At 46.7% G+C, this 55,377-nt stretch overlaps 1 protein-coding gene across 2 annotated transcripts; it reads right to left on the bottom strand.

The window, feature by feature from the left end:
- Positions 1-15,967: 15,967 nt before the first annotated feature.
- PAFAH2 (platelet activating factor acetylhydrolase 2) lies at positions 15,968-46,086 on the bottom strand. 2 transcript variants are annotated; one of them, XM_060016821.1, is made up of 11 exons: positions 46,042-46,086; positions 40,467-40,608; positions 39,345-39,498; positions 38,471-38,567; positions 33,823-33,891; positions 33,300-33,441; positions 32,243-32,356; positions 28,024-28,115; positions 26,445-26,615; positions 23,785-23,939; positions 15,968-16,432 (listed from the first exon to the last, which is right to left on the bottom strand). In XM_060016821.1, the coding sequence occupies exons 2-11, from the start codon at positions 40,554-40,556 to the stop codon at positions 16,338-16,340; spliced, it is 1,179 nt and encodes a 392-aa protein (XP_059872804.1). In that variant the 5' UTR covers positions 40,557-40,608; positions 46,042-46,086; the 3' UTR covers positions 15,968-16,337. The 2 variants fall into 2 exon arrangements, with proteins under 2 accessions (XP_059872804.1, XP_059872810.1); XM_060016827.1 differs by lacking the exon at positions 15,968-16,432 and adding an exon at positions 18,645-18,744.
- Positions 46,087-55,377: the final 9,291 nt, after the last annotated feature.

The raw sequence follows: 55,377 nt of genomic DNA on the forward strand, positions 1-55,377 counted from the left end.
ATAAATAGTTTTAAAAAATAAAAAATAGGGCTTCCCTGGTGGCGCAGTGGTTGAGAGTCCGCCTGCCGATGCAGGGGACACGGGTTCGTGCCCCGGTCCAAGAAGATCCCACATGCCGCGGAGTGGCTGGGCCCATGAACCATGGCCGCTGAGCCTGCGCATCCGGAGCCTGTGCTCCACAACGGGAGAGGCCACAACAGTGAGAGGCCCGCGTACCGCAAATAAATAAATAAATAAATAAAATAAAAAATAATGTAAGTGTTGAGGAATACTTGAAGGAAATATGCTAGAAGTTTCTAACACTATCTTTTGATGGTAGAGTATGTTGTGCTTTTCCTCTGTTTTATTTTTGTATATTTTTCAAAATTTTCTATAATAAGCATCTATTATGGACTGAGTGTTTGTATCTTCCCCCCAAATGTTGAAGCCCTAACTCCCAATGTGATAGTATTTGGAAGTGGTGCCTTTGGGAGGGTTATCAGGTATAGACAGGATCATGAGTGTGGAGTCCTCACGGTAGAATTAATGATTTTATAGGAAGAGAGAGAGAGATTGCTCTCTCTCTCTGCCATGTGAGGACACAGAGAGAAGGCAGCTGTCTGCAAGCCAGGAAGGGCCTCACTCAGAAGCAAATCAGCTGGCACCTTCATCTTGGACTTCCAGCCTCCACAACTGTGAGAAATAAATGTCTGTTATTTAAGCCTCTCACCCTACAGTACTTTGTTATGGCAGCCTGAACTGACTAAGACAGCATCTTTTAATCAAGAATGGGGTTGCTGGGCAGGGGGAGGTGTGGGAAAATACATGGGTGGGGGGGAAAGGGGAAATCAAAACAAAAAACATAACTAAATAAAAATAGCGATTCAAGGCTAAAACCCTAAAGTGAAGAGGGACTGCTCTCTGGGCAGGCAATTGTTCTGTTTACACCTGGGCTCCAGCCCCGGGATCCAGGGGCTGTGGCCTCTTTTCCCAGCCACCCAAAGAAGTTTAGAGGAAGTCTTACCGGCTCTGCAGCTCCCAAGCTTAAACTGGGTGCAGCAGGAAAGTGAGGGCATCCTCTGGGCCTCAGCTTTATTTATCAAAAACAAGGAGGCTAGAGAGACTGAGTGGCAGGGTCTGGGGCTGGGGGCTGGGAGTGGAAGCAGCCAGGTAGCTCACCCTTGCCTGTTCCACACTCACCTTCCAGATCTGCAACCCAGGAGGGAGAGGAAGGGGGTGTGGGGAGTGAGACAAAGGATGGGTGGAGCGTCTGCTCAGGCCAACTGCTCAGGCAGTGACCTGTGGGAGACAAATGAGGGCAGAGTCTGGGCCTGGAATCTGTCCTGCCCCGGCATAAGCCTAATCTGCCAGGAGACCGTGCCCTATCTGATAAGAGTATTGGCCTGAGAGTCAGGCATCTGAGTTTCAGTCTAACTGTGCTTCAAAGCAGGGCAGTGTGGCTAAGCCAACTGATATGGCGGACATTTTGACATGGGAGACATTTTGATAGAATTGAGTCAAAATATAAAATTACCATTTAAATACTATCAAGTCGTATCCAACCCTTACTTTCCATCTGATGCTCACCCTACCCCTGACTTTCATTCCATCATTAACCTTGACTCCATTCCTGACTTCTACCATGTCTCTGAGCCCCTCTCCGTCCTTGATTTCCAAAGGTGAGAGCTGGCATTGCCTGGGGCTCAGAGTGCAATTGAGGATGTCTGCTTAACATGTGTCACTTGACAGTAAAAAATATATACAAATTTAATGATTTGGTTTTTAGGGTAAATTTCCTCAGATGAATAGTGCTACTTCCATGCATCCATGGTTGAATGGCTGCTTTAAAATCTGCTAAAGGTATTGGAAGTACTTTCTAAACAAAGGGAGAGATCTTAGGGAGGATTCCCAAGTGAAAAAGCCAGAGGTCCCAGAAGAGAAAGAAACAACTCCATCTGGGAATGAAATACCCTGGAATCCCTATGAGGATATGGGTGTCCATCTGCCTGGAATTCTGCCCTTTGGGAGGTTGCCTGCCCTTTTGCCATCCCATGGTTCTGTGAACAGTCAGTCACAGTGCCACGCCTGCCCCAGGCATCAGAGGTGGGCCACGGCTCAGGCCTGGCCAATTTCAGTACCTAACTCCTGTCCACAGTGACTGGTCCAAGAGGAGGGTACAGAATCCAAGCAGAGTCAGGCTCCTTCCGAGGCGTCTAACAATATGGTCCCTGGAGAGAACATCTTCAGGATCTTCCTCCAGTATCATGGATCGTAAGGATGAAGGGAATCTGGGGCTGCTGGCAGCCATGTTGCCACCATGCAGTCAGCAACCCCACTTCAAACTTCCTAAGCCGATAAATTCTTTTTGCTTAAACTGGATCAAGTCTGTTTTCTGTCAGTTGCAACGAACAGACCCCTAACACATTATTCCACTCTTTATTTTGGCACTTACGGAGATCCCAAGACTGCCTAAAGAGAAGCCTCTTACTGACAGGCCCTGCCCGCTTGTCAGAGCCCACGGTCAGACCTCCCACTCAGGAAAGAGATCCTCTGTGAAAGGAAAACTTACATGCTTCAGAGGAAACCTAAACCGGCTATCTGTGTATACCAATCAACCAAGTCCTTTATTCATAAATGTCTTTCGATCAAAAAGAGATGCATAACTAGGCACATACTGGTGAAGTTTCTGACCTTTGAGGATAAAGGTCAGCCTCCAAAGTTTCTGGAAATAAAGGACCAAGACTTAGATTGGCATCAGACCTCTTACCTACAATACTGTATGCTGGAAGACAAAAAAGTGAGGTCTTCAAAGTTCTGAGGGAAACAATGAATTTGAACCTAGAATTCTTTCCCCAGCCAAATGAGCATACACAAGATTGAGGTCCTACAAGTTTCCCTCTCATGCTTCATTTCAAAAAAGTACACATAGTCTGGTAAAATGGAAAAGGAATCCCAGCACGAAATGGACCTGAATGGGAGACAGGAACGAGAGAAACTAACCTTAGAGACTTATGAAGGTGGCATTTCATAAACTGAAGAAGAATGAGAACAGCCTCCGTATTATTAAATCCAGGTGGTGGATTTAAAGGTGTTCCTTGTATTTTTATTTTAGCTTTTCTCTGTTTGAATTTTTTCATAATTTAAAGTTGGAAAAAATAGAAGCATAGAATCAGAGAGAAAAAAAATAACAACACGTATCTATTATGTCAACAGGAAAAAAGAGGCAGTTAAATGCTAAGGTGAATGAAAATATTGGCCATTTAATGTTTTGTTAATAACGTAGGTATTTCCTAATTTACTAGGTTCTACCATCTAGATATTTAAACATATGCACTTTAAAAAACGTGATTTGGGGTTGCACAACAACCTGAATGTACTTAATACCACAAAACTGTACACTTAAAAATGGTTAAAATGGTAAATTTTATGTTATATCTATTTTACCACAATAAAACATTTAATGAAGTGTGATTTTTAAAAATTCAGTATTTTCATTATTTGTAAAAACTCTAGCTGGAGCTTTCTGGGAAGCAATAACTTTTGTTATGAAGAAACATTTATATGCTGCAAGAACCATTTTTGTATGTGTTTCCTTGTACACGGGTATGTGTGAGCAAGGATTTCTTTAGACATATACCACTTGCTGATGGGAGGATATGAGCATCTTCGACTCTATATTTCCAGGGTGGTTGTCCCACCAGAAGGGTAGGCGTGGTCCAATGCTCCACATTTTTGCCAGCACTCATGTTTTCAGACTTGCACGTTTTGGGTGTGAAATCTGAGTCTCGCTTTTGTGGAGCAGGGGTGAGCAGTATATGATTTGTCAGCCTGGCTTCAAGGGTCAGGACAGCACCCAGCACCTGGTCCAGCAGTGACACAAGCAGGTATGATGTTGGTTGCATTGCATTGGCCAGGGACGTTTGTCCCGTGGGAAGTGCTTTGTGTTAAGGGGGAACCAGAGTGCACCACGAGGACCTGGATAGGAGATACATACCAAGAAAAATAAAACTAACAAACCTGAGGAATAGATCCACAGCTGACAGCAGACAGGAGAGAGAAGATGCTGGGGCAGCTGGTATGAGGCTTACAGAGTAGGATTCTTAGAGGAGGAGAGTTAGCAGCAATGCTGGAAAGAGTAGAGGAAAAGAACTCGGTGAAGAGAAGGGGGTGACATTTAAGAGACTATAGCCTGAGGACTTCCTTGGAGGCACAGTGGTTACAAATCTGCCTGCCAAGCAGACAACACGGGTTTGATCCCTGGTCTGGGAAGATCCCACATGCCAGGGAGCGACTAAGCCCGTGTGCCACAACTACTGAAGCCCGTGCGCCCTAGAGCCCACGTGCCGCAACTACCAAGCTGCGTGCTGCAACTACTGAAGCCCACGTGCCTAGAGCCTTGCTCCACAACAATGTGAAGCCTGCACGCCGCAACGAAGAGTAGCCTCCACTTGCCGCAACTAGAGCAACGAAGACCCAACGCAGCCTAAAGTAAATAAAATTTAAAAAAGAGAGAGAGAAAGAGAGAGAGAGAGAGAGACTATAGCCTGTTCCAAAGCTCAAAGGCAGGAGAAAATTCTTAGGCACTGAGGGAGAGAAGAGGGGTGTGTTTGGCAGAAAAGAATTCAAACTAGAGATTAATCAGAAAATAAATTGATTCATGCCTCAGTATCTTCATTCATAAAATCAGAATATTGATGTTACCTATCTCAAAAAATTGTTGGGAAAGTTACATGAGATAATATCTCTAAGGCACTTGGCATAATGCCTGGAAAAAGGAAACTCAGTAAGTACTAGCTCTTGTTAACGCAAGATCTCCTTAAACCAAGTTGTCCAAGACCACGTAGCTGATAAGTGGGTGTCTAGGATTTGAATAGTTTCTCTGATTCCAAAGCCCAAGCTCTAAATCCTAATACCTAATAACTACTGTGCTGTACCTAATAACTACCATTTGCTGAACACAGTGCTCCATTCTCTACATTCATTATCTCATTTAACCCTTGTAACATCCTCAAGCTGGGTATCGCCATTTTACAGAAAAGGAACTTGAGCATTGTTTTAACTCACTTGCCCAAGTTCACACAGTTGGGACTCACACTCCGGCCTGCCTGGCTCCAGTGCCCTCTCCCCAACACCACACTGGAAGTCAGGAGGCTCGGGTTCCAGTCCCAGATCTGCTACTGATCAACCTGTATCGCTGAGCCTCAGTTTCTTCACTTTTTAAAATAACAGGGGCTGGGATAGAGAATGGTCTCTCTGGTCCCTTTAAACTCTACTGTTCTGAGAAGGTGGGTTTGGTGAAGTCAGACAGCAGTCCAGGTAGGAGGGAGGGGTATGTCTGAATCAGACAGGATCCCCATCCCCATCTGACGGCACAACATCAACCAACAGAGATCCAGAAGGGCCGAGAGATGAGTCCGGGTCTCCAAAGCATTAGTCATCGTCTGCTCCCACTCCCCAGGGGATGAGCAGAGACGCTGCTCCAATTATACTGGGATGATGAGGGACCTCTAAGATGATGAAAGGGTGGGAGAGGAGGTGTCAGAGGATACAATGGGACATCTGACTCATTCAGCCTGGAGAAGAGAAGTCAAGAAGGGCCAGGCTTCAAGTCTCCAGTGAGTATGGGGGCTGGGTGGCAGGGTAGAAAGAACAAACGGTTAAGACTCAGGGTGTCTGGGACCTGGTCCCTAGTCCTAGCTCTGCCACTAAAAAGCAGTATGACCTTTGTTTGACAAGTTACTTTACCTCTCCAATCTTCAGATTCCACACCTAATAAGTTAGGGAAATAACTTTAAAAAAAACACCCCACCAATTTCTACAAAGAAATGTATAATATTATAGCTAAAAACAACTAGAAATGGCTCAAATACCCTGGCAACGGAGAGAACTGCTAAGCAGACTCGGGGAGGGGGAGGGGAGGCGGGGGAGAGTTGATGCAACAGAGTGTTAAGACGCCATTTGGAATGCTGAATAATAACAAACATTTATTAAACACTAACTACATGCCAGGCACGGGGCAGAGGTCTTGACACACATGATCTCATTTAACATCCTCAAGTATCTTTTGAGGTAGGCGTTATCACCATCTTTCAGATGCGTTAACTGAAGCCTGGAGAGGCTAAGTCACCCAACAAGTGGATAAGTGATGTCCTCAGGACTCAAACCCAGAGGTCCACCCGACTCGGAGGGCCATGCCCCTAACCTTTACACGCTACTGCCTCAGACTGTTGGATGTGAGGACCACGCAGAAATGCATATATGACACAATGTTAAGTGGGGAGAAAAAAAACCCCTCTAGAGTGCTTATGTTAATCTAAGAACATTGGCATAGACATTAGGTTTGGAAGTTTATAAATAACAGGCAATTTAGGATGCCGAGAACTTACTCGGGGCTGCTAAAGTTTAGATATTTCTGCTTACTTGTTGGTAGAGATGATGAAACGTACAATACCTGAGTGAGGGGGTGAGTACTGATGACAGGGCCTTTCTAGTTCTTTCTAGTTCTTTCTAGTTTCTTTTCCTAGGTGAGCAGAGGTTGCACTGCTTCTCAACCTTGGCTGCATATTGGAATCAAGTGAGAAACTTTAAAAACTGCTGGTGTCCAGGTCCACTCCCAGAGATTCTTATTTAATTGATACGGGTGCAGCTTTGGCATTGGAAGTTTTAAAATTTCCTCACGTGATTCCAATATGCAGAAACATTTGAAAACCACTGGTCTACCTGATAAAGGCCTAACTCCTTCACTTGGCATAGAAGGCCTTCTTTGATTTCTTCAGTAAGCGCCCCTATATCCCTATTTCTCACCTGTTTTCTCCAAGCCAATTACAATGTCCTGACCATGCTCTGCTCTAATGTTTACATTTCTGTGCCTTTACATGTTATTTCCTCTGCCTGGAAGGCCTTTCTTCTCCCTCATCTATCTGGAAAACTCCATTCGTCTTCAACAACAAGGCAGCCAGCCTCCAAGATGGCCCCCAATAATCCCCACCTGGTTGTATTCATGCCCTTGTGTGGTCCCCTCCCACACTGAATAGGCCTGACCTGTGTGGATATGATGGAGTATGACTTCCAAGGATAGGTCATAAAAGACATTGCAGCTTCCACCTTATCCTCTCTTGGATCACTTGCTCTGGGAGAAGCCAGCTGCCATGTCTTCGGCGGCCCTATGGAGAGCTTCACGTGGTAAGGAACTGAGGCCTCCTGCCAACAGCCATGTGAGTGAGCCAGCTTGGAAGTGGATCCTCCAATCCTAGTCAAGCCTTCAGACGACAGAAATCCCAGCTGACATCTTGACTGCAACCTCATGAGAGATCTTAAGCCAGAACCACTCAGCTAAGCCATTCTAGAATTCCTGAGCCATAAAGTGTGAGATAATGTTTGCTGTTCTAAGCTGCTAAATTTGGGGGTAATTTATTATACAGCAATAGATAACTAATACAAATGACAAGTTCAAGTATATGATACTCTGTGAAGACTTTTTAGCCTCTCTTCTGCTGAAGTTGAATCGAACACCGTGTGCCACTTCTGAGCCTGATACACTCCCTATTATAGCACTCATCACATGGGGCCCTCCTATGACTTGCCTTTCTTGCCCTCTAGATCCAGTTCCAGGAGGACAGGGCCAGCCATAATGCAGGCTTCAGTAAGCACTTATAGAATGAATGAACACATATGAGAACGGCCATTTGAGTCTAGTCCAGGCTCCTTCCCTACAAAAACTCCAAGGTTTGGTGGCTGGAAATCATGGATGCCATGGTGAATGGGTCCTGAGGATTTTCTTAATAATTCGACAAAACCCTGTTACCCATGGATGTATCTAAAGCACTAGACAGGAGTCAAAAGATCTGGATTTTAAAGTCTGGCAACTACCTGATGAATTTTTCTGAGATTTGGTTTCCTCTTGGACCAAAAGATGTATGGGTTCTTCCAATTCTAAAATTTAATGATTCTATATTTCCAGCTAGCGATTACTCCTGATCCATAAATGAAGGTAAAATAGGCTAATAGTGTTCAACCATAGCAAGGGTTTTCAAAACCCTTGCGTATCAGAAATACCCCTGGAGTTTATCTCACACACACACACACACACACACACACACACACACACACCCCTGGTCCCCACATTATTCCTTCTGAATGAGCTTCTCTGAGTCTCTGGAGACATGGCCAGGGCATCTGTACTTTTATATAGTTCCAAAGTGATTCTGATGTGCATCTAGAGCTGAAAATCATGAATCTACAATATGTGGGTTAGAGACTTAAAATTTTTTTTCTGCCAGCTGTTGGCTCCATTGTTTATAGAGTACAGTAGTAACAGATATGTTACCTGAACTGTTAACTTTATATGAGTAGATGGATGGATGGATGGAACCAGGCTACCTCTACTGCTAGAAAAGCAACTCAAGGTATACTGTTAGGACTCAGTCAGGTCTTCAACAGGAATGACTCTTTGCATGACCCAACTGCTTAGGACATTTACTGGAGATCAAACTGTGGGGTAATTTAGCTTCCATAGGGTAAAGAACTGCTTTCTTTTTGTTAGATAGGAATGAACAGGAATTAAGAGCACTGCTTTTGGAACCCAAAAGTTTAGGTTCCTGGCTCCAGCACTTACATACATGCCCAGTGACTATGGCTGGACTAGCAAATCTTTGCGAACCTCACTCTCCTGATCTGTTGTATGGGCAACATGCACTTCTTTCCAGGAATGTTGTTAGGGTTAAATGCCACAAGGTAGGTAAAACACTTAGCACAGTATCTGGCACAGAACAAGTGCTTATTAAGTAGTAGCACGCTATGGCAAAAACAAAATATGGCCCTTTAATTATGAACAGCAACATATACTTGTCTAGTGCTTTGTCAATTACAAAGCGCTCTTACATTTTATATTGAAACCCTTTCCCCCCAAAAAATCCCAAGGTGGGCAAGGCAGACCCTAGTGACCCCATTTTACAGAAAAAGAAAGAAAGGCTCAGAAGGGTTCACTGGCTCTAGATCAAATGGCAAAAGAAAGTGTCAGTGTCTGAATTCAGACCTGGGTGTGATTCCATGAAAATGAATAATTATACATGCACACTTGGCAGGCTGAGCATCTAGGGACCATCTGGTTTAGCAGGCTGAGGACTATATTTCTGAGCAGCTTCTTTTTTTAGATGAAAGCAAGATGGGAAAAATAAGCTGGCAAACTACTTTCCTTCGTTCAACACTGGTGGGATTTGTGCTCAGTTTTGCCCTCTTTTTAACTCTCAAATGCTACATGTCCATGGATCTCAGTTTACTCCACCTGCCCTTGGCCGCTCTGTCACGGGCTCTGCCCTGGGCCCCACAGCTGGGATCTGGGAAAACCAAAAAAAAAAAAAAGGAAGCAGGAGCAGCTGGAGACATCTGAGGGCTGGACGAACACCAGCTGCTCCCAAGTCTGGCTGGGGAACAAGAAGCCTGCTGATGGGGGCATGTGGGGAGGGGACAGCAATCTCTGCTCCCCATGTCAGTCAACAAGAGGATGCTTTTCCCATCCAACAGATGGGTCCTCCTCCTGGAATAATGTAATAAAGTGAAATACTAAATATGGCACAGAATCTATGTCTCTTGGGGAGCAGGAGGCCAAGAGATCAAATGTTAGCTGAATCCAATCAAGAAGGCTCTCGTAGATGAGGTGGAACTCGAAATGGGCCTAAACGAATCGTGGTGTTTGGATGCACAGAAACAAGGCTGGGAGGCCCCGCAAGCATAAAAACATCACGAGAAAGGGCATGCATGTTTGTTTGGGGGATGGGTGGGCATATTAAGGGGAAAAAGAAAAATGCATGGTAAAGAAGCAGAGGACAGGAGAGGTGAGGCGAGAACAGACAGCAAGGGGCACAGATGCAATTCTACAGAGGAAAGGGAATCTTGTAGATTCTTGACAACTCGGTGACGGAGACTCGACCACCACCCCATATCCCAGCTGGCAGATAGGGAAGCTGAAGTCATGAGACGAAAGCATACACACAGGTCACAGAGTGAGGGACAGGGAGAGAGTCAAGACAAGAACCCGGGGCGCCAGACAACTAGTTTGGTCATCTTTCTGTTAGACCACACTTCCAGCCTGGTATTTTGTTATAAAAATGGTGTGTCGGGCTTCCCTGGTGGTGCAGTGGTTGAGAGTCCGCCTGCCGATGCAGGGGACGCGGGTTCGTGCCCTGGTCCGGGAAGATCCTACATGCCGCAGAGCGGCTGGGCCCGTGAGCCATGGCCGCTGAGCCTGCATGTTCGGAGCCTGTGCTCCGCAACGTGAGAGGGCACAACAGTGAGAGGCCCGCGTACCGCAAAAAAAAAAAAAAAAACAAAGGTGTGTCAGGCAGATCTGGCAGCAGAATGCAAGGGAAAAGAGAGGTTCGAGTCCAGGAGGCTGTAAAAATTATTCCAGGGTGAGTTGATGGAGGGACTAAACTCAAGTGAAATGGAAAGGATGGCTGGGCGTGAGCACCATGGCGAGGGAAGAAACAAGAGGACTTCACAGGAATCGGATATGGCAGCGAGGGAGAGAGCTGTGCAGAGGTCATTCACAGGCCATTCTCAGGCCTGGGAGTTTCTCCTGAGGAGGTCACGGGGCACTTTAACCCCCTGACCTCAGACTCAAAGGCAGCAGACAAAAATTCATATACTAGCCTCTACAACAAACTCCCTATCCCCAGGTCCTCGTCCCTTTGGCCAACTTCTACACAGACCTTCTCTGAGTCTCCCACTCAACATTTCAGGACCTTCGGTTTACATCTGGTGCTTAGATGTGTGTGTTCGGATGATAGGGTGTGAAATTAAAACCCAAACCAGAACCTAGGAGTGTAGCCTCTCCCTGGTGGTGAAGAGAACTTGCACAGCTAGAACTGTGGTGTGGATTTTGATTTTTTGATGTGAGGAGCAGGGAGATCAGAGCGAAAAGAATGGAAAAACGGTCTCTCTCCATCTAGCTCCACCTTCCCACGACAGTAGTAGCTCAGTGGCAGTTAGCAAGCTTCATGTGAGGAAGCTCACTGAAACTGGAGAAGCTGGAATAGGAATTAGACCGAGACCATTTGGGGCCATTCAGCACAAGGGCAGATTATACCTAACCTTATGGGTATGTAAGGAGGACCAAATAAAACAATACTAGTGGGGCTTCCCTGGTGGCGCAGTGGTTGAGAGTCCGCCTGCCGATGCAGGGGACACGGGTTCGTGCCCCGGTCCGGGAAGATCCCACATGCCGTGGAGCAGCTGGGCCCGTGAGAAAAAAAAAAAAAAAAAAAAAACAATACTAGTGATGGCTAATTATTAAGCCCTTAATATAGACACTGTGCTAAGCGCTTAACATGAATTATTTCATTCAATTATTACAACAACCCTAAGAGGTAAATACTACCAGAATTCCCATTTTACACATCAGGAAGTTGAAGCTCATAAAAACGAACAAATTAGCATAGAGTCACAGGGCTAATAGCGGTGGAGTTGTCTGATTTCTGACCTTGTTCTTCATCCCTGAACTGTTTTCCTCATCTGGCAAATCAGCAGAGCACCTGGCCCACAGTCCTCGGCAAAGCTCAGTTCTCTCCCCCAAACCCACCTCTCAGTAGCACTAAGGATATTGCTGAATCTCAATACAAGTCATATAGAAATTGCTGGAGAGTTTGACCTTCTTGATTCAATCTCATGAAATTACACTCCTCAGAACTTAACAGTTTATTTTTTCTGTAAATTTATTTATTTATCTATATTTAATTTTGGTTGCATTGGGTCTTCGTTGCTGCATGCAGGCTTTCTCTAGTTGCGGCGAGCAGGGGCTACTCTTCGTTGTGGTGCGTGGACTTCTCATTGCGATGGCTTCTTTTGTTGCGGAACATGGGCTCTAGGTGTGCGGGCTTCAGTAGTGGTGGCATGCAGGCTCAGTAGTTGTGGCTTGCCGGCTCTAAAGTGCAGGCTCAGTAATTGTGGCACACGGGTTTAGTTGCTCCGCGGCATGTGGGATCTTCCCAGACCAGGGCTCCAACCCGTGTCCCTTGCATTGGCAGGCAGATTCTTAACCACTGCACCAACAGGGAAGTCCAGAACCTGACAGTTTAAAGAGATGGGGAAGGTGCAAAACCAAGTGTATCTATTAGGCCATATGGCCCAGTGATTAAGAGCTTGGATTTTGATGCCTAAATTCCAGTTTTGCCAAATTCCTTCTGGTGAGAGCTTGATCAAATCACTTCTCTATGGCTCTGTTTCCTCATACATAAAATGAGGCTAATACCACCTGACCTCATGGGCTTACTGTGAACAGCAAATGAGATGATGCATGTAAAGCTCTGAGCACAGTCTGGGACACACAGTAAGGGCCCAATAAATGTTGGCTATTACGATGATGATAATACCGTTTTCCATGCAGCTATGGCCAGGGACATTTCGCCTCTGCATCTGGCTGTGATGGGACAGAAGTGAGCTTCCTACTATCTTCCTACATCCCATGTACAGAGTATGGGCCTCTCCTGTCCCTCTGTCACTTTGCAGGCCCAGGGGTAAGTGGTGCCCCAGAAGAAAAAGGGGGCAGACGAAGGTTCCCCACAAGGCCAAGACATAGAGTTGGAATCCATCAATTGACATTTCAAGAGCCCAGTAGTCTTCTTGAAGAAGGGCAAGCAGGGGAGCTGTATCAGGACACATGCTGGCAAGGGGCTTGGGGAGTGCTGAGAGCATAACAAGAACCCAATCAGTCTTAGCCTGACACGTCCAGGAAGTGGGAGGGATGAGGAATTTCATCCCGTCCTGTATTTACTTACCATCCTTCCTAACTGACACACCACTCTGTGCACAGAAACTTCACAATATACCTATACCATTAGGATGCCTCCACAGGTACGGTCCTATAACAGGATGGGGAACAAGAAGATGCAAAAGAAACCCAAGACATCTTCTTTGCTTTCGGAAAGGATTCACTAGAATGCAATTTATCAGCACATGTCAATTAATATGCAGATTACCTTGCTTATTTAAAAGGCCATTTAACTGGTGCCCTTTGATTCCCTGGAAGCTAACAAAAAACTGGACAAAAGACCAAAGGCCTGTGATACCCCCTCTGAGCAGTCAAAGGAAGGATTACAAAGTCTAAGCACTAAAGGCAGTGCATTCTAGTTGCAGGAACGTCCCTAAAGCCCTCTCTCAGTGACTATTTAGTTTTACTTGAGACAGTTGTAAATAACATGGCTGATCAGAAGTATAAATTTGAAGTGAACAGGGAGAGCTGCTGGGGGGTGGCACAGTCAAGGCAGTGAAGAGTAATGGCTGGCAGGCTGACCACAAGGGAGACAACACAAACTATGAAAAGCAATGAGAAGAACTAAGAGGCCAGCAGCTGGGAGCCACGCAGCGTAGGTGCAAACAGCTCTCCATATCTTCACAGATCACAGGGCGCCACTGCGCTGGCATGAGACCTGGTCACAGGTGTTTTTGTTCTCTGGGGATGGTATGGAATGTTAGGTACGGCCAGATGATTAGCTCTGGCCAATGAAATGTGAATGGAAATAATGAGGGTCACTTCTGGGCAGGAGCTTTAAGGGCTAAGTGGGTGCTTCACCATGTTCTCTTCCCGTTCCACCATGACCAATGGCAACATTTCCAGATAATGGCAGCTCTGCCAGCCTGGTTCCCCAAGTGAGGATAAAAATGATGCAGAGGATGGGCTTCCCTGGTGGCGCGGTGGCTGAGAGTCCGCCTGCCTTTGCGGGGGACGCGGGTTCGTGCCCCAATCCAGGAGGATCCCACATGCCGCGGAGTGGCTGGGCCCGTGGGCCGTGGCCGCTGGGCCTGCGCGTCTGGAGCCTGTGCTCCGCAGCGGGTGAGGCCACAGCAGTGAGAGGCCCGCGTACCGCAAAAAAAAAAAAAAAAAATGATGCAGAGGAGAGTCTCGAGCTGACCCACAGAGGACAAGAAGCACAGGCAAGAAATAAACTTTTATTGCTTTTGGGGATTGTTTGTTACTACTGTATAATTGAATCTATCCTGATTGAAACAGTCTAAAAAGTTAAATGAGGTCAGATCACATTAAGAAGTGTGTGCATTATCTTTTTGGTAAATTACCCTTCAATATTATAGTCAATATAATATTGTGTGACTTAAAGGATAATTTTCAGTGAGGAAAATTCACCTACTCCAATGACATCAGATAAATGAGTCATTACCAGAACATGAACTGAATAGAGGAGATGGATCCAGTTTCCGAACAACTTCTTTCTCTAGGAAGGGTCCAGGTCTTCACAAAATATACCTGCATTATTTATGGGTCTAAGGTAGAAGTTGGGTCTCATGCTCTAATGCTGTCAGAACTGACTTCTCAGCGTCTGCAGAACCAGCCCCAGGCACAAGGGATGGCTTCTACTGGTTCTGTGATTGCTGAGGGGCTCTTGTCCCTGTCTAGGGGTTAAAAGGCCCTCCAATATATCTGTATGTGCTCTCATAGATGGAAATCCATAAGGTGTTCTTGAGTAAAAACAGCGAGGCAACAACTTGAGAATGTACAGCCTTATGAAGTATACATGGAACATTTACAAAATTGACCTCACACTGAGGCAACAAGCAAGTCTCAGGATGAAAACCACGTGGGTCATTTTCTCTGACCAAAAGCAGTTAAGCTAGAAAACAACAGCCATAGGGTAACTAGGAAGATCTCACATGTTTGGAAAGTAGGAATCATACTTTTAAATAATCCATGGGTTATACATCTTTTCACTTAATCCTCCTAACTATTCAGAATGCAGATCCTCATTTTAGAAATGCAGGAACTGAGACTAAAAAGAGAACATAATTTGCTCAAATTTACCCAGCTAGCAGTGGTGAAGCCTGGACTCAAAACCACGCCATAGAACTCTAGAGCCAGGGCTTTAACGATATTCTCCTTATGCTATGTCTCACTGGAACCCACAGATCCTCCCCAGGTAGGTCCACAGCCTCAATGGATCTGGTGTTTCACCTCTGAGAAAGAATAGCTGTTGAGAGACGGGAGACAGTCCCAGCTTGCTTTGGTGACACTGACCTTGGCCCTGTTGCATAGAGACACATTTCCTCTTGCTCTTGCTTCCTATGGGGTGCCCTACTTGGGCCAAGGTGAGAGGTCTAGAGTAGTGGAGAGGGGTGTTTCAGGTTGATGTTCCCAGACAGCTTTGAACTAGATCACTAGGAAGACTTCCTTTCCTTTCGAAGTTTTTTTCCGCATGGGTACAAGTGGTAAGCAATCAAAGAAAGACAGAAGGAAAAGTTACTTCCAGATGGCTCCCCATCTTGCTGCAATGCAGTTTAAATACAGAAAATATTCTAGGCAAACATATCATTAGGCAAACATGAGTATTAATATCATTCATATTAAAAATGGAACAGAATGGAAACTCAACCTATATCTTGACTTAAATTTGAGACTAAGGCCTCAGAGCCAGAAGACAACTACAGCACCCTGATTCTGAGCAAGTTGGAGGCTCACGATATCTGAGGTAAGAGGCAAGACCAAAGTGTTCCTAAGACTTCTCTCTAGGGAAGGCTTCCTGAATTCGAACCGACCAAACTCCCTCACTTTTGTGGTGAAGGCCCGATCAAATGGCTACTTAACAACGTTATTCTCCCTTCTCCACCCCAACCTACGTCTGTTGTTTCCTGTCAAGCTACATTTTCAGCAAAACTCTAAGACATTCAGAGCTTCTGAGGTACCCGTTGTCCCTCAGCCTCTCTCCTTATGCTATCAGGACAATGCTGTCTGCCCCTTCCACGGGCTCACAAGTATAACTTCATCCTGACTAAATGCCTGAGACTATGTTTCATGCAGTGAGAAGGCTTGAAAATAAACAGAAAATCTGATGGTGGTCCATATCCTAGAAAGCTACCTAAAGTGTTTAGAACTCACCAAGCAACACTGGGGAGGGAGAAGGGGGAGGGGGAGGAAGAAATAGCAGCAGGTTGGGCTAGAGGTCCAGACAGTGGGAATTTTCCCTCCATCCTTTGGCTCCATTTCTTCCACTGCAGAAGCCACACTGGCCCAAGATGAGGGAGTCAGCTGGCTGGGTTAACAGCGTTCACAGTGCTCAGCCTGGGGCTTGGGTCCTCCCTTGCCCCGTCCCACTGCTTGTTCCCCACACCATCAGGGCTCAGTCCCCAGAAAGTCAGTTTGCCAATCAGTGAGTGACCCAAGTCCCAACATGAGTTTACGATCAACAAGTCCAAGATCCAAGTACCCGGTTATCCAATCAGCAGTGTGATTACATCCTCTCAATCTGTGCAGAAGGGTCATGATGACCACCTCCTGGTAGGAGGACACGGGTGTCCCTGGGCAGGCCCCCAATGGGAACTCAGCTCAGTGACCTTTCACAAATGACCCGTTGTGCCTACAGGCTGGACAGATGCTGTGGGGCCCCTGGGGTTAGTGATGGTCCAATGCCTTCAATGAGGTTGTTCCATTGGTCATAGTCCTCGTTCAGGTCTGAATGAGAAAAAAATCCAGGTTAGGTAAACGGTTGTAAGGTTAGATCAAAGAGTAGCTAGCATGGGTTTAGTGGGTCATACTAGAGAGAGGAGCACCTGGGATACTAAAAGGACTGGTTACGGTGGCTGTGATGGTGGAAGAAATAATGACAACTACTATTCATACAGGTGCTTCATAAATGACTTGCTTAACCCATAACAACTCAGTAACGATAATAATAACAGAAGGTAGCATTTATTGAAGGATAACTCATTCCAGGAACTTTGCTAAACATGCATTGTTTCATTTAATTTTCATAATATCCCTATGTGTTAAGTACCATATTGGCCCTATTTCACAGTTGAGGAAACTGAGCCTCGGTGAAGCTACCTGATTTGTCCAAAGCCATTACAGATGGTGAGTGGTAGAGACAGAATTCAAACCCCGGTCAGAAAGGGTGAGAAAGTGGAAAGCCCACTTCCAAGCCCATGGATATTGCTGAGCAAGAACAGATCCTTCACACGCCAACCAGTGAATGTGGAAGCGGGGCCATGTCAGTGAAGGGCATAGGACAGCAACATCATGAAGCAGCATAACACCGGGTACAATTCAAGAGAGGGCCCTGGGACCACGGGCAGATGGATCTAATGACTTGGCGAGAACAGTCAGAAAGGGTCCAAGGCCGCAGGCTGAGGGAGTAGGACACAGCTGAGCAGGCAAATGGTGTTTTTGTTCAAAACAAACAAAAAACCTGGAACAGAAGGCAGCGACCACTCTCCTTCAGCTTCAGATCCCCAGGGCCCTGCCAAGAACCTGGCATGGAACAGGTCCTCGGCAAACAGAGCGACATATTCATTAATACAAAAATTACCGAGCACACCGCTGTGTGCCACGGTTTGTTCTTGGTGCCAAAAATACAGCCACAGACAAATAGAAACGCTCATCCTCTCAGAGCTCACAGTCTAGGAGGCAGAGATAACAACAAACAAAACAACCTACACAGGATATGAAAAGGTGAGCTGCGCTGTGGCAAAAATGAGAGCCAGACAGAAGCAGTGCTGGTGGCTGGGAGATGGGGGTGACAGGAGGAAGGGACAGTACAATGGTTTTTTGGGTTGTTTTTTGTGTTTTTTAATAAATTTATTTATTTATTTATTTTTGGCTGTGTTGGGTCTTCATTGCTGCGCGTGGGCTTTCTCTAGTTGCGGCGAGCGGGGGCTACTCTTCATTGTGGTGCGTGGGCTTCTCATTGAAGTGGCTTCTCTTGTTGCAGAGCATGGGCTCTAGGTGTGTGGGCTTCAGTAGTTGCGGCACGCGGGCTCAGTAGTTGTGGCACACGGGTTTGGTTGCTCCGCGGCATGTGGGATCTTCCCGGACCAGGGCTCAAACCCGTGTCCCTTTCATTGGCAGGCAGATTCGTAACCACTGTGCCACCAGGGAAGTCCCAGTACAATATTTTAAAGAGGGATGTCAACATGAGTCTCACTAGGAAGGTGAGCTTTGAGCAAAATGTGGAGGTGGGAGTGAGCCATGAGACTACACGGGAAGAACATTTGAGGCAGCAGGAACAGCAGTGCAAAGGTGTGAAGCGGGAGTGTGCCTGGGGTGTGGAGGCTTGTGCAGCGACAGTGAAGTAGGCCCGGAGAGCAGCCGCAGGAGGGACGCTGGGTGTTGGCTTTGTCTCTCAGAGAAATGGGAGCCACTGGAGGATCCTGAACAGCGGAGTGACAAGATCTGGCTTCCTTTCTGAAATGATCACTCTGGCTGCTTCATTGAGAAAGGACTGTGTAGGGTGGCGGTAGGGAGATCAGTTAGGAAACTCTTAGAGTGATTTAAGTGAGAGAAGAGTTGGACAGGATGGTAATTGGGGTGGTGACCAGTGATTACTTTCTTTTTTTAAAATAAATTTATTTATTCATTTTTGGCTGCATTGGGTCTTCATTGCTGCGCGTGGGCTTTCTCTAGCTGTGGCGAGTGGGGGCTACTCTTCATTGTGGTGCGCGGGCTTCTCATTGCGGTGGCTTCTCTTGTTGCGGAGCACAGGCTCTAGGCACGCAGGCTTCAGTAGTTGTGGCACGTGGGCTCAGTAGTTGTGGCTCGTGGGTGCTAGAGCACAGGCTCAGTAGTTGTGGCTCACAGGCTCTAGATCACAGGCTCAGTAGTTGCGGCGTGCAGGCTTAGTTGCTCTGCGGCATGTGGGATCTTCCCGGACCGGGGCTCAAACCCGTGTCCCCTGCATTGACAGGCAGATTCTTAACCACTGCGCCACCAGGGAAGTCCCAAGTGATTACTTTCCGTTTGTATTTTGAAGGTAGAGCCAATAGGATTCTCTGAGGGATTAGATGGGAGGTGTAAGAGAAAAGAATGGGGACTTTGGTTTGAGTAACTAGAAGGATGGAGTTACTATTAACTGAGGAGGGAAAGACTGCAGTTGAAAGCTGTTCTTGTGTGTGCTGTCCCTAAGAAGTCGAGATGTTGAGTAGTGGGTTATATAAATCTGATGTTCATGGGCGAGATCAAACTGGAGACATAAACTGGAGAGTTGTCAGCACAGACATGGCATTTAAAGCCATGAGACTAGATGACATGAGGAGATACAGAGAAGCGGTCCAAGCCCTGAGTCCTAGAAGCAGCAAAGCAGATGGAGGAGGAGCAGACACTGAGAGGGGAGGAAATCACAGGGGGACGTCTTGGAAGTAAAGACAGGGCTTCACAGAGGAGGGCGTCACCAACTCTGTCAGCAGCTGCTGAGGTTCCAGTGAGGTGAGGAATGAGAAGTGACCACTGGATTTAGTGCTGTGAAGGTCACCGGTGACCTTGACAAAGGCAGTTTTCATGGAGGACTGGGAATGCAAAAGGCTGACTGGAGTAGGTTCAAGAGAGAATGGGGGGCTTCCCTGGTGGTGCAGTGGTTGGGAATCTGCCTGCTAATGCAGGGGACACAGGTTCGAGCCCTGGTCTGGGAAGATTCCACAGGCCGCAGAGCAATTAGGCCCATAAGCCACAACCCCTGAGCCTGCGCGTCTGGAGCCTGTGCTCCGCAACAAGAGAGGCTGCGACAGTGAGAGGCCCGCGCACCGCGATGAAGAGTGGCCCCCGCTTGCCACAACTACAGAAAGCCCTCGTGCAGAAACGAAGACCCAACACAGCAAAAATAAATTAATTAATTAATAAACTCCTACCCCAAACATCTTCTTAAAAAAAAAAGTCTCCAAGCCAAAATTTATTTAAAAAAAAGAGAACGGGAGGAGAAGAATCAGAGAAAGTGAAGACATTCTTGTGAGGAGTTTGCTTTCATGAGGAACAGGGAAACAGAGTGGTAACTGGGGGGCAAAGTGTGGGTCAAGACAGATTCTTTTCAAGAGAAATTTCAGCATGAAATAAACCAGCAGAGGCGAAAAATTGATGATCTAAGGTAAAGAGGAAAAAATTGCTGGCACAATCATCCTGAGCAGACCAAAGAGGGTGGCATCCACCGTGCAGGTGGAGGGGGTGGCCCAGTTAGACAACTTGAGTAGGAACCTCTAGGAACCAGACGGAAAGCTGAGTATGTGCAAGAAGAAGGTAGGTAGATGCAGCGTTGGGATTTGAGGAGGTACTGACTGCCTCCATTTTCTTAGTGAAGTGGGAGACAAAGTTAAGCAGCTGAGAGACGGGATGGGGGGAGAAGGTGTTAGAGCTTTGAAGAGAAAGAAGAAGGTGTGAAATGGTCTTCCAGGAGAGTGGGAGGGAGGATGAGTAGCTGGAGACAGGAGCTGCATGTAGTTCATATGAAAGAAACACCAATCTTCTTAACAGAAGGTAACACAATCCCTGTGTCAGCGGAACATGTGCTCTCAGAGGTATTTTTTAGAAGTGGTGAGAAGTTCACCTGAGCCACCTACAATCTATTTTAGTTTCCCACGTGACAATGTACTCTGGGAAATGGTCACCAAAAAGCTTTTCTCTCTTTGCAAAACTAATTACCCCAAGCTGAGAGCCTTTGCCTTTTTTCACTGTCTTATCTCTTAATCACTTGGATACTGCAAGAGCCTCCTAGCTGGGCTCTTTGCTGGGCAGCTCTCAACCTGCCCCATTTCACCCATCCTCCATGATGCACCCAGACTACAAACACAAGTCTAATCATGACAATCCCTTGCTTAGAACCCACCAAGGACACTCACAGCCCAATTCAAACTTAGGGGACTTCCCTGGTGGTGCAGTGGTTAAGAATCCGCCTGCCAATGTAGGGGACATGGGTTCGATCCCTGGTCCGGGAAGATCCCACATGCCATGGAGCAACTAAGCCTGTGCACCACAACTACTGAGCCTGCACTCTAGAGCCCGCGAGCCACAACTATTGAAGCCCGTGCACCTAGAGCCCGTGCTCCACAACAAGAAAAGCCACTGCAATGAGAAGCACGTGCACCGCAACGAAGAGTAGCTCCCCCTCGTCACAACTAGAGGAAGCCCGCACGCAACAACCAAGACCCAATGCAGCCAAAAATAAATAAAAAATAAATTAAATAAATTTTTTAAAAATTCAAACTTATTTCAGCAAATACATGGGCTTCTAGATCTGGTTTCTGCCCACTTCCCTACCTTTATCTTCCAACAATTCACTGTCCTGAACTCCAGATACACTAAACACAGCTTCTCAAAACTGACCAAGCCCACACCAGTCTTTGTGCCTCTGTCTAGAAGACCCTTGGCCCCTCCCTGCCTAGTGAGCGTTACTCATCTCTAACATTAAAGACAAGCATCGTTTTGTCTAGGGAGCCTCCTTTCCTAGCTGTCCTTTCCCTTCCGTCTGAGTTAGGGCCTGTCCTCTGTGTCTCCCGAAGACTCAGTGCATCCCTGGGTCAGCAGAGCCACTGCCAGAACAGTGCAGCAATGAAGCACCTGGGCTTTCGAATCAGACAGCCTAGGGGGCTTTCGGGTTTTGCCACTTACTCAGCAGATAACCTTGGATGAATTACTTAAATTTTCTAAGCTTTAGTATCCTCGTCTGTAGAATGGAGTTAATAATAAAAGCACCCATCAGGAAGGGCCATCTGCAGGATTATACATGCTAACGTAACCAAAGTACTTAGCAGAAGGCCTGGCATAAAGCACGTCCTCAACAATCTTCCTACAATCTAAGACTCTCCTAATCTTCTGTTGGTCTCCAATAGTGAGTACCTTAGCTCGATGGACATTGCTACTCAAGGGAGAGCAATCATGCCATGGTGGGCTCCCCTGTCATCTTTAGCTCTTCCCTAATGATATGATGCCTAAGAGGAAACAGGGAAAGTGGGCTGAGCACCGTGTAATCAGGCCCCGTTAAAGTCTTGAGACATGGATCCATTCCTCTCCTACCAAGTGCTAAGAATGATGCTCTAGGGCTTCCCTGGTGGCGCAGTGGTTGCGAGTCCGCCTGCCGGTGCAGGGGACACGGGTTCGTGCCCCGGTCCGGGAAGATCCCACATGCTGCGGAGCGGCTGGGCCCGTGAGCCATGGCCGCTGAGCCTGCACGTCCGGAGCCTGTGCTCCGCAACGGGAGAGACCACAACAGTGAGAGGCCCACGTACCGCAAAAAAAAAAAAAAAAAAGATTGATGCTCTAAGGTCTCTATTAACCCTAAAGGCTCTAAACCCATGCTGGCACAATGGCTCATGATGAGCAAGATGAAATGAACAGGCATAAATATTAAAATGTAAATTTAGATTCAAAAAGTCAATATATTCGAAATAGGACAGATACATTTTAAAAGCAAAGTCAATCCAAATCAGATTTGTTGGCACTTGGTGGAAAGGTTAATACACTCAGGCCATCCAACGAGAAGTCTAGGGTCCAGAGCTCAGAGGTGACAGTCCTGCTGTACCAGGCACTGGCCACACCACATCTGGCATGTCGTGTTCAAGTCAGGGCAGCACATGTTAAAAGGCACACCAACAAACAGCACATCCAAAGGGGGAAATAAATGGCCCCATGGGAAACTGCACAGGGAACAGGTAGAGGTATCAGGCACATTTAGCTTAATGAACAGAAAACTCAGAGAGGACACCATAGGTGACTTCAAATATCTAAAGAGCTGCCATGTACAGGGGTCTGAGGCTTCTCGGGGTAGCTCTTGAGGGCATACCCAGGGCAAGTGGGGAGGAGTTACAAAGACTCAGATCTTGGTCTTAGGTTAGAGTTAGGTCAAACCTAACTTCCCTTCTGAAGGAAGCTGCCTTACCGCCCAGCACCTGCTGAGGGATCAGCCTTGCACAGATAATGGTAGCCTACTCCATTCTGACTGGATCAGAAAGGGACCTCTGATCAAGAGAGCTCTGGGCCCGTGTTGGGCAGTGGCCTACAATGTGTTTTGGCCCGTAAAGATGAGCTGGTACCACCCAGTTGTTTCTCTTGGCAATCTGGTCTAAGAAATCCCAGAAGTATGGCGGTGAACAGAGGGAGCGGAAGACGAGAGGATACCACGAGGGGAGAGGACAAGCCACAAGGGGTTCAAGCCAACCGAAGTGATAAGGAAGCAGAAACAGTGAATATGCAGATGCTCTCAGCAAGAGTAAAAGTACAGAGCAGAAAAAGGAAAAATGCAGACCGGAGCAAAGAGAAACGAGATGTCAGGAGAGGAAGAGACAGAGAGACTGAGCCCAAGAGAGAGACAGAGAGGAGTCAGTCCTACAAGCTACCTCGGTTCCTGTTAACTTTTCCCTTCCCTGCCTGGCCAGGTGTACTCTCATAAACAAACTCTCCTTCCTTCTTGACGTAAATTAGTGGATCTCTAGTCCTTGTAACCAAAAAAAGCCTAACTAGAATATCAATTCTTAAAACTCCTGAAGTTTCCTGTGACGGAGAGGGCTGACCCTCAGAGCAGCGCACTCCCCATGCTGCGTGACCTCACAGCAGGGAAGAGATGAGAGAATGTCTTCTCTGGGTGGGAGGCTGGACCAAAGACCTCTACAGGTCTGGCCATTTGCTGGCCTGTACTTTATGACATTAGTCATCATCCTTCTATGCTTTTTCTTTTTTTAAATAGCACTTCCACAATTTAGCCCATCTTCTATCGTCATAACCTCCTCCATAACACAGATAAGGTGAGTGCTAATGAGTTAGAACAGAGGTAGTGGAGTAGAGAGAGGTGAATGTTCCATTTACAATGAGGAAACCAAGGCTCAGAAAAGTTAAATGACTAGGCCAAGGTCATTCAGGTGGTAGAGACAGAATCAGGATCTCCAAACTTTCAGCTATGTGTTCTTTCTAGAATTCTATGTAACTCTCTCCTTCATTCACATTTTGCCATAAATCTCACTGATCCAAGACATGTCAGTATAGACCACTGTGCAGGGAAATCTAAGAGACCCCCCCCCCACCAGCTGCCCCATGAGCCCCAGTTCTCTCCTTACCAAGGTGCTTCTGCAGGAAGGCCAACATGGCCTGCACCACCGTCTCCTGACATTTATAGGGGTCCAAGCTCCCATGGGTTTGAGTGGAGAAGAATTTAGCAATCCAGTTACCAGCCATAAAAGCAAAGTCAGTTTGACTCCAATGAACAGAACCACTAAAAGAAAAGAAAAACAAGTATCTGGTAGGGCTCTGGAGGCTAGGGCACATAAATATTTAAGCACCTACAATGTGCAAGGTGCTTTACATGCATTATCTCACTTAATTTTCACAACAATCTTGCAAGGGAAGTATTTTGCTCTTTGACAGACCAGAGGAGAGAAATGATCTGCCCAAGTTCACACAGCTAGTAAGGGATGGAGCTAGGATTTGAAAGGAGGTATACCTGGCTTCAAAGCTGCTTCAACTCCTAGACCATAAGGCCGGACTATGCAGGGAAAAGGCAGAGTCAGCTGGACAGCGGATGGGGCATTAAGGCGAGGTCTGCAGCACCTGCCATTCCCACGTTATTATAAACTGTCACCCCATGGTTTTTACCCAGTGACTTCTGAACATTCACAAAACTTATCAGCTCCATCTTTAGCTCAGAACTGTACACAAAGTAAACAGGAAAAAGAAATAACTTGCCTTTAAGTAATCAGAAAAGTTAGGGCAAGTGCTTGTAAAAGAGTGTTTCTGGATCAGAATTTAAGTCCTTTGACATCAAATGCACTTAATTTGAAGGTGAAATTCTCACTAGGTTCATTTCTAGCTAAATTACTCATAACTAAATTTACTAGTCAATTCAATGAGGGAAGGAAGATTTAAATGTTAAACTCTATTTGATGCCATGCAGAAAAACTGACTTTAAAAGGGATTATCTAAGGTACATGAGAAAGTATAAAGAAAAATATAATGGATACTTGCGTATCCAGCACTCAGTTTAAGAAATAATATATCGTCATGAGTTAAATCCAGGGACTTCCCTGGTGGCGCAGTGGTTAAGAATCCACCTGCCAATGCGGGGGACATGGGTTCGATCCCTGGTCTCGGAAGATCCCACATGCCACGGAGCAACTAAGCCCATGAGCCACAACTACTGACCCTGCGCTACAGAGCCTGTGAGCCATAACTACTGAGCCCACGTGCCACAACTACTGAAGTCCGCATGCCTAGAGCCTGTACTCCACAACAAGAGAAGCCACCGCAACGTGAAGCACGTGCACTGCAGCGAAGAATAGTCCCCACTCTCCACAACTAGAGAAAGCCTGTGTGCAGCAACAAAGACCCAATGCAGCCAAAAATAAATAAATAAAATAAATTTATTAAAATTAAAAAAACAGAGCTAAATCCGCAGTTTTTGTGTACCCCTTCCCAAATGCTCTCCCTCCTCTCCAGAGGTCACAGTTATCCTGGATCTGAATGGCTTAGGGAAACTGTCAAGCAGTCCTCTGCTGCCAAGAAATCAAAATGAAAGGAGAGGGGCTGGCCCCAAGGAAGACAGCCTGGGCCAAGATGGGCAAGGGAAGAAGCCATGGCCTACTGAGCAGACCCCTAGCGGTCCGGGCTTTGGATCTGGCATTTCAACCACCTGAATGAGTCCATAGGGCCATGACATGTAGTTACTTGTCATTTCGCTGAAATAGGACCTGGGATCCTTGAATCATGTGGGCTATTTGGCTCAAGTACAGGGCAGGACCAAGTCAGAGACTTGTCAGTGAGACTTTAGTCCTGCACCTGTAGCTCTAAGCCACTTCCTATGTAAAGTTCATTCTTTCTTTAAATAAATTTATTTATTTTATTTTATTTATTTTATTTTTGGCTGTGTTGGGTCTTCGTTGCTGCATGTGGGCTTTTCTCTGGTTGTGGCGAACAGGGGCTACTCTTTGTTGCAGTGTGCAGGCTTCTCACTGCGGTGGCTTCTTTTGTTGTGGAGCACGGGCTCTAGGCGTGTGGGCTTCAGTAGTTGTGGCACATGGGCTCAGTAGTTGTGGCCCACAGGCTCTAGGTGCAGGCTCAGTAGGTGTGGTGCACGGGCTTAGTCGCTCCGCGGCATGTGGGATCTTCCTGGACCAGGGCTTGAACCCGTGTCCCCTGCATTGGCAGGTGGATTCTTAACCACTGCACCACCAGCGAAGCCCTAAAGTTCATTTCTTAAAGTCACTCAAAATCTTCTCTCTGTGAAAAATGCCTCCTAAAATCAAACCATCTGACAGTGTTGATGATGGAAGTGAAGAGAATATGGTTTCTCTCAGGCAGAGAATAGATGGTTCATGGAAGATACCTGAATTTAGGTATTCATGAAGGTCTCTAAAAATCCATCCTGTGAGTGTCAAAGGTCTACTATATCCATACTCTTCAAAAGACTCAGTAAAATTCCCAAATGAGATTAGAGATTCCTGGAGTCCACCCAGACCCACAACTCTTCCTCTCTAACACATAATCCCATAACACCCTGTCATAAAGTCATATAAGCTAGTGAATAAATCACTGTAGGTAGAGCTAAGTGTTAAAGAAGGACAGATATGAAATTCCAAAGGAATTAAGATTTTGAAATTCAGGAGGTATTTATGTATTCTATCCATGGGTAGAACTTCTGGATAATTTAGAGGAAATTACGGGAGCCACAGCTGAGCAGAAAATGGAGAGGCCACTGGGGATCGTGATCTTGGAGTTTACTCACAGGACAGTTATGATCCTGGATTGATCATGCTGGGCACAAATCTTCTTCATCAGGTTGACACTCTCCATTGTCTGGAATTTCTCAGCATTGATGAAAAATATAGGGCCTCGGGCCGTGGGGTAAAAGTCACGTTCCAGAGGAAACATCCAAGCATCCAGAGCCACAGCACACCTGCAACAGGACCAGACACGTGGAACTGCACGTAGAAACTCAAGCAAGAACAATCAGGGTAGTTCTCCCTTCGGTGGGGTAAAAAGCTCAGAAAGCCAGGAAGGGGAACCAGGGCCCATACCCTTCAGTTAGGATTTTGGATAGAGATCACTTTTACCTGTCACCAAAAATCCTTCTAGATTTTTAAACTCTCTGAAAACAAGGATCAGACCTCCTCCTTCTCTTGGATCTACTCTCAGGCAGCTGACCTGAGTCACACAGAATGGCACTTCATTCATTTACTCACTCATTCATTCACCTCATCAAGTACCTACTATGCGCTTAGCCTTGGGCTGTGGATCTAGAGATAAATGACACAGTTGTTGCTCTCCTGGAGCTCCCAGAATAGCAGTGGAGATAGAACCACACAAGGTAGCAAAATACAATTTAGTGTCCTGATTGCACAAGCTGCTAAGTAAGCCCAGAGCATACGTGGCAGGAACGTCAGGGAAAGCCTCCTTGTTGCCACAACTCAAAGCCATGGCCAGTTTGTCCAGCAGAAATCTCTGTCACCAAGGGCAAAACTAAGGCCCTAAGATTAGCATCCTACTATCCCCCACCCCCAATGCTCCTCCAGTCTCCTCCATCTCAATAAAGGACAATCATCTTCCACTCAAATGATGGGCACACAGATGAAAAACCTTGATTCCTCTCTTTCCTTCACCTAAGTCCTGAAAATTCTAAAACCCATCCTGACTCCCTTCACTTCTCTCCATCCCACTACCTCCATCCTAAAGCAAATCCCTCATCTCTCACCTTGACTCTGAAATAGCCTCCTTCTACTTAGCCTCCTTGTTTCCAGTCTTATCCTGCTACAACCCACTCTCTTTAAATGTAAATAAGATTTTTCTATACTTAAAATCTTTCAGTGGTTTCCTGTCATACTCAGAATAAAATCTAACTTCCTTACTCTGGCCAGAAGGCCCCATGAGCGGGCCCCTGTTTATCTCCCTGATTACACCTTGAATCGCTTCCCCCTCGCTCACTATGGTCCTCCCACACTGAAACAGCAAGCTTCTTTCCACCTCAGGGCCTTTAGCTGTTCCCTCTGCCTAGAATGATCTTCTCCTAGACCTTTATGTGGTTGGCTTCTTTGCCTTTGAGTCTAGCTTATGTCACTTTCTCCAGGAAGCGTCCACATACGCCAGCTTATTAGCCTATTTTACTTTCTTTGTTGCACTTGGGTGCCAGGGATTTGATTACTTGTTTGCTAGTCTCCTCCCACAGCAACATAATTCCATGAAATCAGAGACCTTGCTTTCTTCTTCACCACTGAATCCCCACCTCCCAAAACAGTACCTAGCACAAAATACATGCTGAATGAATGCATGGTGTGTGGAGCTAACAGCAGCATCACTGGGAAACTCACCGAAATCGGGTCTCCTTGGCCAAAGCCAGAATAGCTGTGGCCCCTCCAAATGAATGTCCCATTACAGCCACGCGGCTCACGTCAATGCTGCCCTGAGAAAGGTCAGAAACACAGGGGTGCATTTTTAGGAACTCTTCAAGGGCAAGAGGAAGAAACAGTGAGACAATGATGCAGAAACACAATACAGTGGGCGAGACCTCCAAAACCACGGTATGAAGCGTCTCTTGCCCACTGGAGAGCAACGGGTCAGGCCATCCCTGGACTGAACAGCCTTCTGTAGGCACGAATTCTGAAAACCACATTTCTCATCTTTATTTTAATAATCTTGCCACCTATAATATCTGGACGAGGTAGATATTCAAATATCTATGAATAAACAGAAATTATATGACCTATCAGTATAAGAGCACGTTAAGAATAAGAACTCTCAGGAATTCCCTGGAGGTTCAGTGATCAGGACTCAGCGCTTTCACTGTGGTGGCCAGGGCTTGATTCCTGGTCAGGAAACTAAAATCCCGCAAGCCGCATGGTGCGGCCAAAAAAAAAAAAGAATAAGAATTCACTTTATTTAGATCCTTGCCTTATAACCAATCCAACCAGAGGGATGGATGACACGTGCTCCAAGTCAAGTACAGAATGGGGGCGCTCCTACTGCCCCTCCACTTTGCTCTGAAGCAAGGACTGCTTGTACCAAAACCAATTCAGGTTCTACTTCCTCTGACATCTGTCCTGACTTTTATCTAGCAAAGTGAGCCTGCTCGCTCTAACGTGCTCTGCAAGCATCTATTTCTGGTTGTCCCCAGAAGCCTTCAGGACATGGTTATATAAAAAACCACTGCAGCTGCCTCCTAAGGGGCTCAAAAAATCTCTCCAGGATTTGCTGCCCAGCCTCTGCCCTGAACCCATGTTGTCCTTTGCTCTTCCCAACTTCTATCCCAAGTTTTTGTATCTAAATTCTCCCCTCTTTGCTCAGTACCTTTGGATTGGTCAAGGTTTCTTCAGCTTTTTTAATAAGTTAATATAGCTACATAACTCTAAAATTAGGAGTATATAGAGAAGTCTCCTACCTACCCTATTCCCTGTCCACACAGGTGCCCACTCCCTACCCAGACAGGTAAGTTGCTTGCGTCTTTGCAGAGCTTACTTATGCCTACACAGGTAAACATGAATATATACTTTCCCCCCTTTTACACGAGTGATATTGTAACTTACTTTTTTTACATAATAATATTAGTACATAAAGAGCTTCCTTATTCTTTTTTACAGCTACATTTGATTTCACCATGGTACAGACAGCTAGTGATCACCAAAACTGTTCTTCTTCCTGGACACACAGCTAGACTCTATTTCCCAGCAGTTAGATGTGGCCTTGTGACTTGATGTGAGCGATAGTGGTCTTGTGATAGAATATGAAAGTGATTATCTCCATTTACAGGCATGGTCTATAAAAACTCTTCCTTGCAAACCTCCATGCTCTTTCCCACTCCTGGCTTAACGTACATGGTGAAGTTGGGTTTCACAGGTGGAAGAGGGTGGAGCGATTAGAAGAAGGGAGCCTGGATCATATGGGAGAGAAATAAATTTCTCTTTGTTAAGCCACTGAGATTTGGGGCTTACGTGTTATAGCAATTAGTATTATCCAAAATACTACATCCATTGTTCCATAATCTATTAAACCAGCTGTGGTCACTTATGGGTGAACATTTAGGATACTATCAATCTTTCGTTATTACAAACAACACTGGGACGAATAACCTTGTACATACATCATGTTACATGTGTGCAGGGATGTGTAAAATAAATTCCCAGAATTGGACATTGCCGGGTCAAACACTAAGTGCATTCGTGCTGTTGAGAGCTATTGCCAAACTGCCCTGCATGGGGCAATCTGCACTCACACTGGCAACGGAGCAGAGGCTACTTCCCCACAGCTTTGCCGACAGGGTGAGTAATCAATTTTTGGATCTTGCTCAATCTGATAGATGAAAATTCACTTAGCTGTTTTCATTCTGTGTTTCTCCAAAAGGCTGCCTCTTAACTAATCCAACTACACATAGCCCGCCATCCCCCGATGTCTGTCTCAGGCCCACAGGACCACAGGCCTGAACTGTGGTGCCTGGCCCTGTTTATCCGGTGGGGACCGATGACATACACCATATAGCGGGCAAAGCTCTCTAGATTTCAGGTCCTGCCTTACCTCTTGGCCATTCAGGCTGATGCTTCTTCCTGGAAGACTTTTCCAGAGCCTTTAAAAGATATTTTCTAAAGAGGCTTTGGGGCACACTGCATAGGCAAAAAGCCCCAAATTAAGGTTTCACTCTACCACTTGCTTAGCTGTGTAACCTTGGGCAGATACTTACCCTCTTAGATCCTTGGTTTCTTTCTATGTAAAGAGATAACAATGCATATGTTTGTGAAAAGAGCTCTTATCATAGGAAGTCCTCATAAAGGAGTAATTATTATATATTTATATATATATGTATATACCAGTCTCACTCATACAATGGAATAGTACATGGCTATTAAAAATCATGCCATAGGGGCTTCCCTGGTGGCACAGTGGTTGAGAATCTGCCTGCTAATGCAGGGGACACGGGTTCGAGCCCTGGTCTGGGAGGATCCCACATGCCGCAGAGCAACTAGGCCCATGAGCCACAACTACTGAGCCTGCGCGTCTGGAGCCTGTGCTCCACAACAAGAGAGGCCGCGATAGTGAGAGGTCCGCGCACCACGATGAAGAGTGGCCCCCGCTTGCCACAACTAGAGAAAGCCCTCGCACAGAAACGAAGACCCAACACAGCAAAAATTAATTAATTAATAAACTCCTAAAAAAAAAATCATGCCATAGAAAAATATGGCATAAATATGTCTTCTTATTCTTCTGGAATAAGAAGACATGTGACATTCATACTGTTTTTTTTTTGTTTGTTTTGTTTTTGTTTATTTGGCTGCGTCAGGTCTTAGTTGTGTCGTGCAGGCTTAGTTGCTCTGCGGCATGTGGGATCCTAAGTTCCCTGACCAGGGCTCGAACCCACGTCCCCTGCATTGGAAGGCGGATTGCCAACCACTGGACCACCAGGGAAGGCCCCCATACTGTTTTGCTAAATGAAGAATAGGGCCACAAAACAGCTTGTATTAAATAGTAACATTATTGTTTTTTTGCTTTTTTTGCGGTACGCGGGCCTCTCACTGTTGTGGCCTCTCCCGTTGCGGAGCACAGGCTCCGGACGCGCAGGCTCAGCGGCCATGGCTCACGGGCCCAGCCGCTCCGCGGCATGTGGGATCTTCCCAGACTGGGGCACGAACCCGTGTCCCCTGCATCGGCAGGCGGACTCTCAACCACTGCGCCACCAGGGAAGCCCAACATTATTGTTTTCTAAAAAATGCATCTTAAAAGAACTGGAAGTACAAACATCAAAATATCCAAAAATTCCGTTTCTTTTTCCTTCATGCTTTTGTGTGATTTCTTGGTCCTCTAAATAAAGCCTGAGCTACTTTTGAAATTACAGAGGAAAGGACTGGATAGGGGAGGAAAATGTGCCTTCATAGGCACCAAATTCCATGTGGGGGACAGTTTCTCTCCTCCTGGGGGATTCTTGGGATTCCTTTAAAGGCAGGAATGAGCCTGCAGTAGACAACACACGTTGTATGCGGCTCCATAGCTCTTCCTTTGCGGAACAAACCATCACTCCCTCACCCATGCGGCCCCATGGGGCTGTCAGTCCTGGTGCTCAAGTTCCCCTGACCCGGAAGTGGGTGTATAACGTAGGCAGGCCAACCAGAATACCCTATCCCTCTGGCACAGTGACTGGCCCAGAAGGGGCATGTGACCCAAGCAGGCCATGGCCTTTCCAGATTGCTGAAAGCTACCAGAGTTTCTTTTCCTTTTAGGTCTGGAGCTGAGTTGAGATGCAGGCTTGGAATATGCCAGCAACCACCTTTCTTGCCTAATGGAGAGAGTCTGGTGAGAATGAAGCCCATATACACAGAGTGGAGTTGAGCCAGGAGAAGGGAGAGAATGCCAGAACTTTGATGACAATGTTTGAGACCCTGGATCTAGCCATACTGGCCTGAAGCCAATCTGCTTTTGGTCTTCCTACTTAGTTGGGCCAATAAATTCTCTTTTGGTTTAAGCTAGTGAGTTAGGCTTCTGTTATTTGCAAGCAAGAAAGTCTTGATGAATAAAATGTGCTCCAGGTCATACCAACTGCTGCCATACCTTCAAGGTCATCAGATCCAACCCGCCAGGCACGGTGTTGAGGACAGTCTGCCCAGCAGCGGCCTCTTGCAGGACAGTTAACACCCTCAGGCACTCGCTTACCCTCTGATGCACCTGCAAGAGACAGTGCCAGTGGGAGCTGGAATACTGCACAACCATCCAGCGGGGATCTCGCTCCCCTACAGAGCCGAGGAAGAACGCAGAGATGACGTGCCCACGCACATCTCATCCAGCACTGTGGTCCCCACACCCTGAGAAAGGCTTAGCTCCCTCACAGCCACACATGTAAGCACCACCTAAGAGCACAACGAAGTCAGCCCTGCTGTTCAGACTCTACCTACCTACCCGTGGTACACAGGGCTATAATATGGGTATACAGTGTGCCAGATGAAAGCACTCTGACAACAAAAGGACACAAAAGCGTTCCTATCATCAACCCAGTACTGGATTCCACTTGCCCACTTATAGCACATGTCTATTGTTTTTGTCTGCCTAGCACTCACCTGCCCTTACTTCTCCTGTTAACCCTGACTTTTGAGGATTGCCCCTCTCCCCAAAAATTTAGCAATGTATTTCGGATGGGAACTTTGCATTTTGGTACTTCTCCCCAGCCTCGGAGTCTCTATCCAGGATTTTTCATCTTGCACCTTGGGGTAGAAGCTGGGGACACCCCCAAAACAGCCCTATTCCCTCAGATGGTGAGGGCAAACATGTGCAACCTCATAAGGTAAGCCAGTTAGCAGATGAGACCAACCAGCAGAGGGACAGAGATAAGAGTGAAAAACAAGTCCCAATGGCATTTGGGACTAGCAGTCTTGCCCTTCCCTTGTCTGCTTATATAAGCCAACCAATTCTCTTTTTTGCCTAACAAGCTTAAGTTGGGTTTCTGTCACTTGCAATTGTAAGAGTCTTGATTAATACCTCATTTCTCTGATGTGACAAGCTCAGAACCACTATGACCAAGATTTCAAGAGAGGTTAGTTCAAAGTCTTCTTAGTGAGTGTTTTATAGGGAGGACAGGCTTAGTTACTCTCCCTCCCCACTGGCATAAGCCTACCTGGCAATTCCGAACATGGAATTCCTTCTCCCCTTCCTCAATTTGACGGTGGGGGATCCATTCCTCCTCCAGTGACTCGCTGTTGGGCTGGTTCGCCTCTGGGGGCTGCTTGCAGAAACAGGTTGCTGCAGCTGACCCATCCCTGCAATACATGTGCCACCAGAGAGAAACCAGAAGACACTTGGACTTATTTCTCCCCTTTACCAAATCCTCCTTTTCAGCCAAGACATTCTAGTTTATCCTTTAGCTAATAGGGAAAAAGATCGGGGGCACACATAGGAGTAGAAAAAAATGTGGACTTTGGAGACTGACCTGGGTTTGAACCCCAATTCAGCTATGTCACTTTCAGCAAGTTATTCAACATCTTTGAACCTTGGTTTCCTCACCTTTAAAATGAATATAACCCCTACCTTGCATAGTGTTGTGAGGACTAGAAATAATATATCTATAGGGAACTAGCCTGTACCCTAGCCCACTGCAGGCACCCAACCCATGATGGTTCACTGTGACTGTCATCCCTCACCTGTGCTCTGGTACAGCAACCACAAAGCCATGGGAGGCCAGCTCCATGCAGAAGGCTGAATACAGTGTCCTAAAGATCCAGGAAGGAACCGAGAGAAGTGATCAAAAGAATGGCCTACCCTTAGCCCCTAGTCCAACCATGCTCTGCTAGTAGCCATCTCAACAAATGGAATGGAGGAAGTTTCATTTGCAGCAGCCCTGGCCCAGCAGCTTTTTCCAGCCAGCATACCCCTGCTCTCACCAAGGCTCCAGTGTCCTCCTCCAGGGAGCATGTGCAAGTCAATCCACCGTGGTTTTCAACCCCATACACTGACGCATCTCCTCCACCCCCAAGCCCAATAGTTTGGCTACTTCAAACAATTGCATTCTTATTGTCTATATATTGTATGTCTCCCAACTTAGTTGGTAAGCTCCTTGAGGACAGGGACTCTGGCTATTTCTTTAATATGCAAATATGCATCTGAGATTTAACATGTGGGTTTTTTTGGTCTGTCCTCCAACTTTCCAGAAAAAATATGGCAGACACTGCTAATTGCCTACTCCAAACACCTATTTTTCCCTTCCTCCTTAATAATAGAATCTAATTTTCAGCTGAAGACATTGTCATGCAAAAAAATATGACATTTCCCGGCCTCTCTGCAGCCAGGTTTGTCTGTGTGATTAAGTTCTAGCCCAGCAATAGAAATACAATGCTATCCTCCCAAGTAATTTAAAACTTTCTAGTAGATATATTTTAAAAAGTAAAAAGAAAGAGGTAGAATTAATTTTAATAATATATATTATTTAACCCAATATAGCCAAAACATCATCATTTGAACATATAATCAAAATTTTTAAATTAATGAAATATTTTATTACATTCTCTTTTTTTTTTCATATGAAGTCTTTGCAATCCAATGTGTGTTTTATACTTATAGCACATCTCAGTTTGGACCAGCCATATTTCAAATGTTCAATATACACATGTGGTTAGAAGCTACCGATAACGGACAGAGCAGCTCTAGTCAATGGGATGTAAGCAGTTGTGTTACATAGAACTTTCAGAAGAGTTCTCCCTTCCTATTGAATAGACTGCGGATGTAATGGTTAGATCTAAAGCAGCCTGGGTCATGAGATACCCTTAGAAATAGAAGCTACACGTCTAGTTTTCTGACAGCTTTGTAGAACTATCATATCAGCTCTGTCTACCTCTAGCTTTCTTTTTATCTGAGCAAAAAATAAATTTTATGTTATTTAGGTCACTACTGCTTGGGGTTTTTCTGTGAAATACAACTTACTCAGATCCTACCTGATGCGGAAAGTCAGTGTCTTAAGTTTCTTTTCACCTTCTCACTTCTCTCAGGGAGGCAAAGAACTGGACTTGAGAGCCAGAGATTTCTGATCCCTTCCCAGTTTAAACTGTAACTTTGGACAAGTCTGCCTTTCAGAGCCTATTTGCTCATCTGTAATATGCATCCCCCTCCCCACGTACCTCACAGGACTGTGTGGGAACCAAAGGAGACAGAGGCACATTAAAAATGGCGAGGTAGTGTTTAAATATATATACTCCTCCCTGGGATGGGAAGCCAGAGGTCTGTGACTCACGCGAAGGATTTCAGATCCTGAATTAACCACAGATGCAACAAGAGGAAACCATGTCCCTTTACCTCCCTGCCCCTTTTCTTGGAATTTCCCTATGGTTAATGAAGAGTATTTATAACTGATTCACCCCAGTTTATTGAGATCTGAGGCCTCAATACAGACTCTTAGTCCAAAAAGACCACTCTAAAGTCATGTGTTCACCTGCTCTCTCTATAAAATACCTGTCAGCTTAGGAAATAATATTTCTTAGCTTCTTTTCCCCACTAGACTACAATCTGAAAGCAGGGTCTCTATTTTGTTCACTCCTGCATACCCAACCCCAGCATAGCACATAGCAGGTACTAAATTTACTGAATAAGAAAACTTCTTGGACTTCCCTGGTGGTGCAGTCGTTAAGAATCTGCCTGCCAAGGCAGGGGTCATGGGTTCAAGCCCTGGTCTGGGAAGATCCCACATGCCGCGGAGCAACTAAGTCCGTGTGCCACAACTACTGAGCCTGCGCTCTAGAGCCTGCAAGCCACAACTGCTGAGCCCATGTGCCACAACTACTGAAGCCCATGCACCTAGAGCCCGTGCTCCGCAACAAGAGAAGCCACCGCAATGAGAAGCCCGCTCGCCGCAATTAGAAAAAGCCCACGTGCAGCCATGAAGACCCAACGCAGCCAAAAATAAAAATTAATTAATAAAAAAATGAAAACCATCTTGCTGCCTTTCTAGCCTCATCTCCACACCTGCTCTCCACTTCCTGCCATGTGCTACAGTTATGTGAATCCATATTCAGTCTCCTCTAGTGGATGCAAATTCCTTGATTTGTTTATCTTTATATGTCCCACCTTCTTTTCATGCCAAGGAGCTGGCACAGAGCAGGTGCTCAACAGATACCTGCTGAATGTACGGAACCTAGCAAAACATAAATATTCATTGGGAAACTACTATTTTCCAGGTAATGCCCTAGGCACTGGGAAAGATAGAAGACAGACATTGTCTCTGCCTTTGTGGAGCTTACAATCTAGTTAAAAAGACAAACATTAAAGAATAATCACATAAGTAATTAATTCATTACAAGTATGTTAAGTATTGAGAGGTACTTATGAAAGCACACCACGGGAAAACTTAACCTAATATAATATAGGGGTCAGGACAGGTGTCCCTAAGAAAGTGACACCCAAACTAAGACGCTGAAGGTAATTTGGAATTAGCCAGGCAAAAGATGAAAAGGAGGAAGAGGAAGAGAGGAGAACAGCAAGTATTCCAGGCAAAGGGAACAGCCACAAAGCACAGCACAAATGAAATCCCTGAGGCAGAAAGTAACATAGTGCCTTTAGGGCTGTTTGTCTGGAGAGCTGGAGTAGGGCAAGTAGCAAGCAACAAGGCTGGAAGCTTTGTCCTGGACCTGCATTCAGGTAAGCCAATGACAACAGCTGAATTAAGTTCAAAGGGCCATTAAAAAGATCTAGATAGGGTCTTCCCTGGTGACGCAGTGGTTGAGAGTCCGTCTTCCGATGCAGGGGACACTGGTTCATGCCCCGGTCCAGGAAGATCCCACATGCTGCAGAGCGGCTGGGCCCGTGAGCCATGGCTGCTGAGCCTGCACGTCCGGAGCCTGTGCTCCACAACGGGAGAGGCCAGAACAGTGAGAGGTCCGCGTATCGCAAAACAAACAAACAAAAAAATCTAGATAGCGGACTTCCCTGGTGGCAGAAGTGGTTAAGAATCTGCCTGCCAATGCAGGGGACACGGGTTCAAGCCCTGGTCCGGGAAGATCCCACATGCTGCGGAGCAACTAAGCCCGTGCGCCACAACTACAGAGCCTGTGCTCTACAGCCTGCGAGCCACAACTATTGAGCCTGCGTGCCACAACTACTGAAGCCCGTGTGCCTAGAGCCCGTGCTGTGCAACAAGAGAAGCCACTGCAACGAGAAGCCCGCGCACCACAACGAAGAGTAGCCCCCGCTCACCACAACTAGAGAAAGCCCGCGCGCAGCAACGAAGACCCAATGCAGCCAAAAATAAATAGATTTATTTTTTAAAAAAAAAAAAAGATCTAGATAGGGAAGTGACATTCATTCATTCATTCAACAAATATTTATCGCGCATCTACAATATGCCAGGCACTGTTCTAGGTGCTGGAATGACAAGATCATATCTGGTTTTAAAATAGATCTGCCTGGCTACAGTGTGGACAATGGTTTGGGTGGGGGTGGGAGGTGTGAAAAGGCAAAAATAGATGCCTTTGTGTAACACTCTGGGACATAAACTAGACTCATACATTGATGAATGAACATACAGAGAGAATATTCACAAGCTTAAATAAGAACGCATGTACCACAGTTATTAAGCTATGTATATAACACACCAAGGTGTAAAAACCAGAATTCATGGGGAGAATTCTGAATGGATACTGACTTGTAAAACTTGGATCAGTGTTTCCCGAAATCTGGAGAAAGAGATCTTACAGTTCATCACCCCACGATCCTCCACGTAGAGAGACAGAGAGGAAAACTGGCAGGCGTGTGCACCTATTAGGTGCCTGTCTGAGTCCTCATAACCCACACTGTGGGAGCAGCATTCCATTTGACAGATGAGGAAATGTAGGCTCAGAGAGTTCTACCACAGCCCCGAGCTCACAGAGTGCAGTGGTATGGCTGAGATTTACAGCTGAGGCTGCAAGCTCCACGGGAGCGGGAACGAGTCTGTCTTCCTCGTCACTATGCCAGTGCCCCAGGCTGAGGTGCCCTCAGTGTAGGAATAAATGACTCTCTGACCACAAAGCTCAAGCCCCTTCTAGTACTTCTAGGCTGTTATAGAGGAAGAAAGCTAAAAGCAAGTATTTATATAAATGCTGGAACATGAGAAGCCAAGGATATAAAAGGCTCCACCGGGTGAAAGGGGCCTGGGGGAAGGCCTTCTAGAGAAGGTGGACCCAGTGCCTTGAGATGAAGCACATGGTAGATAAGAAAACTGACAAATGGAAACACGCGTTTCCCTGCCCTTTGAGAATAAGCTGAGACTCAGCAGCTGCAACCAGGCAAGGAATATGACAAGGTCTGGGGCAGAGCAGCTCTTACCTGAAGGCTCCCAGGCCATGGGAGAAGATGATCAAGGGGTATCCAGAGTCCTTTGTCTTAAAGGGGCCATTCCAGCTAACAGGCAGGCGACAAGATCCTAGCAGAGACAAGGGCTATAGAATCTCCGGCTGAATGCGAAGGGCAGCCTGGGCACAGGTGTGATGAGGACATGTGGCCCTCCTCTCAGGAGAACCACCTTTTGCCCAAGCAGCCCAGGACAATCAATCACCTACTCTTTCCCCTTTTCTCCCCTAGGGAGCATAAACACAACAGAAAATGGGCAGATAAATCCAAAGGGGAGGTACTGAACAACTTACAGACTAAGTCCCTGAGATGCCAAGGCAGTGGGTAGAGTTCCTAACAGTGGGGCCTTTGGGGAAAGGGGATGATTCAATGTCATCTGACCCAGAAGAGGGAGGAGCTAGAGAGGCAACTGCAGGAGACAGTATGCTCCTTGGCAGTTAAGAATGTTTCTTTGATCTACACTATAGCTGGCACAGAGTGAAATTAATACGTGCTGGATAAATGAGTAATAGCCACCATCCATGGAACACATTCTATATCCCAAGCACTGCACTAGAGTACATGTTTTACATACGTCCCACACTATAACCCTGCAAAAGTATCAGATATTCAGACACAATTTAAGTAACGTGCCCAAGCCCCACAGTAAATGATAAAGTCTGGATTCGAATCCAAGACAGTCTAATTCTATAACCAAAGCTCTTATGTACATAATTCTCTCCACCTCTCCATACCACACTGGCTAATGGATGCCCCATTACAAAGGGGCTGGATAATGCAAACTGTAATGTACTGTGTCTGCCTTGGGATCTCCTAGGAACATAATCAAGCAGCTGGGAGAGGATCTTACCCACAACCATGTTGAACAGCAAACCTCCCCAGCGCTTATTAAACTTCAGGTAATCAGCCAGGCCAGTGCAGTACTCATAGCGGGGAATCCACAGGGGCTGCTCTGTGGTCTCTTCTGCCTCTTGGCAGGGGTAGAAGAGTCGAAAGAAGCTCCCCTGTAAGGAAGGAAAGAGAGCAGCAGCTCAGAGCAAGAAGCCCAAGCATGGCTAGATGTCCCAACAGACACATTCAGCAGGTGTTTGGGGCACCGGCAAAGCACCAAAACAGGGAAACTTTACCTTCAATTCATACACCTGAATTTTGTATTCAGAAAATCCAGAAAGAAGCGATTTTATGTTTAGCATACATGTAAGGCTTATGTCATTTCAAACAGCCAACTGTATTTTGAATTACATCTGAGGGGTACTACAATATTCCCAATGCTTGAGATACCAAAAGATTTAAATCTGGCCCTGAGCCCAGGCCTGGAGGAGTCCCAGGAGCGAGGGATTAGCCCTCATGCTGAATGGGGTGGCATTGGTGTGTCACCCAGGACAATCCTCCAGGCTGACCCCTGGGAAGCAACAGCAGCACACTCATTTTACATGGGAGTAGGTGAGAGGTTACCAGGAAGTATGTGCCTCTCACAAGGGAGGGGGGAGTTCAAGGGCCAGCAGAGAATAACCTAGGAACCGATGGAGGGAAAGTCCCGAACCAAAGTACCAGAGGGAAATAGACGAAGGCAGGTGAGGAGAAAAAGGAGACTATCTTCCTACCCGGGTCAGGGAGTCAAAGGTCAATGGCACATGGTCCACTGCTCTTCCTCTCATACACTCAGATTAAGATGAGATCCAAAACCTTTCCAGGATCAGGCATCTGCTCTCAAGACATCTGAGAGCTACCTTTGAAGCTAGAGGCCCCATTTCCTCTGAGCCAGAAAAAGAACCCATTATCTCTTGTCTATTGAGATGCTTCTAATTGGAAAGAGGAAGAAAAAGGTCAGGGAAAAGAGACCTAGGGGCTCTACACCCAAATCCAGACCAGCTCTAACTCAGTTTCCCCCCACCTGGAATTGCAGCATCAGACTCACTATCGATAAGTCCCGTGCAGACAGAAGCAGCAGAGACGTGCTGGAGACACTTACCTGGAGACTCTGACCCTCCATCACATCCCCACAGCCTACGAGGTGGGATCCCGTGACAGGTGGAAAGCCCACGGACTGGTTGACCCCCATTTCACCACCAGTTGAACTGAACAACGACTTGGGCCGTGGCTGAACTTGATGGCTGGAGGGTGGAACACAGAACAGCCTCTTGCTGGTTTCCTCTCAGCTTCCTGTTGCTTATTCATGTCATCTGCCACCCCTATCCACCCCTCCTTCCTGCCGGTGACTCAGTCCATCTTCCACATCATCCACTTTGCTACACTGCCTTTACTAAGGTTTAGGGGCTGCTTTTTCTGTTGTTGGTGGTAGAGAGGTAAGGAGATGGTCATGAAAAGGAAAGAGAACCTCCATACTCTTCAAAACCCACTAACAAGTGTTTATCTGATTATGTGCCCAGCACAGCAGTTACTGCTGCATGGACTATAACACAGACCTTGTCCTCATGAAGCTAAGAATAACAATTACTACCATCAATTATTTACTCTGTGTCAGCACTGAACTAAGCTTTTTACATACATTGCGTCATTTCATTCTCTCAATAACTGAGGGTTAGACCCTGTTTTACAGATGAGGAAACTAAGGCATGAAGAGGTTGAATAACTTCCCCAAGTCACACTGCTTCTAGGTGGCAAACTCGGGTCTGTCTAATCCAGACCTGAGCTCCTAACCCTCACTGATCCTGTTCATGGGGAGACTCAGTTACATATATACAAAATCACTGACCGAAACTATTAACTATAAAAGCACTTATGCTGGGCCTTGAAATATAAGGAAGATTTTAGAGGCAGGGGAGAAGGAAAGCATTTCTAGAAAGGACATAATGTAAGAGCAGAAAGGGGTAGAGATACAGAAGAGTATAATGTGGGCAGAAAATCAAACAGGAGCCTTCAACATGGCAGGTGTGCATGCTCTGACTAGAAAACATTCCTGTAACTTGGCTGCTTCTTAAATTGGGGTTAATGCCACTGCTCTCCGTCCCTCTTCAATCACATCATCACAGCAGCATCACGCTTACTCTGTGCCAGGAACTACACCAAGTGCTTTACATACATATATTATTTAAATCCTTACAACAATCCTCTGGGATATGTATTGTTATTCCATCTTACAGATAAGGAAACTGATGCTTAATAAAGTTAGGTAATTTACCCAAGAACATATAGCTAGCAAAGCCAGAATTTGATCACGGGCAGTGTGGCTGTGACAGTGGAGAATGTGATCAAACTTCTTGATATCCACTCTATCCTGCCCTCCTACACAGAAGCCTACACAGAAGTGATTTGGGTGGGGCTGATACCTCACTAACTTCTAGAGTTGGGCCAATCATCCCTTGGCATCCCCATCAGTATCCGGATGAAGAGTGGGCTCATGACATAAGTTGGTCCAACCAGAGTAAAGCCCAGGACTTTGGTTTGATGGTTGAGGGTGGAAAAGTTCTTTCTTGTTTTGAGCTAGAGTGATGTGCGGATATGAAGCCTTGAACTGTTGCAGCCACTCTGCTACCTTGTGGATGAAGCTACTTGTGGAGGATGGCAGAGCTGAGAGAATCATAAAGAAATACAGTCATATTTGTGAAGACTGTAAGAATCTCTGGATTAGATTGTACCTGAAACCTGACCCAGTCCTAGACCTTCTAGTTACAAGAGCCAATAAATCCCCTTTTTTATTTAAACCAACTGGGTTTAGATTCTATTGCTTGAACCAAAAGCACCTAAACAGATACACTGAGTCCTGAGCCACATGTTCAGTCATTACATTATTCTGCTTTCTTTAAGATGCTCTGGGATGGATCAGAAAGTTCAGGTCAAAGCATGCCTGGGCAAGAAAAGAACTTAGAGATCATTTCTCCTCACAGTCATCCTCTGCACCACCACCCCCTCAGCCCAGTATATAAATGAGCTTTACTGATGAAGAAATCAAGGTTAAGAGGTTAAGCGAGCTGCTCAAGGTCACCAGAACTATTATAACACATAGATCTCCTCACTGCCAACTTCCAATTGTCTGATCTAATGGAAAACCATTAGACAAGCAATAATACTAATGTCATTCTATTTAACTTTGGAAGATAATAAGTGACATTCTTTCTACTACAGACTTCTTCATTTTGTTTCTCTGAAGCAAATTTAAAAATAAACGTAATTCATTTTAAAAAGAAGCTAAGCCCCTGAGGCAGTCAGTGGACTATTCAGCCAAAAGGAAGCTGAACGTGTGCTGCTTAGTCTCAGACCCTGACCTTTTCCCCTTGAAGGCAAATGTACAGAGGACCCACGGCGGGTTGGGAGGGGGCACAGGACACGACACCCACGTGACAATGAAGCAGCGGCAAGTTCTCACTGCCATAAAAGTGGGTCAGACAAAATACTGTGGGAGTTCCAAGAAGAAAGAGAGCTCCTTTAGCTTGGAAGTGGAGGGCAGGGGAAGATGGGAAGATTGACTTTCGAGTAGAAGAATGTGTGAGCAAAGGCACAGAGGTGAGAAAGCACACTTGAGAAACCTCGAGAAGTCTGTGATGGATGCAAGGTGAGAAAGGACGATGTGACCAGATTTGGAGGGTAGCAGTCCCTCAAGTGCTAGGCTAAGGAGTTGGAATCTACTCTGGAAATGAGGTCGTGGACATGGGAGATATAAAGTCTGAAAGACCCAAGTTTGAGGCCCAGCTCCTTCGCTGCCTAGCATTCTTACCTTGGGCAAGTTACCTGATCACTCTAAGCCTGATTCCCCATCTGTACAATGGGGATGCTACCCATCCTCATAAGGTTGCTATGGAGATAAAATGAAATAATGCATTTAAAGCACCTAGTGTAGTACCTGGCTCTTAGGAAGTATCCAGGAAATATTTGTTGATTGTGTGAAAAGTAGAAACAATAGGATCTGGCAACTAAGTGGATCTGGGGAGTTATGGGAGAGGGAAGAGCCAAAGATGAGTCAGGTTTCAACACTGCGTGACCAGAATGATAGTAGCTTCTTACAGGAAGAGATGTTGGTCTTAATCAGAACAGAGAACACTACGTGAGATAGGAATCAGGATGAGAGCACTTGAGAACAACCAAACAGAAGGGAAGCACAACTCTCTGGCAGTCCTGGAAAGTTTCTGGGAAGGTCATCAACTAAATTAAACTTGGAAATAAATAAAAACTAAAGAAGCTAATTGGCCAGAGTGAGGCTAACATGAAAATGAATCTGCATTCCCTGGGCTCATACTGACTGATGCACAAGTAGAATGGGAAGATGGGAAAATCCAATCTGACTTGCAAATTTTGCCTAAGAAACATCCACACCGAGCATCCAGAGTTATTTCTAATAAATGCCATGGAATTCTCCAAGGAAATCAGCCCAGGTGTCTCTACCTTCTTTGGCTCACCTTATCTAAACAATTTGCGGTGGTGCCTGCCTAAAGGCCTCTCTACCCATCCAAACCTGTCCCAACCATCAAAGCCCAGTGAAATCTCTGGTCCTCTGTGAAGCTTTCCAAGTCCTTCCAACCTTCCCTCAACTCTGAGTACTGTCTGCCTCCCTCACCTGATAACCGATCACAGGCTGCCTCAGGACAGCTCTTGAATTAGTACGTATTCTAGCAGTTTTCAATCAGTAACTTGCCTCCAATAAGTGGTCCACATAGAATCTAGATCAGAAGTTCCTGAAACTATTATCACAATCAACTGGAAAACTTTTCAAAACTATAGGTTTTAGGGCCCCCATTGCCAGAGGTCAATTAGTTTATAAAGCTTCCCAAGCTTTCTGATCCCCAAGGGTCAAGTACCTCTGGTCCAGATGGTACCCAGGATTTTTCTTTTATTCAGACGTGTGCATGCAGCAAGTATTTACTGAGTGTATATGGTATTCCAGCCCACCATTTTCATATTAATGAAATGATAATGACTGTGATACCACTTGGTTTAACCCCCATGGCCACCTAGAAGCATGTTCCTGCCAGTTACTAGGCTTAATGCAGTGCCCTCCATATAACTGGTCTCAACAGTCAGTTTATCCAATGAATGCTACTTAATTTTTTACACATGTATGCCTTATCTCTTCAGATATACTACAGAGGTAGACTGTGTTTTACATTTCTTTGGAGTCCAAACCATCTATCCTCATGCTTTCTCCACATAGTAGGGACCCCAAAAATGCTTGCTTTATTTGGCTTTGATTTAAACCCTCTCAATTCTTTAATCTCTGTCTTTTTGATCTAAAAATTAGGCTATATGGTATAGTGGGGGAAAAAAAGGCTTTGGTGACAGTCTGAACTCCACCTCCATCACTTAACTGGCTGTGTGACCTTGAGCAAGGGCCTTCAATTCTAAGCCTCTGATAACTTCTCCACATGGTAGAAATAATAAATCACTCATGAAGCTGCTGATGAGGATTGAATGAATGTATGTAAAGCACCTGACATATAGAAGGTACTATAACCATAACAAACTACATGACCTCTCTCAGCCTAAGTTCCCTATAAGTAAAATGAGGACATTTCATAAGTGAAAATTAATAAGAAAAGTGATATTGCCTAGGGCCTGGTACATTTTAAGTGCTCATAAAATGCTAGGAATTAATTAACAATGCTATGTCTCTCTCTCCTCATACCCAGGTAAGCTTTTTTTTTTTCCGGGATTTTTGTGGTTTTCTGGATTAAACCCTTTGACAAAATGGTTTCTTTCCTCCTGGCCTTTTCGAGTCTGAGACATCCCTCCCAAAACCAGCGTCTACTAAACAGGCCCAGAAGAGCCCAGAGGGAACGGATAGGGCTTTACACTGCAGCTGTCCATCTCCTGCTGGGGCCCCGTTTCCAGTGTTCAGGGACCACCCTTCGGCCAGCTGTGTGGACTTTTCATCACTGGCTATTTCAGGACAGAGTCCAAGACAAGCACTTCTCTGGGGCTTCCTTCCAGACAAAGCTCTCTGGAGTCTTAGAGCTCATTAGTCTGTGGTCTCTGGGGAAGTGAGGAACTAACACCCTGCTCTCAGAGAATGGAGACACCAAGTGCTCAGGGGCAGGTTTGAGCAACAAGGGGACAGAGCTATAAAAGGAGCCAAGATAAGAGTTTTTCAGAGCATTAATAATTATAGTAAAAATAATCTCTCGCTTGTGGAGGCTTTACAGTTTATAAAACACTTTCACACGTATTAGCTTATTGGCTCCACAACACTGCCTCAAGCTAAGACGGAGAGAGCAACTGTCATCTCCATTTCGTATTATGGGTTGACTTCCAGTCCTGGGCACTTGCGTGGATTGTGAAAGAAGGAATGGCGACCCTTCTTTCACTAGTATGAAAACCAGGAAACTGAGGGTAAGAGTGAAGCACATAAAAAGTGTGGAGCACAAAGAAGGCCACGTTTCAGAGAGGTGATGCCGTGGGCTCGAGGTGGGGCTGTGGGCTCCGAACGAGAGAGCTCACCGTGGGATTCCAGGGGCGCCGGGAGTGAAAGAGCAAGATGATAGTGGGAGAATAAAGGGTGAGGGCGGATATTGGAGGTGTTTCAGTAGGAAACTGAAAAGATAAAGGACTAATGTGGATTAGTCTGGGATTAAGACGAGAAAGCCCCCCAAACCGACCTGGAATATGAGCAAGTCTTTACACCCCTCAGTCCAGAATAGAACCTTTCTCCAATCAAACTTACCCAGTCAAGTTGACCTCTCAGAAGCAACCCAAATGGTCAACTCGACGGAAACGAGAAACTGCCCAGGAGCCAGTGGCCCTTTGGTAGTTGTAGTTTCTAGACTCGAAATTAGCGCTTAAAACCATTTCCCGCCTCTCTGTCCGGAACTATAACTTCCGAGGTGCACCGCGCAAGGTTGCACATTACGACCCGCCCCCCAGGACTACGATTCCCAGAGGTCTACACGGCCCCTCGTCTTGGTGTGAAACCGCCCAAGGGCCGGAATGCGGTGTGATTCCTCCCCCTGGTGGTCGAGGAGCCGCCACCACGATTACAAAGCCCGAGCGGAGAGTTACTGCTTATAGTCCCGGTTAGTAACCCTCCGCCTCACCGTTCCTCAAATAATTCCTGGGCGTGCCTGGAGATAACCTGGGCTTTGCTTTATTCTCAGGGCCGTGAGGAGGAGGTCTGGGCTTGTTTGGGTTTTTTTTTTGTTTGGGTTTTTTTTTTTTTTTTTTTTTGCGGTACGCGGGCTTCTCACTGTTGTGGCCTCTCCCGTTGCGGAGCAGAGGCTCCGGCCGCGCAGGCTCAGCGGCCATGGCTCACGGGCCCAGCCGTTCCGCAGCATGTGGGATCTTCCCGGACCAGGGCACGAACCCGTGTCCCCTGTATCAGCAGGCGGACTCTCAACCACTGCGCCAGCAGGAAAGCCCGTGAGCTTGTTTTGTGTTCTCCACATTGTGCTTCCAGTGAGAGTATAAGACTGATCATTCAAATTAAGGGCGCATTTCCCACCAACCTTACTATCTGTTCACACTTGTGGTATTCCATTGTCCTTCTTCAGAAACTCATGGCCAAGAACTGAGAGGAACCTGAGAGATTCCTCCCCGCCCCTCCGGCCCCAGCCGCTCCATCCATCCTCACTTTGCTGACACTATGCTGATTCTTAGGGACACACTGGTGAACAAGTTACTGTCGCTAACCTTGAAAGAATTCACAGTCCAGCGGAGGATTCCGACAAATGAAGAATTACACGGTGATACGAGCTCTAATGGGGAAGACGCGAGGGGTTATAGGAACCTTCTTGAAAGGCAGCACCTGCCCAGGCTTGGGAGAAATGGGATGGTGTCTTCAAGGTTTCTTGGAGATCTTAGAGAAATGTTAAAATTGAGAACTGAAGGAATAGGACTTAGCCAAGAGTACGGGGAGTATGAAGAATGTTTTACACTCTGGCTGGAGCACAGAGTGTGAGGGATGGGATAGAGAGGCACACCTGAGGAGGGAGGCAGGACCACATCCTCAGGAGTCTTGTAAACTTCCATAAGAAAACTGGATCATCCTGGCAGCTCAAAAACTTTCAAAAGGGCTTCCCTGGTAGCGCAGTGGTTGAGAGTCCACCTGCCGATGCAGGGGACACGGGTTCGTGTCCCTGTCTGGGAAGATCCCACATGCCGCGCAGAGGCTGGGCCCGTGAGCCATGGCCGCTGAGCCTGCGCGTCCGGAGCCTGTGCTCCGCAACGGGAGAGGCCACAACAGTGAGAGGCCCGCGTACCACAAAAAAAAAAAAAAAAAAACTTTCAAAGGCTTCCTACTACCTGCTGAATAAGGTCCCAACTTCTCAGCTTGGCATTCAAGGTCCTCCCCAAACTGCACCCCCCCACCCATCACCACGATGTGCTCTGAAGTGTTGCTCCTGGCGTCCTCTGACAGGAATCGCCTTTCTTCGGCCCTGCCCCGCCCCCAGCTACGGTCACCTCCTCACCAGTCTCAAGATGTAGCAGGTTCTCATTGTTACCTCCACACTTCTTTTTTTTTTTTTTTGCAGTACACAGGCCTCTCACTGTTGTGGCCTCTCCCGTTGCGGAGCACAGGCTCCGGATGCGCAGGCTCAGCGGCCATGGCTCACGGGCCCAGCCGCTCCGCGGCATGTGGGATCCTCCCGGACCGGGGCACAAATCCGTATCCCCTGCATCGGCAGGCGGACTCTCAACCATTGCGCCACCAGGGAAGCCCATGCTTCAGGCTTCTTTAGACTCTCCTCTCCTCCTGACACTGTCACCACCACCATCCTTCCAGGAACCAAGATAAAGTCATCAGGAGAGAGTGATGGCAGCACCGCGTGTGGTAATCAAGCCCCAAATTTAATTAAAGCTGTGGTTGGTGGTGGTGACGGCAGAACAGATTAGAGATGGTTAGTGCAGATCAGAGATGGTTCTCTGGCTTATTAATCAGTGCTCTGCAGCTGGCCCAGATTACCCAGGACTAACTAGAGTCCCTGGTCCTGAGAGGGACAGCTGGAGTTTGTTTCTCTGTCTCCTACTCCCAGACTAGGCCATACTGGGGATGTTTGCTGGCCAGCTAAGTTTTAAACTTCCCAGGGACAGGGATGTCACAGCCTCCTTTACCTCCTTTGTCACTGTTAGGAAGATCTACCTTGGGCCCAGACTCCTGTTGCAAAATAAAATACTTGAGTTCAATTGCATTCCATTCCAATCTAGTCTTTTGGGGGATAAACAACCCAAACGCTTTAAGTTTTCAGCAAGTGGTTGATTTTCCAGGCTTTCATTATAGATCCCATCCTCCAACAGTTCAAGGATCTCTTCTGGTTGGCTACCATCCCACTCCAGCATTTACCTTGTTGCTAAGTTACTTTAAGTTGGCATATGAGTGACCAGCTTTGGATTTCCTTTTCTCCCCACTACATGCTGAAGTTGCTGGACGACACTTTTTAAAATCAGACTATAATATGCATACAACAAAGTGTGTGAAGTGCACTAATACTAACTGTCCAGCTCAACCTTTTAAAAAAAAAAAACATTTGATATAGCCATCACCTAGTTTGAAATGTAGAACATTTCCAATGCTCCCAAAAGTTTGTCTCATGCCTCTTCTCTGTTTTCAATCACTCACCCCCCCAGAGGGAGCCACTGTTTTTTGTTTCCTGTCATCTCATTGGGACCCAGTTGGAGTCTGGGTGAATCCTCTTTTAACATCCTGTTAGCAGGTAGAGTGTATATGCTTAATAAAGATCAAGAACAATAACTGTCCTACTCTATTATTGTTACTATAATAACAGTAATAAGCACTAGAAATCAAGCAGTGAATAGAGAGATTAATTCCCTACCCACATGGTGCTTTCATTCTGTTGAGGGGAGACGGATAATAAGCGAGCATATAACCAAGATAATTGCATACCATTAAGTGCTCTAAAGGAAATAAGATGCTTTGATGGAGAATAAAAGGAGTGAGCTACTCTCAGTAGGATGGCCAGGGAAGGATTCTCTGAGGAGCTGGCATCTGAGCTGAGCCCAACCTACCACTGGGCTCAGCTGCCCTAATACCTCCCATTTCTTGATTATCTACTATGTGTCAGACATGTCATTAGCAACTTCCAAATCCTTTACCTCATTTAGTCCTCCTGGGAAGTACGTCATATTCTTTCTATTTTTCAGACAAGAAAACAGAGGCTCAAAGAGGTAGTAGCAGACAATGTGGATACCAGCCTCATAGCCCCTCATCCCTTCTCTGAGCCCCCGTGTGTGGTGGTTTCCAGCAGCTGAGAGCCTCTGCACTCAAAGTCCCACTTGTGTCTGCTTCCTTGCCCGAGGGCTGTCTTAGGCATCTATGAACCAGGAAGGGAGAGGCATGTGCTACCCACCCCAAGGGCAACCTTCGGCCATGATGGAAGCTGATGACTCCCCATCCTTAGATAGGATGATTCTGAGGTGCATTTCACACTGTCTCTTGAGTTTCCATGGGGAGCTGAGCCCAGGGGCTCACAGCACTAAGCTGCACATTAGTGCTCCCCTGCCTGTGTCTTCTCCATGCTCTAACTTCTGCTTCTTGAAATCACCTCCCAAATAGACTACGAGCACCCAAGTCTCAGGGTCTGCTTTTGGGGGAACTCAAGCCACCCCCTTGCTCCAAGCACAGAAAAGTGCTTGGGGACATAACATTCTCGAACTGTGCCACGCCCTGTCACCCTCTATGCCTTTGCAAGTGCTGTCTCCTCTGCCGAAACATGTGTTGAATCCGTTGTGGTCCATCCAATGTCCATGACACTCCATCCCTGCCACCCTCCACCTGATGAACTCCAGCTGCTAGTGTCCAGCACTGGTAAGAATCATGTTTGTGCCAAGTGCTTGGCAAACCCTATCTCATTCAGTTGACACAGAGATTCTGAGACATCGGTAGTACCATTCCTGATTTGCAGGTCAGGAAACAGATTCACAGAGGCCAGGAGACCTACCCAGGTTTTATAGTTAAAAACTGGCAAAGCCAGGACAAAGGGAATTCCATGGAGGTCAAGTGGTTAGGACTCCGTGCTTCCACTGCAGGGGGCACAGGTTCGATCCCTGGCTGGGGAGCTAGGATCCCACAAGCCACGCAGCATGGCCGAAAAATTAATAAACAAAAATTTAAACCAGGACCAAAATGCAGATCTACATATTCTACTGCCTTAGCCCTTGGCTGGAGAGAAAGGATAGGAATCAGGGTCTCTAGAGTTGTTCCAGCATTTCCCCTCTCAGAGAGGGGCCTAAATAAATAGCTGAGGGATGCCACCCCACCCCGACCCCGAGGTAGTCACCAGAGCCTCAGCTGGGAGGAGCAGAGACTATAGAGCCCAGAGGAAGGAGGCCAGGTTGAGGGGGCTTCCTACAAACAAAGAGGCTAGACATTCTGCCCACCCACCCCTGGGAGGGGAAAACTGGTGAAGGCATTACTCTTTCTATTTTCTGGCTCCTTCCATGGCTTTGGGAGTTTACTTGGCCTTGGCAATGGCCTGCTTCTCAGAATCTCTCATCAAAAATGATTCTCGGAGGCTAGGCCAGTTCTGGGACACCAAGAAGCCAAGGGAGGCCTGAATTCCCACTCTTAATCTTCTCTTCCAGGCCCTCAGTCTTGTTATCAACAAGCCCATCAAATGCCTGGTAAAGGCCCACCAGCCTGCAGAACACAAGCTGGCTAGGTGGGTACCAAGTTCTCAAGGGAGGTTGGGGAAAATGGGGGTGTGGTGGGGTGGAATGCTTATCAACAATGCCATGTCATTCCCTGCTTAAAATCCTCCTCGGACTGCTGTCAGGCTCCATAACAAAAGCTGCAGTCCTTCCAGAAGTGCAGAAGACCTTCAAGGTCTGGACCAACTTCCTTCAGCCTGTCAGATTCACTCCTCCTTCTCATCCAAAGTGACAAGCTCGTCCCTAGACAGCCATGCACTCAGCCACCTCCATGCATTTGTTTGTGCTTTTTCCATTTTGCTTGTGCTGCGTCTTCCTGGTCTGCTCTCTGTCTAATCTTTCAAACCCAGCAGAGATGTCACTTTCTTTGGGAAATCCTTCCTGGCTGAATCCCCCTGTGCTTCCCTAACACTCACTGGCGTCCCCGTAACAGCACACATAACAATGCAGTGAAGTGACCTGTGTGCCTGTCTCCTCTGAACAGGACCATGGCTCCTTGAGGGCATGGATGCCATCTTATTCATCACTGTGGGCCTAGCACAGCATCTGCCACAGTGGGTGTTGGTTAAAAGAATGAGCGAATAAGAGGCACCCAGAGCGGAGGCTGCAAACATGAATGCCCTCAGGGTCCAAGCAAGTCAGGTAAATTGGTGTAAGACAGTAGGGAGCAGGAGGGACTGTGGCAAACTTGACAGTGATTGGCTTGCCCAAAGGAATTCAAATTTGATTAAAGAACACAGGTGGGTAAAACCTGGCCTCTATTCAAAACAATAGTAATAATAATAGTTATTGTAAACTTACTCTGCAGCAGGAGATAAGGTGCAGTGGTTCAGAGTATAGGCTCTGAAAATGGGCTGCTGGATCTGAATCCCAGCTCTCCTGCCTGTTAGCTGTGAGACTTTGGTCATGTCCCTGAACTCTCTGAGCCTCAGTTTCCTCACTTGCAAAATGGAAATAATAATAATACCTACCTTATAGGGTTGTTGTGAGGATTCAAAGAGTGAATACATGAAAAGGACATAAAATGGTGCCTGGCACATAGAAAACACCCAAGAAGTGCTAGCTATCACTCTTCCCTGATGGTGAGTGCTCAGAGGAGGCCTCCCTGAGGAGGTGACATGTAAACTGAGCCCTGCATGTCAATAAGGAGCCACCCATGATGAGCTCTGAGAGAAGAATGTTCCAGGCAGAGGGGACAGCCAGGTGAAAGGTCCTAAGGGGGAAATGGCTTTGCTGGGTCTGGAGCACAGTGTCTGGGGAGGGGGGCAGGAGACAGTGTCTTGAGGGCAGGCAGGGCCCAGATCTTGGAGGGCCTTCTAAGCTGTGGAAAGAAGCCTGGATTTTGTTCTTGTGTGATGGAAGCCACTGGGGGAGTTTGTTTCAAAATATAGGTTTTATTATTATTTAGGTACAGTGAGGCCAACAGACCAGGAGACAACTGCCATTGGAAAGACAGTTCATTATACTCACAGAACCCAAGAGGAGGAGGCACACCATGCCACTGGGGCAGGGCGGGGCGGGGGGGGGGGCACATGGGGAAGCACCAGGGTTGGTCAGGAGGCAGAGGGAGGGAGGGGAAAACACAGGCAAGGGTCTTGATTGTGGTTTCCACGGGAGGAGTGCGTGAGGCCACAAGCAGTCTTAGAATTGGCTGGATTAATAATTTCAGTGGGCTCTGGGCATGAGGCTGTCTCCAGTTGCCTGGTACCTGACCCTGTGATGCATAAATCAGGAGAGTAGTGGCCCTGAGTGTGAGAACCCAGTAGAGGAGGTGATGGGGTATAGGCTCTGGACTGGGTAGTTTGCATTTGAAAGGCAAGCTCAAGGGTGAGTTTTTACTATCTATAGGAATTGGCTACCCTGGGAGGGACAGTCCCTCCAGCGTCAGCAAGGCCCTGGTGCGAAACATCAAAACACAGAAACTAAAAAGACATGGCTAATACAGAGTTACAGCCAAGGGGAGATGGGGTTTACATTTTAACAGGTCCTCTGGCTGCTGTGAGGAGACAGTGTTTTAGTGAGACAAGAGGAAAGCAGAGACCAGAGGCCGATGCAATGACCCAGGTGCAAAAGGATGGTGGCCTGGACTTTGGAGGGTGCAGGGGAGTGGGAGCCCGCTAACATCAGGGTCTGTATGGAGGCGGGGCTGCAGGACCTGATAGACAACCAATGAGGATGCCTTTAGGTTACAAGAGGCAATCGTAGCCCATCCTGATTTTATTTCTGGGGTTCACGCCTGTGTTTCCTTCCCCAGTTATGAACTGTACTATCTCACTCTTTTGATGTTAATGGCACAGTAAAGGGATTCTAGGAGATACTTCTGGATTAGAGATTGAAACAAAGTGTCCAACATAGTGCCTGGCACATAGTAAGTTCTCAACAAATTGATAGCCTTTTCTTCCTTGAGGGAAAGCAGAAAGCCCAGCAGATCTGATGTCAAACAGACTGCAGTTTGGTCCCAGCTCTATCACTCACTAGCTGGGTGGCCCTAGACAACTGATTTCACCTCTGCATCCCCCTTGCCTAGTCTGGAAGCAGAGATAAGAGTCCCTCGATCTTCTGGTGCTTGTAAGAATTAAATGAGGCGATGTATGTCAGGGGCTCCATCAATTACAGCAATAATTATCACATATTATGGAATGCCAGTCTAAGCCAGACTCCCGAGGTGGGGCCCAGACTCCAGAAAAATGGGTCTGAGGCCCCTTCAATGCCTCCTCGGGGCCCACCTCTGGGCCTGATCCCTGCCCCCAGCTCCCACCCCTCTGCTGAGCATCTCCTCAAAGAGCCAGCTGAAAGCTGTTTACTCCGCCAAGCAGCATCCCTGGGGAGGAAGGAGAGGACAAATAAATCTTCCTGCCTTGGCTTTGGAAAGCAGGCTGTCAATTACCTGGGGTTCCAAGCAGCCTGCCTGCTAGGTAAACATTTGCCAAGCTGGCCCCAATGATTAACCACTTGGCACCCAGGGCTGAGGTGGACGTGTCCAGGTATGGGCAGCTCTGGGAGGCTCCAGAAACTAGGGGAGACTGGGCATGGCTTCTGGAGCCTTCAGAGAGGGTCTAATTCAGGTGAAATATTCAGAAGGATGGCACAGAATGACTTCAGAACTAGGGTTAGAAATCGACTTTACTTGGCCTGTCCAAATCTGCTGTCCCCTAGCCCCTACCCTGAACCCTTGGCCCAGGAATACAGGCCCCAAAGGAACAGCCAGAGCTCAGAGCTCAGCCTGTGGTTTCCAGCAGGTGTCCTGTTTGTGAGGGGCTGGACCAGAGATGCCTGCTCACCTCAGTCTCCTCTGACTTTCTCCGGATAACAGAAACCCACCCTGCGGGGAGCAGAGGCCTGCTTCCCAGGGGAGGGGAGACCAGACCCTGGGCCAGGTCTAGGTGTGGCTGGTTAGAAGATAGCCTAGGGGTGGCTATAATTATTCACATGTGTGCATACCTGTAGAGTTTGCCAAGCACTTTCCCACCTGTTTTCTCATTCAAGGAGCTCCACAATAAACCTGTGAAGCAGGAAACAGCGTGCCCCTCCAACCTGTGATGCATTGGTTCAAATCCAGGTTCTGTTACTCCCTGGCTGTGAAGGCTTGGAGCAATCACTTCACCTCTCTGAACCTCATTAACCTCTCAGGGGGTGAATAGCTGCCCTGGCAGTTTTGCTGTGAGGCTTAAATGAAATCATGGATATAAAGAGCTCAACAGGGACTTCCCTGGTGGCACAGTGGTTAAGAATCCACCTGCCAACGCAGGGGACACGGGTTCGATCCCTGGTCCGGGAAGATCTCACATGCCTCAGAGCAACTAAACCCGTGCACCACAACTACTGAGCCCATGCACCACAACTACTGATCCCATGCACCACAACTACTGAAGCTCGCGCACCTAGAGCCCATGCTCTGCAACAAGAGAAGCTACTGCAATGAGAAGCCTGCGCACCACAAGGAAAAGTAGCCCCCGTTCGCCGCAACTACAGAAAGCCCCCCGGCGCAGCAACAAAGACCCAACGCAGCCAAAAATAAATAAATAAAGAGCTCAACAGTGCCTGGCACGTGGTCAGCAAATCTGTAAGCCGCTCCCTCGAATTCCTCATTTTACAGAAGAGGAAAATGAGGCCCAGTGAGCTGTCAACTCTTAGTCTTCTAAATATTAAAAAAAAAAAAATTATTCTACAAATGCGTAGTGAGCACCTGTCAAAGTTGTACTTCGCTCATTCATGAGGAGACTCTCAGGATGACAAAGCTGGTTCAGAGGACTCATTGATAATAGTCAGCAAAGCACAGAGAAGGCTGAAATAAGACTGCTAGTCAGATTCCCAACTGGCAAATGCCCTATAGT

The sequence above is a fragment of the Delphinus delphis genome, chromosome 1, assembly GCF_949987515.2.
Source record: "Delphinus delphis chromosome 1, mDelDel1.2, whole genome shotgun sequence".
In the NCBI taxonomy this organism is placed as follows: domain Eukaryota; kingdom Metazoa; phylum Chordata; class Mammalia; order Artiodactyla; family Delphinidae; genus Delphinus; species Delphinus delphis.

Bases quoted from the DNA above. Each gene is read 5' to 3' on its own strand.
- PAFAH2 (XM_060016821.1), bottom strand. From the start codon at position 40,556: ATGGGGGTCAACCAGTCCGTGGGCTTTCCACCTGTCACGGGATCCCAC. The intron at 39,499-40,466 runs GTAAGTGTCTCC...CCTTCCTTACAG, and splicing joins TGGAGGGTCAGAGTCTCCAG to GGGAGCTTCTTTCGACTCTT. The intron at 38,568-39,344 runs GTAAGATCCTCT...TGTCTCTGCTAG, and splicing joins GCTGTTCAACATGGTTGTGG to GATCTTGTCGCCTGCCTGTT.